Raw genomic sequence first — 72,089 nt, 5'->3', positions numbered from 1 at the left:
TGCAAGAGAAATTAGTGTTTCAACATAGATATGAATCCGTTTAGCCGGACATAGTCACGGCTAGGGAGAGAGACTAAAAATACTTAAAAGAAGAATAAATATGTACCTTGTAGGCCGAGAAGCAAGGCCCTGAAGATGAACTTCAAAACTTTTATTAATACTTGAACTCGATTTACAAACTAAGCTATGAACTAAGTGTTTACAAGGGGGTTGGTTGAGAGAGAGAGAGAGGAGAGAGAAAGTAGAGAGAGGGGGGTTCCGGCCTTCTTCTTCTTCAAATGAAGAAGCATTCTTAAATAACAAAAAAAAAAGAATCTTGAATAGTAAAATGGGTCCCACATCTGGGTCCCTACACAGTGTTTTTACTGTAGATAAACAGTGTTTCTACTGTTGATGAACAGTGTATCTACTGTTTAAGTGGGTCCTGGCGGCTGATAAGCTGTCAAGTCTTCTTTTTGTCCATATTTTGCATCTGTTGGAGGAATTCTTCCACCTTGTCAATTTCTCTGTCAGATAATATCATTTCTGGCTGTATAGGTTGAGTATCTTCTACGAGGTCATCACCACTCGTCTCACTTCTCATTGAAGTGTCTGATTTTTCACACTGATCTAGTGATTGGAGCAGATTTCTTTTCAACCCTTCTAAGTATTGATTTATCAAATCCATTTTATCTCCATCTTGGATTGATATTCTCCGAGCAATATGTTTAACAGTGCTTTCTTCTACTATCCTTTTTTGAGGGGCTGTCACATATAAATGAATTTGTGTTTTTATAGAATCTAATAATTCTTGGCCGTATAACGTCTTTGTTTTGGGATCAGTTTTCATCAATTTGTCCCAAAAATTGTTGTAGAATACCCTATATAAACAAGGGATTTGTTCTTCCGTATAACCCATTTCCGGGGTCCATTTATGGATCCAGGGGATAGAAAATTCAATAAAGAAGTAAATCTGATCAATTTTTTCTAAATAGCAGATATGATCTGCGTGATATAAATTTGTTAAGAACGGAGAGGCTTTTGTCCATTCTTTGTATAATTTCAGGAATGGTTCAGGCAAAATTTTGGTAGTAGGACCATGGTATGACCACCAGTTTAAAAACCAGTTAGGGATAGGTCCTGTAAATACCTTAGCGCATACCTTGATAAACCAAGTATGCTTATGTCTTTCATTGTTATAATAAAGCACTCTATCAAATGCTTGAATATAATCCCAATAAGTGAAATTCATTGGTGATTTATTAAGGCTTATCTGCCTTTCTTTCATTGTGGAAATACCCCATTCTTCAACAGATATAATCTGTTTGATAATGACTTTTGAAAAGTTATAAACATTTTCATTTGTGTTATAACCTGAAAAGTGCTGGAATTCTGCACTACCTGTACTGATCAGGATAGTTTCATAATAGGTACGGGTTTTATATGATTCACCCGGATAGTATAATCCATTAATCAGATATCTCTGAAATATTTTCCACGGTTCTTCTTTTCTCTGAATCTCAGAGTTTTCAAGGAGAAATATCATTTCTCTTTTTGGTAACTTTTCATATGACTTGATATCATCATTGTCTTCTTCCTTAGCAATTGAAGCAAAAGTATCACTTTGCTTTTTAGATGCTAAATAAGCCTGCAGATGTCCGTATAACGGACTGTCTTCTGGAATATCTTCCAGATGTATAGAATGTCCTGAGGATTCTCCTGTATGCGGTACCTTTGAGTTTATCAAACTCTTTTTTCCTCTTTGTATTACTGGAGCGGTTGATGAGGATCCGTATGACGATCCCTGAGAATAAGTTCTACTAGGGGAAGATCTTCCCCTACCTCTGCCCCGGGTGACCCATGAAGGGTCCATTCTGCGGAAATTACAAATCATTATTAAAAAGTGATTGCAAATCATTATTAATTAAAAAGGATAACATAATTCTAGTGCTGATATCATCTTGACCGAAGGGACGCACATTTTCAATTAACTGAAGAATATCAATAACTTCTTGAAAATTAGAGTGTTCTTCATCCCTTGTTTGAATAATGTCAGCCATAATAATATCAAGTATAACTTCTTGTAAGTCTCTATTTAATTTAATCACTTTAAGAATAGTGATTAGTACCTTATCATCCAAAAACATGGTATAATAATTCATAATCTATTCTAAATATTCCCGGGATAGAAAATCCGGAAGGGAATTATCAATTCCTTTTTTGTATTGTATTTCAAAATCGAAAGGTGCTAGCTGAGCCTGCCATCTAGCAAATATTAATTTTGAAGCATCGTGCTTAAAATCTTTGTCAAACATGTATTTAACCGATTGAGCATCAGTTTTTATCAAAAACTTTTGGTTGTATAAGTCGTCTTGAAATTTTAATACACACTTAACAATAGTTAACATTTCATGCGCCACAGTAGCGTATTTCTTTTGAGCTTCGGTCCATTTACCAGAGTGAAATCTTATTAAGTATTCACTCTTATTATTGGGATTTACTTGTTTCAAAATCCCTCCATATCCAACATTAGACGCATCTGTCTCGATAATCTTTTGCCAAGTAGGATTGGCAAGGGTTAAACAAGGTAAAGATTTAACACGCCCCTTAATACTTTTGACTAACTCAGTATGTTGGTTAGTCCAAGGGTGTTTATGATCTTTCTTTAGCCGATCGTATAGAGGGGCTAGATCACGTGACAAACTTTTATAAAAAGGGGAAATATAATTTAAGCTTCCCAAAAATCTTTGTAATTGAGTCCTGTCAGTGATAACATCAGGAAATTTTGAGGCAAAATCAATAGATCTTTGTATTGGGGTAATTTTTCCCTGGCAAATATTATGACCTAGAAAACGAACACTTGTTTGGAATAGACTCATCTTGGGCTTAGAGATTACTAAACCGTTTTGTATAACAATTTTCTTGAAAATATCAAGATGCTTAATATGCATCTCCAGAGTTTTAGAAAATACCAATATGTCGTCAATATAAACGATGATAAAATCCAAATATGAGTTAAAAATATCATTCATAATTTTTTGAAATTCAGAAGGGGCATTTTTCAAACCAAATGGCATAACATTCCATTCATATTGCCCAAATGGAACATTAAAAGCAGTCCTATAAGTATGCTCTTTAAATATTTGAATTTGCCAATAACCAGATTTTAAATCAAATTTTGAAAATATATTGGCGTCATATAATCTGGATAGCAAGTCCCTTTTGTTAGGGATAGGATACCTAATCCATTTCAAATGTTTATTTAATGGTTTATAATTTATGACTAAGCGGGGAATACCTCGTTCCTTTTCTGCCGCATTATTAACATAAAAGGCAGAACATGACCAAGGAGATTTTGAGGGTTTTATCAAACCCTTTTGTAACAAACTATCAATCTCGTTTTTGCAGAATTCAACTAGCTCAGCATTCATCTGGCAAGGTCGAGATTTAGTAGGAATATCATCCTCAGAGAAGGTTTCTTCATATGGAAGAGTTACAATATGCCTTTTCCTGTTCCAAAAGGCACTAGGGTGATCGGCGCAAACATCAACGGCCATTTTTTCAGCAATTAATCTAATCTTCTGCTGAACTTTTGCAGATTGTATAGTATCAAATATATTCATACTAAGAATTTCTAATTGTAGTGAATCAACATGCCTTTGTTTCATATTAATCAAGGCATTAATATCTCTAGTTACGGGATCTGTAACAAAGGAATAGCTTATCTTTTTATCTTGATAAGTAGCAGAAAAACCATGTTTATCTATATTATTAAACGGATAAATAGCATTAATAAAAGGTGTTCCAAGTATGATTGGAGGGTATAACTGGTTTTTTACCAAAAAGAAGAAATGTGGAATACAGACTTTATTCTGGCAAATATGAGTATTAGGCAATTTGTACTCTATATCTAAAGCATGACCAGAAGCGGATTTCACCAAATGAGTAGTCTTTTGAAAATATCTAGTAGGAATCAATCCTTCCTGAATGCAGCTTACATCTGCACCACTATCAATCATAGCTATATCAGTTATAGAAAAATTATTATCAATTAAAATAGTACATTTAATATACCATTTGTGTGCAGTAACAATTTGCATCATTCCTAAAAATAAATCAGATTTTTCATCAGAAATTTCTTTTCCTTTATCATTAGAAAAATCAGAAAATCCTTTAGTCGAAGATTCAGGTAGAGAATTATTTTTCTCAATTTGAGTAATCCGGTGATCGCAAATCATTTGATTTTGCTTAAGAGACTTAATATCTCTTTTCAAATTTTCGATTTCTTCTTTTAAATCATCAAAAGAAGTATCTCGACTTGGAGTACTGGACTTTTGAAGTCTTCTATTTATCTCAGATAAAGAATATGGTGCAAAGTGTTCAAATTCGTTTTTGTATTTTTCAACAGTTTTTGAACTACTAGAACTTGAACTTGCAGCTAAAGTAATAATTTTTTCACGAAGTTTTTCATCAGTAACTTCTTTTAAAAGTTCTATTACATTGTCAGATGTAATAGTTTTTATATTAAGATCATCAAATTGTGATTTCAATTTATAAAATTCGTCACTATCACAAGCACAAATATCACCTTTGCAAGCAGTGCAAGCAGTATCAACATTTTTATTATTATCAGAAAAATCAATTAACTCAACTTCAGCTTCAGATTCAGTCTCTGAGTAATAGTCAGATTCTGATCCCGAAGTGTATAACAAGCCATAAACCTTATCGTGTAACTCATCATCGAGTTCTAAGGTTTTTAGCTTTTGAAGCTTGCAGTTTGGAGAAATATGACCAAACTTTCCACACTTATAACACTTAATATCAGCGAGATCACGTTTGGATCTATTCTTCGCAAATCGAGTAGATTTCCTGTTCGCTTTTCTAGTATCACGTTCTTCCTTAGGCCTATATCTAGACCTCTTTTTCTTATACGGGCTATCCGAGTTAGGGTACCTATGATATTTGGTTTTCTTCTTCCTATTTTGAGTGGAAGTTCCGGGTAAACCAAACTGGGTACAAAAGTCACCTACTTGGGACCTTTCTTTAAGCTTATCTATCTTAAGCTGTCTAGAAAGTCTTAGCTCATTACATAATTTAAGACCTTCTTCTGTACAAACACCTATAAGCTTACCATAGGTATAATTATTATACAGAATCTCTCCGCAACTACCCTTTAACACATTCCTTACTCTTTCAGCAAATAAGGAAGGGAGGCCGTCTATAAACTTGGCTTTCCAGTGCTCATATCTATTCTCGGGTAGTTCCATAACTCTACTCATAAAAGTATCTTTATACCATCTAAACTCACTAAGGGTCTTACATCTAAGTCCATTAAGTAAAGTTCGGACGGTCTGATGGTTTGAGGTAAATCTACCGTTGAAATGCTCTAAAATTGTAAGGATAAGAGTATAGACTGCATCCTCTCTGCCCACTACTAGAGTCATACCTATGTTATCAACACCTTCGTCGGTTGCCGTAGCATTTATAACGAACGCCTTTTCCTCTACAGATAAATGATTATCCCACCAGCCACGAAGTTGGCCAGTAAAACCTGCAATAATCATTTTGCAAATAGTTCTATCTGTATTTTTAACACTTTTACAGATAGTCGAATACATGAGCATTCTGTGTACGAGAATGGTTAATTGTCTATCAGTTAGACCATCAAGATTCCATTCATAAATTTCGGAACCGTTATAAGACGTATTAGTCTGATTCCAATCTCGTTCCTCAATCAACACATCTTGAGGAGTAGGACGAGGATAATAATAGGTCTGCATTCTCGGTTTATCAGCATACCTATGATTTTGTTTAACAATCCCTTTGAGTTTATTAAACTCTGACCAAGTCTCAGTTTTATAATCAGAAACGGTCTCCATTTTATCAGCAAAATTTTTTGATAAATCAATAGGTCTAATATTTAAACCAGAAAGCTTTTTATCTAAAAGCTGAGCTAAGTCATCAAGAGATTTAAATTTAAAATCCTGAATCTCAGGAGGTCTTTGAATATGGGTAAGAATGTTTTGATCAGCTGTTTTACTTCCTGAAGTGGAGGCAATATCAGTTGGTCCTTTCTTAGTACCCATTTTTTTTATCAAAATAGTCAAATCATCAAGTTTTTTATCAAGAGAACCAATATGTTCTCCTAAAATTTTAACATATAAACCCAAATAATTGTTTTGAGAAATCAATTTATTAATTTCTGCAATACTAATAGCTGCCACATTATCATCAATAAATTTTTGAAAGGCAGTGAAAGTAATACCAGTATTATTAGGTAAAATAAAGGGAGCCTGAGGCGGATAAATTGCTTTAGTAATATTACCACTCCCGTCTTTATAAGATCTTTCTAATACCTTTATATAAAGAGGTAAATAAGTTGTTATAAACCAAGGAACAAAATACATAATTTGATTATGTAAGGCACAAGTTTCATAAAATTCTTGAGATATATTACTCAAATCCTCTTTACTATAAGTATCAAAAAACCATGTTTTAAACTGGTTCCATTTTTCACTAAAAAATTCTTTTTGAATATAAATACGGGCCCGAGAACCTGGGCTAAAATCAATTTGGTGTGGAATCATTAAATATTATTGGGGTCGAAATCCATCTCAGATAGAGAAGGAATATCCTTATCTGAAATATTGTCATTATCTTGAACAATATTTGTTTGAGGGTTAATCTTAACCCTTTCAACCCTCTTATCTTTGGAATCAGGCTTATCGCTAGCAATAGTATGTAAAGAAGCCGCACGATTGCGAGCTGGACCGTAAACTGGTTCAACAGGGGAAATATGTTGCATAGCAGGTAGAAGTCTGTGATTAGAAAAGGAATGTCTATTATAAATGGCAGACTTATCATCAAATTGAATACAAATCCTACCATCCGGATTTTGAGTGACATGCGAAAATTCCGTATTTGACAAGTCGTTAGTAATCTGACTTGGGGATATAACAGAATTTAAAGTCCATGTAGTTGGAAAATTAATTTCCTCCCATCTGATAGGTCTCCTAGTGGTGACCTTGGACTTTGCAAAATTGGTTTCGACCAATATGGTCTGATCCGAAGTATCGTATAACTTACATTTCGGATTTAAAGTAGATAATAATTTGAAATAAATCCTATAGGACAGACATATAAGTTCAGAACCAGGCGCATAATTATAACCATGCGTTTTCACATTTAAAGTTAAAGCATCAAGAATATTAACATCAGAAAGAGATAGTTGCAAATTGGGTTGAGTATTAAAATATACTGGACCATAGGCCACTGTAGATTCTATCGAACCCATTAGAGACTGTCTGAAATTCAGATTTCTAGCATCTCTAAGAGCTGCTAAGAAGGTCTCTGGTAACCCTTTAAGGGTTAAAGGTTTAAAAGCAATTTGAACCATACCAATATGCACATAATGGTAATGATGTTTATATAAATCAATATCATGCTTGTTTAACAAACGAATAGTCTGTTCAGATGAATTTAATGCTAAAGACTGTTCAGTCGTTTTTATCAATTGTTTAGAAGAAAGTTTATCAAACCAACCATAATCATAAATGGTTTTTATAGAAACTTTAGGAATTGTCCATTTATTTAACAAATCAAGGTTTTGAGGTATATCTACCTCTTCAAGTCTAGTACTTTTAGTACTTGTTTCTCCCAGATCCATTCCAAAAGCTTCATATCTATGTTGAATCTTTCATATCTTTTACACAATAACCATGAAAATTCCTAGGCTCTGATACCATTTTACACCAGGATCTAGGTAGGCGGGCGGTAGTCTTCCGTATTTGACAAGTCGTTAGTAATCTGACTTCAGAGCCTAGGAATTTTCATGGTTATTGTGTAAAAGATATGAAAGATTCAACATAGATATGAAGCTTTTGGAATGGATCTGGGAGAAACAAGTACTAAAAGTACTAGACTTGAAGAGGTAGATATACCTCAAAACCTTGATTTGTTAAATAAATGGACAATTCCTAAAGTTTCTATAAAAACCATTTATGATTATGGTTGGTTTGATAAACTTTCTTCTAAACAATTGATAAAAACGACTGAACAGTCTTTAGCATTAAATTCATCTGAACAGACTATTCGTTTGTTAAACAAGCATGATATTGATTTATATAAACATCATTACCATTATGTGCATATTGGTATGGTTCAAATTGCTTTTAAACCTTTAACCCTTAAAGGGTTACCAGAGACCTTCTTAGCAGCTCTTAGAGATGCTAGAAATCTGAATTTCAGACAGTCTCTAATGGGTTCGATAGAATCTACAGTGGCCTATGGTCCAGTATATTTTAATACTCAACCCAATTTGCAACTATCTCTTTCTGATGTTAATATTCTTGATGCTTTAACTTTAAATGTGAAAACGCATGGTTATAATTATGCGCCTGGTTCTGAACTTATATGTCTGTCCTATAGGATTTATTTCAAATTATTATCTACTTTAAATCCGAAATGTAAGTTATACGATACTTCGGATCAGACCATATTGGTCGAAACCAATTTTGCAAAGTCCAAGGTCACCACTAGGAGACCTATCAGATGGGAGGAAATTAATTTTCCAACTACATGGACTTTAAATTCTGTTATATCCCCAAGTCAGATTACTAACGACTTGTCAAATACGGAATTTTCGCATGTCACTCAAAATCCGGATGGTAGGATTTGTATTCAATTTGATGATAAGTCTGCCATTTATAATAGACATTCCTTTTCTAATCACAGACTTCTACCTGCTATGCAACATATTTCCCCTGTTGAACCAGTTTACGGTCCAGCTCGCAATCGTGCGGCTTCTTTACATACTATTGCTAGCGATAAGCCTGATTCCAAAGATAAGAGGGTTGAAAGGGTTAAGATTAACCCTCAAACAAATATTGTTCAAGATAATGACAATATTTCAGATAAGGATATTCCTTCTCTATCTGAGATGGATTTCGACCCCAATAATATTTAATGATTCCACACCAAATTGATTTTAGCCCAGGTTCTCGGGCCCGTATTTATATTCAAAAAGAATTTTTTAGTGAAAAATGGAACCAGTTTAAAACATGGTTTTTTGATACTTATAGTAAAGAGGATTTGAGTAATATATCTCAAGAATTTTATGAAACTTGTGCCTTACATAATCAAATTATGTATTTTGTTCCTTGGTTTATAACAACTTATTTACCTCTTTATATAAAGGTATTAGAAAGATCTTATAAAGACGGGAGTGGTAATATTACTAAAGCAATTTATCCGCCTCAGGCTCCCTTTATTTTACCTAATAATACTGGTATTACTTTCACTGCCTTTCAAAAATTTATTGATGATAATGTGGCAGCTATTAGTATTGCAGAAATTAATAAATTGATTTCTCAAAACAATTATTTGGGTTTATATGTTAAAATTTTAGGAGAACATATTGGTTCTCTTGATAAAAAACTTGATGATTTGACTATTTTGATAAAAAAAATGGGTACTAAGAAAGGACCAACTGATATTGCCTCCACTTCAGGAAGTAAAACAGCTGATCAAAACATTCTTACCCATATTCAAAGACCTCCTGAGATTCAGGATTTTAAATTTAAATCTCTTGATGACTTAGCTCAGCTTTTAGATAAAAAGCTTTCTGGTTTAAATATTAGACCTATTGATTTATCAAAAAATTTTGCTGATAAAATGGAGACCGTTTCTGATTATAAAACTGAGACTTGGTCAGAGTTTAATAAACTCAAAGGGATTGTTAAACAAAATCATAGGTATGCTGATAAACCGAGAATGCAGACCTATTATTATCCTCGTCCTACTCCTCAAGATGTGTTGATTGAGGAACGAGATTGGAATCAGACTAATACGTCTTATAACGGTTCCGAAATTTATGAATGGAATCTTGATGGTCTAACTGATAGACAATTAACCATTCTCGTACACAGAATGCTCATGTATTCGACTATCTGTAAAAGTGTTAAAAATACAGATAGAACTATTTGCAAAATGATTATTGCAGGTTTTACTGGCCAACTTCGTGGCTGGTGGGATAATCATTTATCTGTAGAGGAAAAGGCGTTCGTTATAAATGCTACGGCAACCGACGAAGGTGTTGATAACATAGGTATGGCTCTAGTAGTGGGCAGAGAGGATGCAGTCTATACTCTTATCCTTACAATTTTAGAGCATTTCAACGGTAGATTTACCTCAAACCATCAGACCGTCCGAACTTTACTTAATGGACTTAGATGTAAGACCCTTAGTGAGTTTAGATGGTATAAAGATACTTTTATGAGTAGAGTTATGGAACTACCCGAGAATAGATATGAGCACTGGAAAGCCAAGTTTATAGACGGCCTCCCTTCCTTATTTGCTGAAAGAGTAAGGAATGTGTTAAAGGGTAGTTGCGGAGAGATTCTGTATAATAATTATACCTATGGTAAGCTTATAGGTGTTTGTACAGAAGAAGGTCTTAAATTATGTAATGAGCTAAGACTTTCTAGACAGCTTAAGATAGATAAGCTTAAAGAAAGGTCCCAAGTAGGTGACTTTTGTACCCAGTTTGGTTTACCCGGAACTTCCACTCAAAATAGGAAGAAGAAAACCAAATATCATAGGTACCCTAACTCGGATAGCCCGTATAAGAAAAAGAGGTCTAGATATAGGCCTAAGGAAGAACGTGATACTAGAAAAGCGAACAGGAAATCTACTCGATTTGCGAAGAATAGATCCAAACGTGATCTCGCTGATATTAAGTGTTATAAGTGTGGAAAGTTTGGTCATATTTCTCCAAACTGCAAGCTTCAAAAGCTAAAAACCTTAGAACTCGATGATGAGTTACACGATAAGGTTTATGGCTTGTTATACACTTCGGGATCAGAATCTGACTATTACTCAGAGACTGAATCTGAAGCTGAAGTTGAGTTAATTGATTTTTCTGATAATAATAAAAATGTTGATACTGCTTGCACTGCTTGCAAAGGTGATATTTGTGCTTGTGATAGTGACGAATTTTATAAATTGAAATCACAATTTGATGATCTTAATATAAAAACTATTACATCTGACAATGTAATAGAACTTTTAAAAGAAGTTACTGATGAAAAACTTCGTGAAAAAATTATTACTTTAGCTGCAAGTTCAAGTTCTAGTAGTTCAAAAACTGTTGAAAAATACAAAAACGAATTTGAACACTTTGCACCATATTCTTTATCTGAGATAAATAGAAGACTTCAAAAGTCCAGTACTCCAAGTCGAGATACTTCTTTTGATGATTTAAAAGAAGAAATCGAAAATTTGAAAAGAGATATTAAGTCTCTTAAGCAAAATCAAATGATTTGCGATCACCGGATTACTCAAATTGAGAAAAATAATTCTCTACCTGAATCTTCGACTAAAGGATTTTCTGATTTTTCTAATGATAAAGGAAAAGAAATTTCTGATGAAAAATCTGATTTATTTTTAGGAATGATGCAAATTGTTACTGCACACAAATGGTATATTAAATGTACTATTTTAATTGATAATAATTTTTCTATAACTGATATAGCTATGATTGATAGTGGTGCAGATGTAAGCTGCATTCAGGAAGGATTGATTCCTACTAGATATTTTCAAAAGACTACTCATTTGGTGAAATCCGCTTCTGGTCATGCTTTAGATATAGAGTACAAATTGCCTAATACTCATATTTGCCAGAATAAAGTCTGTATTCCACATTTCTTCTTTTTGGTAAAAAACCAGTTATACCCTCCAATCATACTTGGAACACCTTTTATTAATGCTATTTATCCGTTTAATAATATAGATAAACATGGTTTTTCTGCTACTTATCAAGATAAAAAGATAAGCTATTCCTTTGTTACAGATCCCGTAACTAGAGATATTAATGCCTTGATTAATATGAAACAAAGGCATGTTGATTCACTACAATTAGAAATTCTTAGTATGAATATATTTGATACTATACAATCTGCAAAAGTTCAGCAGAAGATTAGATTAATTGCTGAAAAAATGGCCGTTGATGTTTGCGCCGATCACCCTAGTGCCTTTTGGAACAGGAAAAGGCATATTGTAACTCTTCCATACGAAGAAACCTTCTCTGAGGATGATATTCCTACTAAATCTCGACCTTGCCAGATGAATGCTGAGCTAGTTGAATTCTGCAAAAACGAGATTGATAGTTTGTTACAAAAGGGTTTGATAAAACCCTCAAAATCTCCTTGGTCATGTTCTGCCTTTTATGTTAATAATGCGGCAGAAAAGGAACGAGGTATTCCCCGCTTAGTCATAAATTATAAACCATTAAATAAACATTTGAAATGGATTAGGTATCCTATCCCTAACAAAAGGGACTTGCTATCCAGATTATATGACGCCAATATATTTTCAAAATTTGATTTAAAATCTGGTTATTGGCAAATTCAAATATTTAAAGAGCATACTTATAGGACTGCTTTTAATGTTCCATTTGGGCAATATGAATGGAATGTTATGCCATTTGGTTTGAAAAATGCCCCTTCTGAATTTCAAAAAATTATGAATGATATTTTTAACTCATATTTGGATTTTATCATCGTTTATATTGACGACATATTGGTATTTTCTAAAACTCTGGAGATGCATATTAAGCATCTTGATATTTTCAAGAAAATTGTTATACAAAACGGTTTAGTAATCTCTAAGCCCAAGATGAGTCTATTCCAAACAAGTGTTCGTTTTCTAGGTCATAATATTTGCCAGGGAAAAATTACCCCAATACAAAGATCTATTGATTTTGCCTCAAAATTTCCTGATGTTATCACTGACAGGACTCAATTACAAAGATTTTTGGGAAGCTTAAATTATATTTCCCCTTTTTATAAAAGTTTGTCACGTGATCTAGCCCCTCTATACGATCGGCTAAAGAAAGATCATAAACACCCTTGGACTAACCAACATACTGAGTTAGTCAAAAGTATTAAGGGGCGTGTTAAATCTTTACCTTGTTTAACCCTTGCCAATCCTACTTGGCAAAAGATTATCGAGACAGATGCGTCTAATGTTGGATATGGAGGGATTTTGAAACAAGTAAATCCCAATAATAAGAGTGAATACTTAATAAGATTTCACTCGGGTAAATGGACCGAAGCTCAAAAGAAATACGCTACTGTGGCGCATGAAATGTTAACTATTGTTAAGTGTGTATTAAAATTTCAAGACGACTTATACAACCAAAAGTTTTTGATAAAAACTGATGCTCAATCGGTTAAATACATGTTTGACAAAGATTTTAAGCACGATGCTTCAAAATTAATATTTGCTAGATGGCAGGCTCAGCTAGCACCTTTCGATTTTGAAATACAATACAAAAAAGGAATTGATAATTCCCTTCCGGATTTTCTATCCCGGGAATATTTAGAATAGATTATGAATTATTATACCATGTTTTTGGATGATAAGGTACTAATCACTATTCTTAAAGTGATTAAATTAAATAGAGACTTACAAGAAGTTATACTTGATATTATTATGGCTGACATTATTCAAACAAGGGATGAAGAACACTCTAATTTTCAAGAAGTTATTGATATTCTTCAGTTAATTGAAAATGTGCGTCCCTTCGGTCAAGATGATATCAGCACTAGAATTATGTTATCCTTTTTAATTAATAATGATTTGCAATCACTTTTTAATAATGATTTGTAATTTCCGCAGAATGGACCCTTCATGGGTCACCCGGGGCAGAGGTAGGGGAAGATCTTCCCCTAGTAGAACTTATTCTCAGGGATCGTCATACGGATCCTCATCAACCGCTCCAGTAATACAAAGAGGAAAAAAGAGTTTGATAAACTCAAAGGTACCGCATACAGGAGAATCCTCAGGACATTCTATACATCTGGAAGATATTCCAGAAGACAGTCCGTTATACGGACATCTGCAGGCTTATTTAGCATCTAAAAAGCAAAGTGATACTTTTGCTTCAATTGCTAAGGAAGAAGACAATGATGATATCAAGTCATATGAAAAGTTACCAAAAAGAGAAATGATATTTCTCCTTGAAAACTCTGAGATTCAGAGAAAAGAAGAACCGTGGAAAATATTTCAGAGATATCTGATTAATGGATTATACTATCCGGGTGAATCATATAAAACCCGTACCTATTATGAAACTATCCTGATCAGTACAGGTAGTGCAGAATTCCAGCACTTTTCAGGTTATAACACAAATGAAAATGTTTATAACTTTTCAAAAGTCATTATCAAACAGATTATATCTGTTGAAGAATGGGGTATTTCCACAATGAAAGAAAGGCAGATAAGCCTTAATAAATCACCAATGAATTTCACTTATTGGGATTATATTCAAGCATTTGATAGAGTGCTTTATTATAACAATGAAAGACATAAGCATACTTGGTTTATCAAGGTATGCGCTAAGGTATTTACAGGACCTATCCCTAACTGGTTTTTAAACTGGTGGTCATACCATGGTCCTACTACCAAAATTTTGCCTGAACCATTCCTGAAATTATACAAAGAATGGACAAAAGCCTCTCCGTTCTTAACAAATTTATATCACGCAGATCATATCTGCTATTTAGAAAAAATTGATCAGATTTACTTCTTTATTGAATTTTCTATCCCCTGGATCCATAAATGGACCCCGGAAATGGGTTATACGGAAGAACAAATCCCTTGTTTATATAGGGTATTCTACAACAATTTTTGGGACAAATTGATGAAAACTGATCCCAAAACAAAGACGTTATACGGCCAAGAATTATTAGATTCTATAAAAACACAAATTCATTTATATGTGACAGCCCCTCAAAAAAGGATAGTAGAAGAAAGCACTGTTAAACATATTGCTCGGAGAATATCAATCCAAGATGGAGATAAAATGGATTTGATAAATCAATACTTAGAAGGGTTGAAAAGAAATCTGCTCCAATCACTAGATCAGTGTGAAAAATCAGACACTTCAATGAGAAGTGAGACGAGTGGTGATGACCTCGTAGAAGATACTCAACCTATACAGCCAGAAATGATATTATCTGACAGAGAAATTGACAAGGTGGAAGAATTCCTCCAACAGATGCAAAATATGGACAAAAAGAAGACTTGACAGCTTATCAGCCGCCAGGACCCACTTAAACAGTAGATACACTGTTCATCAACAGTAGAAACACTGTTTATCTACAGTAAAAACACTGTGTAGGGACCCAGATGTGGGACCCATTTTACTATTCAAGATTCTTTTTTTTTTGTTATTTAAGAATGCTTCTTCATTTGAAGAAGAAGAAGGCTGGAACCCCCTCTCTCTCTACTTTCTCTCTCCTCTCTCTCTCTCAACCAACCCCCTTTGTAAACACTTAGTTCATAGCTTAGTTTGTAAATCGAGTTCAAGAATTAATAAAGTTTTGAAGTTCATCTTCAGGGCCTTGCTTCTCGGCCTACAAGGTACATATTTATTCTTCTTTTAAGTATTTTTAGTCTCTCTCCCTAGCCGTGACTATGTCCGGCTAAACGGATTCATATCTATGTTGAAACACTAATTTCTCTTGCATATTAACCATGAAGAATCCAGACTCTTTCAAAATATAAAGAAATTTTAATATAGTTTCTTGATTTGGTTCCAAGATGGTGGTACAGTCGGTTCTGGAACTATATTAAAATTTCTTTATATTTTGAAAGAGTCTGGATTCTTCATGGTTAATATGCAAGAGAAATTAGTGTTTCAACATAGATATGAATCCGTTTAGCCGGACATAGTCACGGCTAGGGAGAGAGACTAAAAATACTTAAAAGAAGAATAAATATGTACCTTGTAGGCCGAGAAGCAAGGCCCTGAAGATGAACTTCAAAACTTTTATTAATACTTGAACTCGATTTACAAACTAAGCTATGAACTAAGTGTTTACAAGGGGGTTGGTTGAGAGAGAGAGAGAGGAGAGAGAAAGTAGAGAGAGGGGGGTTCCGGCCTTCTTCTTCTTCAAATGAAGAAGCATTCTTAAATAACAAAAAAAAGAATCTTGAATAGTAAAATGGGTCCCACATCTGGGTCCCTACACAGTGTTTTTACTGTAGATAAACAGTGTTTCTACTGTTGATGAACAGTGTATCTACTGTTTAAGTGGGTCCTGGCGGCTGATAAGCTGTCAAGTCTTCTTTTTGTCCATATTTTGCATCTGTTGGAGGAATTCTTCCACCTTGTCAATTTCTCTGTCAGATAATATCATTTCTGGCTGTATAGGTTGAGTATCTTCTACGAGGTCATCACCACTCGTCTCACTTCTCATTGAAGTGTCTGATTTTTCACACTGATCTAGTGATTGGAGCAGATTTCTTTTCAACCCTTCTAAGTATTGATTTATCAAATCCATTTTATCTCCATCTTGGATTGATATTCTCCGAGCAATATGTTTAACAGTGCTTTCTTCTACTATCCTTTTTTGAGGGGCTGTCACATATAAATGAATTTGTGTTTTTATAGAATCTAATAATTCTTGGCCGTATAACGTCTTTGTTTTGGGATCAGTTTTCATCAATTTGTCCCAAAAATTGTTGTAGAATACCCTATATAAACAAGGGATTTGTTCTTCCGTATAACCCATTTCCGGGGTCCATTTATGGATCCAGGGGATAGAAAATTCAATAAAGAAGTAAATCTGATCAATTTTTTCTAAATAGCAGATATGATCTGCGTGATATAAATTTGTTAAGAACGGAGAGGCTTTTGTCCATTCTTTGTATAATTTCAGGAATGGTTCAGGCAAAATTTTGGTAGTAGGACCATGGTATGACCACCAGTTTAAAAACCAGTTAGGGATAGGTCCTGTAAATACCTTAGCGCATACCTTGATAAACCAAGTATGCTTATGTCTTTCATTGTTATAATAAAGCACTCTATCAAATGCTTGAATATAATCCCAATAAGTGAAATTCATTGGTGATTTATTAAGGCTTATCTGCCTTTCTTTCATTGTGGAAATACCCCATTCTTCAACAGATATAATCTGTTTGATAATGACTTTTGAAAAGTTATAAACATTTTCATTTGTGTTATAACCTGAAAAGTGCTGGAATTCTGCACTACCTGTACTGATCAGGATAGTTTCATAATAGGTACGGGTTTTATATGATTCACCCGGATAGTATAATCCATTAATCAGATATCTCTGAAATATTTTCCACGGTTCTTCTTTTCTCTGAATCTCAGAGTTTTCAAGGAGAAATATCATTTCTCTTTTTGGTAACTTTTCATATGACTTGATATCATCATTGTCTTCTTCCTTAGCAATTGAAGCAAAAGTATCACTTTGCTTTTTAGATGCTAAATAAGCCTGCAGATGTCCGTATAACGGACTGTCTTCTGGAATATCTTCCAGATGTATAGAATGTCCTGAGGATTCTCCTGTATGCGGTACCTTTGAGTTTATCAAACTCTTTTTTCCTCTTTGTATTACTGGAGCGGTTGATGAGGATCCGTATGACGATCCCTGAGAATAAGTTCTACTAGGGGAAGATCTTCCCCTACCTCTGCCCCGGGTGACCCATGAAGGGTCCATTCTGCGGAAATTACAAATCATTATTAAAAAGTGATTGCAAATCATTATTAATTAAAAAGGATAACATAATTCTAGTGCTGATATCATCTTGACCGAAGGGACGCACATTTTCAATTAACTGAAGAATATCAATAACTTCTTGAAAATTAGAGTGTTCTTCATCCCTTGTTTGAATAATGTCAGCCATAATAATATCAAGTATAACTTCTTGTAAGTCTCTATTTAATTTAATCACTTTAAGAATAGTGATTAGTACCTTATCATCCAAAAACATGGTATAATAATTCATAATCTATTCTAAATATTCCCGGGATAGAAAATCCGGAAGGGAATTATCAATTCCTTTTTTGTATTGTATTTCAAAATCGAAAGGTGCTAGCTGAGCCTGCCATCTAGCAAATATTAATTTTGAAGCATCGTGCTTAAAATCTTTGTCAAACATGTATTTAACCGATTGAGCATCAGTTTTTATCAAAAACTTTTGGTTGTATAAGTCGTCTTGAAATTTTAATACACACTTAACAATAGTTAACATTTCATGCGCCACAGTAGCGTATTTCTTTTGAGCTTCGGTCCATTTACCAGAGTGAAATCTTATTAAGTATTCACTCTTATTATTGGGATTTACTTGTTTCAAAATCCCTCCATATCCAACATTAGACGCATCTGTCTCGATAATCTTTTGCCAAGTAGGATTGGCAAGGGTTAAACAAGGTAAAGATTTAACACGCCCCTTAATACTTTTGACTAACTCAGTATGTTGGTTAGTCCAAGGGTGTTTATGATCTTTCTTTAGCCGATCGTATAGAGGGGCTAGATCACGTGACAAACTTTTATAAAAAGGGGAAATATAATTTAAGCTTCCCAAAAATCTTTGTAATTGAGTCCTGTCAGTGATAACATCAGGAAATTTTGAGGCAAAATCAATAGATCTTTGTATTGGGGTAATTTTTCCCTGGCAAATATTATGACCTAGAAAACGAACACTTGTTTGGAATAGACTCATCTTGGGCTTAGAGATTACTAAACCGTTTTGTATAACAATTTTCTTGAAAATATCAAGATGCTTAATATGCATCTCCAGAGTTTTAGAAAATACCAATATGTCGTCAATATAAACGATGATAAAATCCAAATATGAGTTAAAAATATCATTCATAATTTTTTGAAATTCAGAAGGGGCATTTTTCAAACCAAATGGCATAACATTCCATTCATATTGCCCAAATGGAACATTAAAAGCAGTCCTATAAGTATGCTCTTTAAATATTTGAATTTGCCAATAACCAGATTTTAAATCAAATTTTGAAAATATATTGGCGTCATATAATCTGGATAGCAAGTCCCTTTTGTTAGGGATAGGATACCTAATCCATTTCAAATGTTTATTTAATGGTTTATAATTTATGACTAAGCGGGGAATACCTCGTTCCTTTTCTGCCGCATTATTAACATAAAAGGCAGAACATGACCAAGGAGATTTTGAGGGTTTTATCAAACCCTTTTGTAACAAACTATCAATCTCGTTTTTGCAGAATTCAACTAGCTCAGCATTCATCTGGCAAGGTCGAGATTTAGTAGGAATATCATCCTCAGAGAAGGTTTCTTCGTATGGAAGAGTTACAATATGCCTTTTCCTGTTCCAAAAGGCACTAGGGTGATCGGCGCAAACATCAACGGCCATTTTTTCAGCAATTAATCTAATCTTCTGCTGAACTTTTGCAGATTGTATAGTATCAAATATATTCATACTAAGAATTTCTAATTGTAGTGAATCAACATGCCTTTGTTTCATATTAATCAAGGCATTAATATCTCTAGTTACGGGATCTGTAACAAAGGAATAGCTTATCTTTTTATCTTGATAAGTAGCAGAAAAACCATGTTTATCTATATTATTAAACGGATAAATAGCATTAATAAAAGGTGTTCCAAGTATGATTGGAGGGTATAACTGGTTTTTTACCAAAAAGAAGAAATGTGGAATACAGACTTTATTCTGGCAAATATGAGTATTAGGCAATTTGTATTCTATATCTAAAGCATGACCAGAAGCGGATTTCACCAAATGAGTAGTCTTTTGAAAATATCTAGTAGGAATCAATCCTTCCTGAATGCAGCTTACATCTGCACCACTATCAATCATAGCTATATCAGTTATAGAAAAATTATTATCAATTAAAATAGTACATTTAATATACCATTTGTGTGCAGTAACAATTTGCATCATTCCTAAAAATAAATCAGATTTTTCATCAGAAATTTCTTTTCCTTTATCATTAGAAAAATCAGAAAATCCTTTAGTCGAAGATTCAGGTAGAGAATTATTTTTCTCAATTTGAGTAATCCGGTGATCGCAAATCATTTGATTTTGCTTAAGAGACTTAATATCTCTTTTCAAATTTTCGATTTCTTCTTTTAAATCATCAAAAGAAGTATCTCGACTTGGAGTACTGGACTTTTGAAGTCTTCTATTTATCTCAGATAAAGAATATGGTGCAAAGTGTTCAAATTCGTTTTTGTATTTTTCAACAGTTTTTGAACTACTAGAACTTGAACTTGCAGCTAAAGTAATAATTTTTTCACGAAGTTTTTCATCAGTAACTTCTTTTAAAAGTTCTATTACATTGTCAGATGTAATAGTTTTTATATTAAGATCATCAAATTGTGATTTCAATTTATAAAATTCGTCACTATCACAAGCACAAATATCACCTTTGCAAGCAGTGCAAGCAGTATCAACATTTTTATTATTATCAGAAAAATCAATTAACTCAACTTCAGCTTCAGATTCAGTCTCTGAGTAATAGTCAGATTCTGATCCCGAAGTGTATAACAAGCCATAAACCTTATCGTGTAACTCATCATCGAGTTCTAAGGTTTTTAGCTTTTGAAGCTTGCAGTTTGGAGAAATATGACCAAACTTTCCACACTTATAACACTTAATATCAGCGAGATCACGTTTGGATCTATTCTTCGCAAATCGAGTAGATTTCCTGTTCGCTTTTCTAGTATCACGTTCTTCCTTAGGCCTATATCTAGACCTCTTTTTCTTATACGGGCTATCCGAGTTAGGGTACCTATGATATTTGGTTTTCTTCTTCCTATTTTGAGTGGAAGTTCCGGGTAAACCAAACTGGGTACAAAAGTCACCTACTTGGGACCTTTCTTTAAGCTTATCTATCTTAAGCTGTCTAGAAAGTCTTAGCTCATTACATAATTTAAGACCTTCTTCTGTACAAACACCTATAAGCTTACCATAGGTATAATTATTATACAGAATCTCTCCGCAACTACCCTTTAACACATTCCTTACTCTTTCAGCAAATAAGGAAGGGAGGCCGTCTATAAACTTGGCTTTCCAGTGCTCATATCTATTCTCGGGTAGTTCCATAACTCTACTCATAAAAGTATCTTTATACCATCTAAACTCACTAAGGGTCTTACATCTAAGTCCATTAAGTAAAGTTCGGACGGTCTGATGGTTTGAGGTAAATCTACCGTTGAAATGCTCTAAAATTGTAAGGATAAGAGTATAGACTGCATCCTCTCTGCCCACTACTAGAGCCATACCTATGTTATCAACACCTTCGTCGGTTGCCGTAGCATTTATAACGAACGCCTTTTCCTCTACAGATAAATGATTATCCCACCAGCCACGAAGTTGGCCAGTAAAACCTGCAATAATCATTTTGCAAATAGTTCTATCTGTATTTTTAACACTTTTACAGATAGTCGAATACATGAGCATTCTGTGTACGAGAATGGTTAATTGTCTATCAGTTAGACCATCAAGATTCCATTCATAAATTTCGGAACCGTTATAAGACGTATTAGTCTGATTCCAATCTCGTTCCTCAATCAACACATCTTGAGGAGTAGGACGAGGATAATAATAGGTCTGCATTCTCGGTTTATCAGCATACCTATGATTTTGTTTAACAATCCCTTTGAGTTTATTAAACTCTGACCAAGTCTCAGTTTTATAATCAGAAACGGTCTCCATTTTATCAGCAAAATTTTTTGATAAATCAATAGGTCTAATATTTAAACCAGAAAGCTTTTTATCTAAAAGCTGAGCTAAGTCATCAAGAGATTTAAATTTAAAATCCTGAATCTCAGGAGGTCTTTGAATATGGGTAAGAATGTTTTGATCAGCTGTTTTACTTCCTGAAGTGGAGGCAATATCAGTTGGTCCTTTCTTAGTACCCATTTTTTTTATCAAAATAGTCAAATCATCAAGTTTTTTATCAAGAGAACCAATATGTTCTCCTAAAATTTTAACATATAAACCCAAATAATTGTTTTGAGAAATCAATTTATTAATTTCTGCAATACTAATAGCTGCCACATTATCATCAATAAATTTTTGAAAGGCAGTGAAAGTAATACCAGTATTATTAGGTAAAATAAAGGGAGCCTGAGGCGGATAAATTGCTTTAGTAATATTACCACTCCCGTCTTTATAAGATCTTTCTAATACCTTTATATAAAGAGGTAAATAAGTTGTTATAAACCAAGGAACAAAATACATAATTTGATTATGTAAGGCACAAGTTTCATAAAATTCTTGAGATATATTACTCAAATCCTCTTTACTATAAGTATCAAAAAACCATGTTTTAAACTGGTTCCATTTTTCACTAAAAAATTCTTTTTGAATATAAATACGGGCCCGAGAACCTGGGCTAAAATCAATTTGGTGTGGAATCATTAAATATTATTGGGGTCGAAATCCATCTCAGATAGAGAAGGAATATCCTTATCTGAAATATTGTCATTATCTTGAACAATATTTGTTTGAGGGTTAATCTTAACCCTTTCAACCCTCTTATCTTTGGAATCAGGCTTATCGCTAGCAATAGTATGTAAAGAAGCCGCACGATTGCGAGCTGGACCGTAAACTGGTTCAACAGGGGAAATATGTTGCATAGCAGGTAGAAGTCTGTGATTAGAAAAGGAATGTCTATTATAAATGGCAGACTTATCATCAAATTGAATACAAATCCTACCATCCGGATTTTGAGTGACATGCGAAAATTCCGTATTTGACAAGTCGTTAGTAATCTGACTTGGGGATATAACAGAATTTAAAGTCCATGTAGTTGGAAAATTAATTTCCTCCCATCTGATAGGTCTCCTAGTGGTGACCTTGGACTTTGCAAAATTGGTTTCGACCAATATGGTCTGATCCGAAGTATCGTATAACTTACATTTCGGATTTAAAGTAGATAATAATTTGAAATAAATCCTATAGGACAGACATATAAGTTCAGAACCAGGCGCATAATTATAACCATGCGTTTTCACATTTAAAGTTAAAGCATCAAGAATATTAACATCAGAAAGAGATAGTTGCAAATTGGGTTGAGTATTAAAATATACTGGACCATAGGCCACTGTAGATTCTATCGAACCCATTAGAGACTGTCTGAAATTCAGATTTCTAGCATCTCTAAGAGCTGCTAAGAAGGTCTCTGGTAACCCTTTAAGGGTTAAAGGTTTAAAAGCAATTTGAACCATACCAATATGCACATAATGGTAATGATGTTTATATAAATCAATATCATGCTTGTTTAACAAACGAATAGTCTGTTCAGATGAATTTAATGCTAAAGACTGTTCAGTCGTTTTTATCAATTGTTTAGAAGAAAGTTTATCAAACCAACCATAATCATAAATGGTTTTTATAGAAACTTTAGGAATTGTCCATTTATTTAACAAATCAAGGTTTTGAGGTATATCTACCTCTTCAAGTCTAGTACTTTTAGTACTTGTTTCTCCCAGATCCATTCCAAAAGCTTCATATCTATGTTGAATCTTTCATATCTTTTACACAATAACCATGAAAATTCCTAGGCTCTGATACCATTTTATGTATATATTGTATGTTATGTATATATATTATAGCTTATAAATAATTGCAAGTTAAAGACAAAAAAATATTGCAAAAAGATATACAAGGGCATGTCTTATAATTTTTATTACCAAAAATGGCATATCTTTCTTAGTCTTCCTCCCCCCAATGGAATGAGCACAACAAGGTACTAATACCACCATTAAAAGGGAAAAAAACTAAAAGAAGATATGCCAAAGTACAAGTTACACCATAATCTACATTGTATCTCTAACAAATTTCATAAATCCTTCAAGGTTCGGAGGAGGTTGCGTTGGTGGTGGTGGAAAAGAAGCTTGTTCATCACCACTTCCGGGCGAAGCAGCATCCTCTGCAAGTTCCTCCATCATTTTTTCATAAGCTTCATCTATCGCCGGTTGTGATTCCGCAATTCCAAAGTTTCTTCTTTCCGAGCGGATCCAATCTCTGAACAGTACAGATTTTTCCAAGCTCTCCCTCATTGACGCTCTATGATCACCTATTTGAAGTCTTGCTTGACTGAAAGCGCTCTCTGATGCAACAGTTGAAGCTTGAATAGATAAAAATATCCCGAGTCATCCTTGTAAGAACCGGAAAATATTTTTCCCTTGCCTTCCACCATTCCAAAAGATCAAAAGTGTCGTCTGGATTCTCCTTTTCAAGTCCCTGCGACAAATAAACTTGAAGCTCATTTAGATGTGAAGTTTCATCATAATTATCACCTTGAGAACCCCTGAACTCCGTCCAAGATTTAAGTGTTTTTAAGCCCGCAGCTCTTTTAGACGATTGTGAACTAGACGAAGTAGGGGTTGGAACATTTGGCCTAACATGCTCTAAGGCAAGTTGATAATCATTATAAATTGTTTGAGCATTAATTTTAATTGACGCTTTTGCATCTGCAAGTGTAGCAAATTCCTCATCTGAAAGATCTAAAACCTTGTAAATATTTGAGTACCAAAAATGAGGACCTCCTAATTTCATTGTAGGATTTAACATTGCAGCAACACCATAAATAGGAGGGATAGGGAAAAAATATTATTTAAACTTTTCTTTCATTTCATTTATAGCAAGTTGATAAATTTCCCCACCCTCCGAAAATTCAACAAACAAATCACATAGTTTTGCAATATAAACTAAACAGTTTGAAATAGTAGGATAATATTGCCCAGAAAATGCATTTGTAGCAATTTGAAAATGTTCTAAAAAATCTATAAGAATTTTAATATTCATCCAATCTTGAGTAGTAAGCATTTCATCATCATCCTCACCACCTACCCGAGCATTAAACATTGCATTAATTGGGTTTCTATATTCATATGCAACTACTAAACTTTCGTACATACAATTCCATCTAGTCGGGCAAGCTTTAGGAACCTTTCTTTCTCTAAGGCCATATTCATCACATTTTTTAAAATATTCTCTAAGTCTACTTCTACGGTTTGAATAAAAAAGCCAATTAAGAGTCATTCTAACCTTTTCAATTTCTAAATTTAAAATTTGCATACCGTCATCGACAATTAAATGATAAATATGACAAATACATCTAACATGGAATATATTCCTAAATGCAGGATTTAGTGTTGTTGTAAGTATGCCTATAGCACTAGTGTTACTAGCAGCATATCCATAGAAATTGCCATTATTTTATCTCTAAAGCAAAAATATCTACAAATATTTGCAACAATGTTAGCTATAAACTTACCTGTGTGACATGAATTAATTATTCTATACGCAATAATGAGTTTTTGCATTGTCCACTCCTCATCTATCCAATGACTTGTAACAGTTAGATAATCACAATCATTACCACTTCTACCAATATCAGTAGTAATAGAAATCCGATTAGTTATATGAGTAAATAAATATCGCAAATATTGTTCATATTCATGTTTATATTTATAAATATCGCTCTTAACTGTTGCGCGAGGCCAACCTTTATAAGTAGGATTAAAAACTCTTCTAATATAATGCACCCAATTAGGATTAGAAGGAAAAGAATATGGTAAGCACATAACGGTAACCATCTTTGCTAATTCTTCACGATCTCTATTTGGATCGTAATATAAAATACCTCCGGTCACAGTATTAATTCCTGGTTGAACTAGATTTGAACCTGTACTAGGGTTAACATCAGAATCTACATGTGTTCCCTCTAGCTGCGCTTTCATTTGTAAATATCTAACTTTATCTCTAGGGTGTGTTTTTATGTGCCTAGTCAAACTACCCGTGCCGCTACGGTCTCTAGTATATTTATGCGCCAGTAATTTCCCACATGTTTTACACTTAGCCTTATTTTGTTCTCTTACTTGAGTAAAAAAATTCCAAACTAATGATGTTTCTAGGCGTTTAGGAGGTTGTCTATTAAAACTAGGGGTTTCTACAGGTGGGCCGGGTGGTACATCAGTTGGGTTATTAACAGGACTAGTAGGTGTATCATCTAAATCCGGTTGGGTTTCATCTTCATCCTCATTTTCAAAGATAGTTTCATTAGGATAAAGAGCATTCATAATTTCATCATCTAAATTTTCACCTGGTGCAACATTATGGCAAAATTGACTATCGGAAAATTGAAAACAGGGGTTATCACTATCAAGAATAATAGGAGCAACAGGACGTCTATCAGTTCTGGGTCGGGGAGCCGGGGGAAGGGTAGTAGGTTGACCACTACTTTCACCAGTTTTAGTTTTACCCTTACCACCAAAAATATTTTTCAAAGAAAATGCCATATTAATTATAATTATACTAAATAAAATTAACAAAACTATAATAGTAAAACTTAAGAGTTGGAACGCGTTTACCGAATTGCCGAACAACTTCTTGAAAATTGAAAATCGTTGAAGACTTGAATACTTCAATTCACCAACTTCACAATTTTTCACGAAATTTCAACAATAAAATAAGCAATTATAGTAGAGAGATTGAGAGAGATTGATGAATTGGTGAGTAAAAATGAAAGAATGAGGGGGTATTTATAGTTGAGAATTGGGAAAAGTGTAATTATATAAAGTTTGGGGTTAAAATAAAGTTTGAGGGCCAAATGACTATTTTTGAAAGTTCCAAACGGTCAAAATTGCAGCCCAACGGCTACTTTTTAAATTTTTGACCGTTGCTATTTTTTTTTAAAAAAAAATTTAAAAAAACCGTTATGCCCGGTAAGACCGGCTCAGGCCCGCCAGCCGGTCCCGGGCTTAGCGGTTCCGGGCTCCTGGGCTATTTTATCATACCCGGCCCGCCCCGGACTTTTTGCACCATTAAGGACCGGCCCGCCAGGCCCGTTTAGCCCGTTAGGACCGCGTTCCCAATCCGATCCCGGTCCCAGCCCGGCCCACCATACAGCACTAGTATTATATTCCCAAGACTTAGCTGCCGATTGCACACAAAGGACATATTCCTAGCAATTATGAAATGATTCCATAATCAAATATTTGTCTCTTAATGATACGCAACGTGGAAATGTTCTTCTTTTGCCTTTTCACGACGATGCCCGTCAACGCAAAGGCATATTCTTTTTAGATCCCTAATTTTTTATTGAAACCCTAGTTGAAAATAAAATGTGAAATTTAAAATTTAAAAAAAAAAGTAATTTTGAAGTTAAGTTGAATATTTGAAAATTAAAATTGTATTTAGACATCTTTTCACTTGATATAATTAATATTGCTATTCTTGAGAGAATATCGTTTACTTGAAAAAAAGAGGTGTAAACTAGTTTTTCAACTTTGAAACGCATCTGTAAAATTCGATTAAATATATAACCAAACACTGATTTAAAAATATTTTTTGAAAAAAAAAAAGTTATGTCCAAACGGATCCTAATTATTTGCCAAGTCAACTAAAAGAACTATTAATGCCGGCAAAAGAAAATATTCGTAGGAGTTGGTACTATGATACGATTTTCTTATATCCTTTTTTATATCGGCTAATAAAAAGTCATGGGAGCCTAATTTATCGTCGTTTATTTCAATGAAAGTTGGTTGTCTGATTCAAATATGAGATAGTTAAATTGGCAATAGAATTTTATGTTTTTTGTTGCCAAGTTACTAACCTATTTGGTCATTTTTAACTCGTGTTTAAGATTCTATCACACCTACTAGAACAATATAATTTACTAACACTAAATATGAGGAATACTCTACTAAATTATTTGTTAGTATTTTAGCATTTTAATATTAACTCTGTAGAAAATGGTCATAACTTCCATAACTTTTACTATTTCATGATGTAGAAAATGGCAATAACTTTTTTGTAATTCTTTTCCCATGTTCTACCACTAATTACGCAATAGTTATCACATGTTCTCCATGATTTCATAACTTATTACCTCACTTTCTTCCAATTTAAATTAAGAAAGAACCTACACCTATAAATAAGAGTATTTCTTCCATAATGTCGTGTGAGAAAAATAATTGTGGAGTGTTTCAATAAAGTGAGATTAAAGTTGTGAAAAAAGAAGAAGAGAGTTTTTACTTTTGTTGAAGGAAGGTGTTCATCTTGGTGGAGCTTTGGACTCAACAACTTGTTTAGAGTTTGTTCGAGTCATACGACGTGATCGAGCTATTGTATCCTGAGGGAGACAAGCCAAGAGGATTACTGTTGGACCAGTGAAGACTTTGTTGCAGTGAGCTTAAATCTCCTTAAAGAGAGCGAGATATCCGCGCCTCAGCCTGAAGATATTTTATTTTCTTCATTTTAGTTTTCAACTATAATTGTATTTTCACCAACATTATTTTTATTTCTTCTGTTATATAAGTTTTTTTTGATAAACTGGACATTTATTTACTAATACGATATGCAAGGGATTACAAAAGACATGATCCCGGGGATCTCTACTAGTGGTTAGTAATCCATGCATGACATGCTGATTACCAAATTTTGCTAGATGACTGCAAGTCAAACGAATTATTTTTTAACATAAACATTTCATCCCTTGTCCACCAGCGTCCTGGCCAAGACATAGGGAGGAGGAAAATACAAAAGCCCTAGTTTATTGAAAACAGTAAGGGCATTTGCATGTTTTGCCAAGATATGAGCTACTTCATTGCCTTGTCTGAAATTATGCTGGATCGCCGCTCTGTCCATTGCGGATAGAAGCAACCTGCATGATTTAATAATAGAGTCGTAAGTTAAACATCCCTCATTGATATAATTAATTACCTGAGTGGCATCCGTTTCAATCTCCAAGGGATATAATTTTCTTTCCTTTGCAATTTGGAGCCCTTGGTAGAGGGCCTGAAGTTCAGGGTGGATTGGAGCCCTTGAAGTTAGTTTTCATTGTAAATCCTAAAATCCATTCTCCATTTGGATTTCTAAAAACGCCTCCTAGACCAGTAAAAATTGTACGGGGTGCCCTATTTGGTTGCCCCCATTTAACCTATACCTATTTCTTTTAAAACTTTTAACTTGTACTCACTTTTTAAATAACTTCAGCCCTCTTTCTCCTCCTCCTTCACCTCCTTCGTTTTCTTCTTTCTTCTTCTACAACGATGACTTCAACATTGCTCTCTTTGATTAAGGAAGCTAAAGCAAATATACCGAGGACTTCCATTTGGATTATTATAACATTAAAAATCCCAAATCAAGAGACAATAAAAGTTATTTTATAATAATAACTGGCGTCTCTCGCTATATCGTTTGAACAATGAATCAAACTTTCCCTTTCTTTCTTTAATTATCAATAGTCTAGAACCAATTGGTTCTCGACTATGGAGATTTATATTTCAATTTGGTAAAGTTAGACACCCACACTATCAAGTGATGTAGTCTCTAAATCTCAAGTTTCAGTATAAATTCACAGCAGAGTCATGCTAGTAATTCCATGCCCTTGATCAACTAACTAGCATAAACTATAGAGATTAAAATTATCCAAAATATACGAAATTCACTGAATGGCTTCAAAAAGAATTGAGATCGGCTTGATTCTAGCCCTGGTGCTCATGCTTGTGCAATGGAACGGAGTTAGAGCACAATCAGGCTGCACAACTGCACTAGTGAGCTTGTCGCCGTGTCTAAATTATGTTACTGGAAACACAACAGCGCCATCGTCATCTTGTTGCTCACAGCTATCAAGGGTCGTGGCATCACAGCCACGGTGCCTTTATAACATTTTGAAGTTAATCAAATATAGAACAAAAACTTCTCAGTTACAAAAACAAAAACTTCAACTCTAGAGCTGAAGTTCCCAGTTACAAAACAAAAACTTCAGCTCTAGCCAGTTATAAAACAAAAACTTCAGCTATAGAACTGAATTTCAGGTCCGGCTACTAGAATGTTGTAGTTTTGCGTGATTGCTTTTGTTACTTCAGCCCCGTATGCTGAAGTTATGCGAAAAAGCGGGTACGCTTGCAATTTTTTTGCAAAGAGGACACAAATTAAAACGTAACACAAAAAACGGGTATAGATGCAAATGCCCCTAGACCACCACTTGTATCACTCATTTTAAAAACCCCATCAATATTTAATTTGTACCAACCTGGACACGGAGGAGCCCGTGGAATTTTATTTCAATTTTTCTCTTCTGTTATACAAGTAATAAGTACTCCTTAATAAATATATGCCTTCTTAGAATAAATAAATAGTTACGTAATACCTTTTGGTTTTCTCAAATGAAAAACGTTTTGCACCATTTGTTTTTTCGTGTTAAAGTGATAGAGAAAAAGGATGGGATGGTAGCTATATTTAGTAGGCCTTTGGACATAAAATTGTAATTTTTGAAAAAAATAGATTTGGAATTTAGTTGAAAATGATATTTGGAATTTGATGTTGTGTTTGGACATGCATTTCACTTAACAAGATATTGCAATTTTGTGAGTGAGGAATTTTTTTTTTTGAAAAACTCATTTTTAATTATTTTTTCATAAACTTGCAATATTTCATGGATAAACACATTTAAAAAAAAAATCTTTTTTTACGAAGAAACGGGTCCTTAAGTAGCCTCACAACTTTGCTTAGCAATTGAGCCTCTGGAGGGTAGCTACAAATTTATATCATCAGTATGGTACAATGGGACACAAAATCCAATGTCTTACCTCTATAAAGGCGTGTTAGGCCATAATAAATTGGGATCTAAACTCAACTATTATTATTATGGAGCATCAGGACTTGATCCCGATGTCTTACTCTCAATCAATGGTATAATAGGCTAAACAATATTGAGATTCACTCTCAAGCCTTAATTTTAATAACATGCCAAGAAAGTTGTACACAACTAATTTGCAACTTAGCAAATCAAATTTGCTTTCTTAGATAAGTGTACAAATCTCAAATCAGCGTAAAGCTTTATTAATTATTTGTAGCATCTGTATGAAATACAATTGTTTGTAGTCAGAACATTTCTTCTAAATTCTATTAGAGTTTAAATGGATCATAAAATCATTGTCATAATATGCCAAAGTGCAGTATGACTCACCCTTGAGCCTTTATGAAAAATATCAATTATCAATCTTGTGGTCATCAGTAGAAGCGGGATTAGTTATAAGTATATAATCACTTCTACAAGTCATGTATATCATGAAACTTTGCTATAATTCAATTGTTATTTACTAATGCAAGATTTTTAATTTTAAATAACTATTATATAATAAATTTTAGGTAGTGATAAAACATTAGCAAAGTAGTAACAACCATATAGAAATCGATTAAGAAATTATTATGATCCATTGACAATTAAATCTCATAATTAAGCATTGACATCTGTCAGTTACCACTTTCCAAATAAAATGAATCTTAAAATCCTCTTTTCTAAAAGAGAGAGAGAGACATTTTCAAAATTATCAATATATTTATAGGCTGCAAATTTACGTCCAATAACTTGTAATAAATCATGATAGTATTTGATAAATATTATAGAACACATAAAAAAAATCACTAAGTGTTTATATGATATATTAGTAGCCAAATTAAAAATGTATGCATGTTCAGTATTTATTGAATAAGTCAACGCACTTGATCAAGCTATTTCAATTACACAAAGACTAAAATAGTTTAAAGTGATTAGAGAGGTTCAAAAGAAATCCAAATTGATGAAAAATTCAAATAAAAATTAAAGTACTTAAAAAAAACTGAATATTCAAACCATCGTAAGCAAGTTCTATTTTGAAAGCTTACATATGAAAAGCTTAGCTATTATGAAAAATCAATGTAACTAAGAATATTATTAATAAATGATGATACAAGAGTTCCAAAGCGGACCGCATATACTTGTTAGGCTAAGAAGATTAAGTGAAGGAAACATATCTCACGTATTTTACAGAGAAGAATCACATCCTTGAAAGCTTTGGAAAGTTTTCAAGTTCAATAAATGAAAATTAGTAAACTGTAAACTTACATATGTTTCTTCTTGATTCAACCCGCTTATTTTCTGATTTTAGGTATTCAATATTTTGTAGTTCAACGATGAACTTGGTTATCTTCGTACTTTAAGATGATGGCTGAAATAAAAATTAGAGCTTCGTGCTGATAACGTGTTATGAAATAAAAGCATTAACAAGAAATATAGATAAAGAGAAGGAGGAGATTTTCTTCTTCAATTGTGTGTATCTTTCCATTGCAATTACATAGTCTTTTATAGGCATAAAGAGAAAAGATGATGGACATAAAGTAAGAGATTTAATATTTAAGTTATTCACAACATGAATATCCAATGTAGCATCCAATTACAAACTATTCATAGCATTTGAGCCTAATTTTTTTAGTCTATTAAATAAAGTCTACGTCCCATCCAACCCAACGGCTTCATAAAATAAGAGAAGTAAAGGAAAAACAATAAAGAGGTCATTTTCATTTAGAAACAGACTAGTATTTAAAGAGGCCAGAGTGCAAAAAGAGAAAACAAAGCATAGTTTGTCAACAATCAGCCTATTGAATTGAATTCATGGACTGGAATTGGGACTATGTCTTTTGGTCTATTACTAGTATCTTGATATTATTACTCCTACACTTCCACCGGCGAAGATCAAACAAAAATGGCCGGCTGCTGCCACCCGGGTCACGAGGGTGGCCCGTGTTTGGCAACATGTTCGAACTTGGGAACGAGCCACACAAGACACTAATGGGTCTGAAACAAAAATACGGTCCAGTGGTTTGGTTAAAGCTCGGTTCTATTAACACTATGGTGATTCTCTCCGCGGATGCCGCGACAGAGTTTTTCAAGAACCACGACGTGGCTTTCGCGGAGAGGTCAGTAACCGAAGTGATGAAATCACACGGATATCATAAAGGGTCTCTAGCTTTAGCTCCTTATGGTACTTACTGGCGGATCATGAAACGAATCATGACCGTTCAAATGTTAATCAACAAACGGATCAATCAAACAGTTGACATTCGACGAAAATGTATCGATGATTTAATCGAATGGATAAATAATGAAGGTAGAGTTAACTCCTCTGGTGGAATTCATGTAGCTAAATTTATATTTCTTGCTTCGTTTAATATGCTGGGAAAGCTGTTATTATCTCGCGAATTAGTGGATCCGAAATCTGAAAACGGGTCTGAATTTTTTACTGCTATGGTTGAGTTCATGGAATGTTCTGGACATCAGAATATTGTGGATGTATTTCCATGGCTGAGATGGATAGATCCTCAAGGTTTGAGGAAGAAGATGGATCGTGGACTTGGGAAAACAATTGAAATTGTTTCGGGTTTTTTAAACGAACGGTTTGAAGAATCAGAAAGAACGGGAGAGAAGAAGAAGGATTTTTTGGAAGTTTTGCTGGAATATGAAGGCAAAGGCAAGGATGAACAAGAAAAGCTATCAGATCATGAACTCATCTTGATTATTCTGGTAATTTGCATACTTGTTGTTATATACGCTTTTGGGTAAAGGATTTTTACATTAGTAGTACATTTAGGTGTCTTTGGGAAACAACTTATCTCGAAATTGTTATCCCACTCTTTGGTAGAAATAAAAATAACAGTACAATCCCGAAATTAGTTATACCACAATTCTATAATTCTATCTAATGTTAGATTAAAAAAAATGGGGGGAGCCCGGTACACTAAGCTACCGCCAAGGTTTTGTTGTGCGCAGCCTTACCCTGCATTTCTGCAAGAGGTTATTTACACAACTCGAATCTGTGACCTCCTCGTCAAATGACAACAACTTTACTGGTTACGCCAAGGTCCCCTTCCAAAACGTGATAAACTCATCGTAAATTTGATCCGGGATTAATTATAGAGTCCAAACAGTTTTTTAAACGGAACAAGTTACATTTGCAAATTATGAAATAGGTTCTTTAGTCATTACTGACACTAATAATTTTAATTGTATTAATTGGTTAAATGCAGGAAATATTTTTAGCTGGTTCAGAGACAACAAGCAGCAGTATAGAATGGGCAATGACAGAGTTGTTAAGCAATCCAGAAGCAATGAACAAGGTCAAAGCCGAGCTCGCTGAGGTTCTTGGAAATAACAAGAAATTGGAAGAAGTTGACATCGATAATCTCAAGTATTTACAAGTTGTTGTTAAAGAAACGTTAAGATTGCACCCTCCAATCCCATTTTTAGTTCCTAGAAAGGCAATTCAAGAAACTGAATTTATGGGGTATACTATCCCTAAAGATACACAAGTTTTCGTGAATGTTTGGGCAATTGGAAGAGATCCCGAATGTTGGGAAGACCCTTTTGATTTTAAGCCAGAGAGGTTCTTGGATTCGAAAATCGAATACAGGGGTCAGAATTTTGAGTTTATTCCGTTTGGTGCAGGAAGACGGATTTGTGCTGGAATTCCACTTGCTCATCGTATGTTGCATTTGCTATTGGGATCATTGTTACATGAATTTGATTGGGAGATTGATAATTCTGTTCTTGATGAGGTTTTGGATTCACAGGACAGAATGGGTGTGACTGTTAGAAAATTAAAACCATTGAAAGCAATTCCAAAGAGAAAAAATAGAACTCTATGATTTTAGATTTTAGTCTTTCTCCCTATGTTGGAAGTGTTCATTTAATTTCCTTTTCTTTTTGTATCTAAAGTTTTTCAATCTATGTTCTACGAAACAATATGGATGACATACTTAAATGAAATGACATGAAGAATAGTAACAATTCGTATGAGTGACCTTAACTTATTTGGAATTGGAATTAAAACATATTAATTTTTATTGTTTGTTATTGTTCAGAAAAATGATAGTATATAGTCGCTCTTAAAATATAGCCGCAAAATATATATTTTTTGTATATATATACATTATATGTTATATACACAATTATACAAATTTTGATATATTTTTTCGGCTATCGAATATAAATAGTTTCTGGCACGGGCTAAAAGTGATAATATGGTTATATGTCATCTCATCCTCCGTCCCCAAAATGTTATATTAGTTGTTTCTTGAGGTGATTGGTTATATAGTCACTCAATTTTAGATAATTAGTCATTAAAGTCATATATTTTTATTTATTTGTCTTCCAAAAGTCAGTTTACTTTACCTAATTAGCTTCAATGGTAACGATGAGATTCACTAACATGGCAAATTTAATTTTAAAAAAAAATTGTTAAAATATTAATTAAGAACCTGGATCAATTTAGAACTCAACCCAACCTAAACCGACCCAATCCCTTTTTTTGTTCTAAAAAAATGCCAAAGCAATCATATTTTCGTTTATCGTTTGCGGGCTAATGCTCGATCATCTACTCAAGCAACTTTAGGCATCTATTTGGCTATTATTCGTTTAAGGTTGTTTTATATGGCGTTAACCCAAAAGAAATTTAAATGTCTACACTAACAATTTCGAAAGAAGTTACTACTTAATAATTAAAAGAGAGAAAAACTAATTAAAGAATATTCAGGAAAAGAAAAATTAAGAGATCCATCAAAACCAATCCAACACCTCGAACGCGTATCAACTATCAAGTTTCTGATTTCAGACAGGTGTAGTATACTAGTTGTAAAATTGGTGATAGTTTATTTACTACTCGTTGATTTGTACATTGTGTAGGTTGATGTACATTTGTCAAATGGTGTCTGGGCTAGAGCTGCAGTTCCTAGTGGCGCATCCACTGGTGAAAATTCTATTTCTGTTCGTTGTATTATTTTGAATTTCTCCATTTTAACAGCATGGATGGGTCTGGAGTATTTACGCAGACGTGCAAGCCATTGATTATATCATAAGTATTTTGCCCCGAGGGCTTTCGTCTGGTAGTAAGTGCACGTCGCAATTTTGAACCATGTCACAGACGAAAACTTGGTATTTAAATGGAGAAGGACACATGGGCGAGCTCATTATCCACCAAGTTTGAAACTGCGGCGCACTGGGGCTTTCTCTAAATTATATAAGATGACGATTACTTTTAAGTTTTTAGCAAAAATTTTCCAAGTATGGTTTTGTTGATTTAACCCTTTCTTGTTATGAATTTCTGTTTGCCTGTTTAGATAAGAAAAGTGACCAACCATTGGTCAGTTTTTTAGGCAAATGTGTTTAGTATTGGTGTTTTCCTAGAATTTTCTTGAATTTTAAACCAGTTGTATCTATAAGTATATTGCATTACAACGTACTTTTAATTCGGATGGAAATGTGAAGTGTGTGGTTTAGTTCTTGACATTGTAGCTTCCTCTGTTCCTAATACCTTCTATTGAACTCCGTCGAATTCAATTTCGTCGTTCATTTAACAGGAATATATGAAGCCCTTGAATTGAGGGATGGAGGGTCCGACTACCTTGGTAAGGGCGTTTCAAAGGTTGGTATTGCATCTCAGAACACGTAATTTGTTGATTATACTGTTCACTGCTGACTGCTGGTTTGCACCCTTGTTCAACTCAATTAGGCTGTAAACAATGTCAACTCAATTATTGGACCAGCTCTTGTTGGCAAGGTATATTTCCTCCAGTAATTTCTTTTACCTTTGAAGAGGATATTTCTTGGATTTGATGCTTATTTGCTTGGTGTGAAAGAGCACAATGCTTCTTATTATTGTGTTGAGTAGCGATATGCCTGATACGCGAGGTTCCCGCTTTGCAGGACCCAACTGATCAGACTGGTCTTGAGAACTATATGGTTCATCAGCTAGATGGAACGCAGAATGAGTGGGGTTGGTGCAAGCAAAAGGTATCCAAGAATAAGCTTCAACATTAAGTTCAGTTAAGTTGTAATTATCAGAAGTGCACAAATGTATTTCTTGTATTTCTCTTTTTCATTTTTGGTGTAAAGAACAGTTGATAGGTGATGTAGAATCACTACTAGACCTTTTTGATTCTCTTAAGATTTTCAGGGATGTACTTGTAAATATTAGATACCAGCCCCGTTTTTTGGGTGCTGAAGAATATAATTGTTACCTTTTTTTATAAAAAAAAAAAAAAAAAAAAGTGCACAAATTACCAATTTATGTGTTGGCTTTTTTGACAGCTTGGTGCAAATGCCATCCCTGCTGTGTATAAGGTATATTACACAATTGTTTCTTATAGAGTCCATTGCTCCCTCTGCCAGTAATCAACTCTTTAAATCTTCTGTTGCCAAATAAGCTGAGTCCAAATGGAAAGATATTGACCCCAAACCTCCATCCATTTCTTCTTCAATGTGGGAACATCTTTGTATTTTGAATCTATTGTTCTACGTATGGAGGTAACAATCTACTGTTTAAAGTTTTCTCTAATTGGTACTATTTCTCTTACTATATTAGTTCTTCCCATCATAAGGTAATAGAATCGTGGACACTTGTTTGCCCAAAAGAGAAAACAAAACATCCAAGCTTCCATTCTCTTCTTGAAAAAATATATGATTACGAGTTACAGTTTGAGCTGCCTTCTCTTTGCAGCATATTGCCGATCTGGCAGGTAACAAGAAGCTGGTTTTGCCAGTTCCTGCTTTCAATGTCATCAATGGTGGGTCCCATGCTGGAATGCAGGTATGTATTTTCTCCCGTTAAAAGATTTAGTTAAATGATGTTTAGACAAAATATGCTCATTAGATGTTATTTGCAGGAATTTATGATTCTTCCGGTTGGAGCTTCTAGTTTTAAGGAGGCCATGAAGATGGGTTGTGAAGTGTATCACCATTTGAAGGTTTCACACAGTTGTTCTATCTTCTATTCCCTTAATATTTATTTGTTTCAAAAGTCAAGCATAGTGGATATGTTTGACAATGTTTGCATTAGAGAAATAGTTTTTTTCTTTTTCTTTTTACCCTTTTGAGCTCCATCAGGCTAGAAAATATAGTACTCCCTATGTCTTATTTTATGTGACGCTTGTCCCAAAAAGACTATTACCTTTCTATAGTTAAAAACTATTTAATCGTATCCATCTTCATTGTACCCTTAGGGACATAACTTTTTTGGAATCCACTTCATATAAAAGTTCAGCTTTTTCTCAGGAAAGAGAAATTAGTAAAAGATATGTGGAACTCTCACGACTTCTCATTTAATTGTTGGTACTAACAACAATTTTGGTATTCTGCATATTTTTATCTTGTATCAAAGGTCCTTATTTCTTGAACCTCCGGGCACATTCAAACACCATTTCATAAAATGGGACCGAGGGAGCAGTAAATTTGTTCATGCGCAATCCTTTTTATCTTACTTATTTCGTATGCTGATGACAGTTTACTCTAACTCTAGGCTGTGATTAAGAAGAAATATGGCCAGGATGCAACAAATGTTGGTGATGAGGGTGGTTTTGCTCCTAATATCCAGGTGAAGTATAAATTATGCAGGTGTATGGCATGCTGTTGAATATTTACCCTTATACATCACATGATTATGGTTTTGAAAAGTCAGGAGAATAAGGAGGGCCTTGAATTGCTAAAGACAGCCATAGATAAAGCAGGTTATACTGGAAAAGTAAGCTCTCAACTGTGTTTAAATCAGACCTTTTCTTTTTAACTGCTTTTAGACAATATGGAAGCTAAGATTATCTTTCATTTAGGTTGTTATTGTTGAAGTTTGGCAAAATGCCAAAGTCCCACATTGGTTGGGAGTTAAGTTTGGGGGGGGATTTTTCCCCTATAAAAGAAGGCCTAATGTTTAGGATTGAAACACACCTCTCATTTGCCTTCTCATCTGTTTAAGGCATTTGTATCTTCTCTCTTTAGTATTATTTCACTTGTATTTTTGGAGTGAAATAAAATATTGGTTGTGTCCGAGGAGTAGGCAAAATTAGCCGAACCTCGTAAATTCTGGTGTTCCCTTTATTATTGTTTTATTGTCTTATTTATTATTTGGTAGCTGTCATAATTTTTGGTATAGTAGTTGTGACTTATTCACACTATATACATTTGGCTTCCGCAACAATTGGTATCAGAGCCAAGGTACTGTCTAAGTATGCTCTGTGGTTGCAGCATAGTCTGATCTTCCACATCAGAAAAGATTTATCTTGGTAACTGAGTCAAGGTTCTGTCTGAGTATGCTCTGTAGTTGCAGCTTAGTCTGATCTTCTACATCAGAAAGGAAATAATCTTGATTTGTGTCGTCAGCTATTAAATAATATTTGTGTCAAATATGGGGGACAATAAACAAGAAAAATCTACATCAAGTGTCAACAATACGTCATCATTGGCATCTTCGCTTATGACAAGAATTGTGTCAAATGCGAAATTTGCGGTAGAAATTTTTGACGGGTCCGGACATTTTGGGATGTGGCAAGGCGAGGTTCTAGATGTCCTTTTTCAACAAGGGCTAGATCTGGCCATTGAAGAAAAGAAACCAGATGTTATTGGAGAAGAAGATTGGAGAATTATCAACCGTGTTGCTTGCGGTACCATTCGATCCTACCTTGCTAGAGAGCAGAAATATCCATACACAAAGGAAACTTCTGCAAGTAAATTATGGAAAGCACTGGAGGATAAATTTTTGAAGAAAAACAGTCAAAATAAATTGTACATGAAGAAGAGACTGTTTCACTTCACCTATGTTCCTGGTACCACGATGAATGAACATATCACCAGTTTCAATAAGTTGGTCACAGATTTGCAAAATATGGATACAACTTATGATGATGGTGACTTGGCCTTAATGTTGTTGGCGTCACTTCCTGATGAGTACGAGCACCTTGAAACTACTCTACTCCATGGAAATGACGAAATTTCTCTCAGAGAAGTTTGTTCAGCTTTGTACAGCTATGAACAAAGAAAGCGAGAAAAACAGAAGGGCGGAGAAGGAGAAGCACTGTTTGTGAGGGGTCGTCCTCAAAATCAAACGAGGACAAAGAAGGGAAGATCCAAGTCAAGATCCAGACCCAGTAAAGATGAATGTGCCTTTTGTCGAGAAAAAGGGCACTGGAAGAAAGACTGTCCGAAGTTGAAGAATAAGGCCAAACATAACAATGGAAAGGCTATTATGGATTCAAATGTAGCTGATTGTGATGATTCAGACTTCTCATTAGTTACAACAGAGTCATCAACATCATCAGACATATGGTTGATGGACTCGGCTTGTAGCTATCATATGTGTCCCAACAGGGACTGGTTCATAGAATTTCAAGAAGGAGAATATGGAGTCATCCACACAGCGGATAACAGCCCTCTTACCTCATATGGCATTGGTTCAATACGATTAAGGAACCATGATGGAATGATCAGAACATTGATAGATGTTCGATATGTACCGGATTTGAAGAAGAATCTCATCTCTGTGGGAGCCCTAGAATCAAAAGGGTTCAAAATCATTGCAGAAAATGGAGTGATGAGAGTATGCTCCGGTGCACTAGTGGTAATGAAGGCTAATCGGAAGAATAATAATATGTACCGCTATCGTGGCAGTACAGTTATTGGGACAGCGACAGTAACATCCAGTGACGACAAAGAGGCAGAAGCAACCAAGCTATGGCACATGCGCTTGGGACATGCTGGAGGAAAATCCTTGAAAACTCTATCAGATCAAGGATTGTTAAAAGGAGTAAATGCTTGCAACTTGGAGTTTTGTGAGCATTGTGTTAAAGGGAAACAGACAAGGGTTAAATTTGGTACAGCGATCCATAATACTAAAGGCATTTTGGATTATGTACACTCTGATGTTTGGGGTCCTTCCAAAACACCTTCATTGGGTGGGAAGCACTATTTTGTAACCTTTGTTGATGATTTTTCCCGAAGAGTATGGGTGTATACAATGAAGAGCAAAGATGAAGTGTTGGGAATTTTTCTCAAATGGAAGACGATGGTGGAAAATCAGACAGGCAGGAGAATCAAGTGTATTCGCACAGACAATGGAGGTGAATACAAAAATGATCATTTCAATAAGGTCTGTGAAAATGATGGCATCATCCGACACTTCACTGTTAGACATACACCACAACAGAATGGAGTGGCAGAACGTATGAACCGGACCTTGCTGGAGAAGGTACGGTGTATGTTGTCCAATGCTGGCTTGAGCAAAGAATTTTGGGCTGAGGCAATTACATATGCATGCCACCTCATTAATCGTCTACCATCTGCTGCTATTGATGGCAAAACACCATTTGAAAAATGGTATGGAAAACCTGCTGTAGATTATAACTCTTTGCACGTGTTTGGCTCAACTGCATATTATCATGTGACGGAGTCAAAATTGGATCCAAGGGCAAAGAAGGCTATTTTTATGGGAATTACTTCTGGAGTCAAAGGATATCGCTTATGGTGTCCTATGACAAAGAAAGTAATATTCAGCAGAGATGTTACCTTTGATGAATTTGCTATGGTAAATAAGGTAACAGAAGATACCAAACAAAATGAAGGTGCTTCTAAGCAGGTGGAGTTTGAGGGAAAATTTATTTTTCCTACACAAGAAGCAGAGGAGGAAACAAATGAAGATTACCCTCTGGAAGGAGAGCCAGTAGAGGAGATTCCAACTCAGGAATCTCAACAACAACTTGAATCAATAGCAACCAGCAGGCCAAAAAGAACAATAACGAAACCTGTTCGTCTCATAGAGACGGTTGCTTGTGCAACCTCAATTGTAGCTGATGATGTTCCTACTACTTATAAAGACGCTGTCCAAAGTTCAGAAGAAGATAAGTGGAGGATTTCCATGAATGATGAAATACAGTCCCTTCATCAGAATCATACATGGAGATTGGCCAATCTCCTGAAGGGAAAGAAAGCAATTGGGTGCAAATGGGTATTTGCAAAGAAAGAAGGATTTCCTAACCAATTAGATGTTCGCTACAAAGCAAGATTGGTGGCCAAAGGATATGCTCAAAAGGAGGGAATTGATTACAATGAAGTGTTTTCTCCAGTTGTAAAACATTCCTCCATTAGAATTATGTTGGCTTTGGTAGCACAATTGGATTTGGAACTAGTTCAGATCGTTTTTACATGGAAACTTGGAGGAGGAAATCTACATGACTCAGCCAGAAGGATTCAAAGTTGCTGGAAAAGAAAATATGGTGTGCAAACTTGAAAAATCGTTGTACAGATTGAAATAATCTTCTAGACAATGGTACAAGCGATTTGACGAGTTTATGTTGCGGCAAGGGTACAGGAGAAGCAAATACGATCATTGTGTGTATTTGCACAAGCTTAAAGATGGTTCCTTTGTATATCTTCTCCTATATGTTGATGATATGTTGATAGCTTCCAAGAATTTGGAAGAAATTGATAAGTTGAAGATTCAACTGAAGAAGGAGTTCGAGATGAAGGATTTGGGTGAGGCAAAGAAAATTCTTGGCATGGAGATAATTAGAGATAGACGTTCAAAGAAACTTTGTTTATCTCAAAAGGAATATTTGAAGAGAGTACTTCAACGTTTTGGCATAGATGACAAGACTAAGCCAGTTAGTACTCCACTTGCTTCCCATTTTAAGCTAAGTACTACTATGTCGCCAATGGATGAAGCTGAACGAGAGTATATGTCAAAGGTACCATACGCAAATGTTGTTGGTAACTTGATGTATGCAATGGTTTGCACAAGGCCTGACATTTCACAAGCTGTTGGAGTTATTAGCAGATATATGCACAATCCAGGGAAGGAGCATTGGCAAGTTGTGAAGTGGATTCTACGGTATATTCATAATACTGTAGATGTCGGGTTAGTTTTTGAGCAGGAAGACAATCAGTCTGTAGTTGGATATTGTGACTCAGATTTTGCGGGTGATATGGACAAACGAAGATCAACTACTGGTTATGTGTTTACTTTTGCAAAGGCACCAGTTAGTTGGAAGTCTACTTTGCAGTCAACAGTTGCTTTGTCTACAACAAAGGCAGAGTACATGGCTATTACAGATGCTGTGAAAAAGGCAATTTGGCTTCAAGGATTGCTAAAGGAGCTTGGTGTTGAACAAAAAGGTATCACAATTTTTTGTGATAGTCAAAGTGCTATTCAATTAGCGAAGAACCAAGTTTATCATGCAAGGACGAAGCACATTGATGTTCGGTATCATTTCGTACGAGAAATCATAGAAGAAGGTGGAGTCACGGTGAAGAAAATTCATACTACAGAGAATCCTGCTGATATGCTGACAAAGGTGGTGACTGCGGTCAAGTTTCAACATTGTTTGGATTTGATCAACATTGTTGAACACTGAAGGTTGAAGATGAAGACACAACCAAAATTTGTTATTGAGAGAGAATTGAAAATGTGGAATTTTGCCAAGGTGGAGATTTGTTGAAGTTTGGCAAAATGCCAAAGTCCCACATTGGTTGGGAGTTAAGTTTGGGGGGATTTTTCCCCTATAAAAGAAGGCCTAATGTTTAGGATTGAAACACACCTCTCATTTGCCTTCTCATCTGTTTAAGGCATTTGTATCTTCTCTCTTTAGTATTATTTCACTTGTATTTTTGGAGTGAAATAAAATATTGGTTGTGTCCGAGGAGTAGGCAAAATTAGCCGAACCTCGTAAATTCTGGTGTTCCCTTTATTATTGTTTTATTGTCTTATTTATTATTTGGTAGCTGTCATAATTTTTGGTATAGTAGTTGTGACTTATTCACACTATATACATTTGGCTTCCGCAACAGTTATTGGAATGGACGTTGCAGCATCTGAATTCTATGGAAAGGACAAAATGTATGATCTGAACTTCAAAGAAGAGGTACATCCTTGCTGACTAGGCCCTACTAGTGAATTCAGACAGTAATTTCGGTGTTGCTTTCTTTCACTATTAGTTGATACTCAAGAGGTTTTTATCTGTACAAAGAACATTGAACTGGATTTTCTGCATTGAGATGACTCTGTAATCTTGATGGTTCTGAAGCCACATCATTTATAAGATTATGCATACTTGGACAACTGATAAATTAGATTTTGACCTTTCCCTTTGGTGAAAAGCTTTCTTACAAACCTTTCTTGGAACTGAACAATAGAGATTAAGCAGTAATAAGTAATAACCACTAACTGGGGATGATTACCTACTTGGGAAACGGATATACAACTGAGCTGGAAAGTATGCGACTCTTTATTGATGTAGTTTCATGTTTGATTTATTGTCAGATCCGATTTGCTTCAATCGCTTTATCTTTGCAGAATAACAATGGCTCCCAAAAGATCTCAGGTGACCAGCTCAAAGATTTGTACAAGTCATTTGTGTCTGAGTACCCTATTGTTTCAATTGAAGATCCATTTGACCAAGATGACTGGGAAACCTATGCTAAGCTCACTGCTGAGATTGGTGAGAAAGTACAAATTGTGGGAGATGACCTTCTTGTCACCAATCCTAAGGTAAAATTGAGGCTGCTTACAACTAGTTGTCCTTCCTTGCTTAGAGCTGCATGCTAAGGTGTTCTATCATTAAAGATAACGTGTAGAATACCTGGTTCTTGTGTGCTCGAGCTACTTTCTGTTTTGTTATTTATGACACTTGTTAACGGTCTTTGGGTTATTTGGTGCAGTGGAGAGACAGAGAATACCTTCATTGCTGATCTTGCTGTGGGTTTGTCAACGGTAATTTTGTTATAAAGGCATTTTTAGCTAATCTAATATATAGAGTTAACTCAGAATAGTCCTTGGTATCAATCTTGTATTTTCCTGGACTCTTCTAGGGACAAATCAAGACTGGAGCTCCATGCAGATCGGAACGTCTTGCAAAGTACAACCAGGTAGTTATCCCAATAGTACAGTTCACTTTGATGGTATTACATGCTCTGGCGTTTCTCTCTGTAGTCTCTACACAAGTTCTGATTTCTCGTTCATTCCAACAGCTCTGAGAATTGAAGAGGAACTTGGGTCAGATGCTGTATATGCTGGAGCAAGCTTCCGAACCCCTGTTGAGCCCTACTAAACATGAACTGTTGCTCTGGAATGTGGAGGGGAGTCTCTTAGGCTGACCAAATCCCCAATAAAGAAATGGTCATTCTAGGATAGTATAAGACTGATTTTTTTGCAACTTTAACAATTTTTATTCTGATATTTGAGGCTTGACAATTCTGAACTGAGAAAAGGTTCTTGTAGGCAGGGCATATCTTATTCTGACTGCTGGTTTTGTAGCCGGATGTGCAGTTTGTAGTACTTCTTCAAGATTTTGATGTTCCAGTTTTGCATAAATCAAAGATTTTGCCTTGCTATATAACGCTTTGTGGATAATAACCCTTCAACACAAAATTACTCTCATAAATTCAACACAAAATAATTTCTTTCAGTGTTTGCAATTTTGTGGATTTTTGTGGCATTTTATGTTAAATGTTTGCATTTGTCTGTGCATATTTATTTTATTTAATTAACGAAAAATACAAAAATATGTTGCATTTGCATTTAGGATTTAATTCTATATTTTAGTATCAATTGACAAATTAGTTTGTTTTATAAAAATGGGAAAAATTACAAAAAATATAGTTTATTTTGCACTTTTAATTTTAATTTCGAATTTTGGTAGCTTTTCTTTGAATTTGGTTGTTAATTATTTGTGGTAAATATTATTTAGAGTTAATTAATGTAATAAGGATAATTTGATTAGTGATTAATTTAGGATTATTTTTAATTTTGATTTTAAAGAAACCAAAAAGAAAATTGAAATAGGAAATGAAAAGAAAAGGAAATAAAAAGGTTTTGAATCAGATTTTTTGGGCCTTACTTTATTCCCAATCTCCAAGCCCAGACCAAACACCCCTGAACCCGCCCCAGTCCAAGCCAGCCTGACCAAACGACGTAGTATGGGGGTGGGGCTGTGTCGTTTTGAGTTTCATAGGTTTTGATTAGATCCTGGCCGTTCATTTTGTTCCATCTAACGGCCCAGAATATTTCTCCAATATTGTTTAAAATTGTCCGAATACCTCAGAGACCAATTTAGTTCACCTGTTTCATCTCCTCCATCTCAGAACCCTAGAAACGCCGCCAGTATTCCCCACCTCGAGCCCGGCGGCGCCGCTACCAAACGACCCCAAATCGATACACCAGAACCCCCTGATTTCTGTAGTTTGTTAAGCGCGGCTTAATTTCTGGTTGTTATTCTGTTCAATCACCTAATTTAATTAAATTAGGCCCATAACCTGGTTATTTTCCTTTCATGTAGCTAGGGTTAGTTCATTCACGTTTGTCTTGGTTTGGGCTGCATTTTTCGGGTTTCTTTCTTTTGGGAAGACTGGGTCAGTTTCTTTAAATGTTGAATCTGTGGTTAACCTAAATTGGGCTATGAAAGAATCAAAAGCCTAAGAGGGGAATTAATGGGAATCTACAGACCTATGGGGCTTGGAACTGGGTAAATTTGACCCATGTATTGGTCTCGTTTTTTTAGAAGTAAATAACAGAATTTTTTAAAGGGTAATGTAGGAAAATTGGTATAGGGAATCTCATTGTAACAGAACAGGAAGCTTTTAGGAAGCTGGGGAAGGAGCTGTTTTGAAACTCTGATATTTGAACTGAGGGTAGTTAAGCAAAAACAGAAACTGGCTAGGGATCTCTAAGCTAAAAGCAAATTTGAAAAAGGGTTAAAGGGTAAAAACTAAAATCTGAAAGATTGCCCTATTGGCTTGCCCATAAAGGCACCTTTTCTTGCATTGAAAGACAGACCCAAGAGACCTAGGAGAAAATATCCAGAAAATTAAAACACAACTAAGAATTTTAGAAAAATTACTGTTCTATTGAACTCCTTCTCTGATTTTTTTTTTAGTTTTTAATTTGCTGAAGCCATTGTTGATTCATCTGGTGTTGAGATGGATTGAATTTAGTTGTTTTAAGTTTGGACTGAAACCAGCTGAGTTACTACTCGATTGAGACTGTTTTGTAGACTGGATGAGCATCATTTTGGCTTAAAACTGGTTCACTGGTTGCTTCCTGCTGTTGATCTTTGTTATTGCTGCTAATCCTTAATCCCTGTTTCCTTCCATCTCCAGGTACATATCCCTAATTTAAGCATGTAAAGAATAGCTCATGAAGTATTTGTTGAAGAGAGATGAAGATTATGTTTTCCTTTTATCAGATGTTCTTCCTCTTTAGTTTCTTTCTCAGCTTGTAGTGTCAATTTCTTATCTCAACATGCTTAACGTGAAATTATGCTTAAGAACTTTGAGTCTTATGTTGGAATTGTAATGGGGCTACTGTTAGAGTTACTGATTTCCATTTGTTCAATTCTCTAGGTTTTGTTATTGATAGAAGTGTCAATTGATTTTAGATCCATGATGTGTTTGTGAGTTCAAATTACAAGAGTATGTTGTTAATTGCAAAGTTGCTATAGTTAAAATTGAGCATGCATGTGAAGTGGGATTGGGGAGATTTATCATGTTAAAGTGCAGCAGGTTTGCTGCTGGTATGGACTCGAACTCGAGTCTGATTCCCTGATTTTGCCTGGGCAGTATCTGGGCTCTTAAGTCTGGATTGGGCCTGGCTTTTATACATCACATATTCAAATTCATTTATGCACAAACCTAGGACTTGGTTTACTTATTTCAGGGGCACATTAGCTTAGTGTTGTCCATATTCACACATAAGTTCTCAAATGTTTAAAGGGTTGTAAGCAGAACTTGAGTTTAAAATCAGATTTGAAAACTTGTGAGTTTGGTTTTAATACTTGCACTCGTTTTTTTCTCAGAAAGCTTAAGGTCGTGTAGTCTTATTAAATGGTGGGCAACTTGTACACATATTTTAGTAACATAATCGAAATTTTTAAAGCATGTCTTGACCTTTGAATGTAATTCTCATATGTGCCATGAGTTTTAATATTTGTTTCAAAGTTAGAAGTTGTATGAATGAATTACTGTTGCATCAATCTGGCACCAATGTGGTTCTCCCCAGGACTGCATATTCCTAGCTTTCCGTTGGGTGTTGAATTTCTTTGCAATTGGGCATTGGGCCTCAAGCCAGGCCCAAGCTTTGAGAAAAATGAGGACGGATTAAGTTTCGCCTAATGCTGGCATTGTGACTAATAATCTGAATTTGAGCATCAATTTAGGAATAGTTATAATTTCTTTAAGCCTTATTTCATTATTTTAGTTACTGGAGGTGAGCCAATATTAGATAACGAAAATAGCTTATGGCCCTCAAACATCTAGTTTGAATATCTTTTAAATTGGGGTTGAGGTGCGCCGTGCCAAATAAAATTTTAAATGCATGGTCCTCATTTAATTAATGTCTTTGCTCTTTAGAAATTGAGATGTGTCATTTAGTGAATTTTCCATGGCACTCGCAAAGTTAAAAATGCGTAGTTGCTTTAGGCGCGTTATTTTAATAATATTACTTTCCTAAACTCAGGTGTGCATTTCATGTGACCCAAATCCAAATCTCAACAACGTTAAATAAAATGTGTCTCGGATTGCGGGTGCATTTCATGTGGCGTGGTCCAAAGACGTGTTTCAGATGACGTTGAAATCTTCCTTAAAATAATTAAAAGCGGTTTTAAAATTAAAATGCACATAGGTTTAAAAGTGTATTAGAATAAGATAATTAAGCCAATTATAACAGTTGAGCGACCATGCTAGAACCATGGAACTCGAGAATGTCTAACACCTTCTCCCGGGTTAACAGAATTCCTTACTCGGGTTTCTGATTCGCGGACTGTTAAACAGAGTCAAGCTTTTCCTCGATTCGAGATTCAACCGGTGACTTGGGACACCATAAATCTCCCAAGTGGCGACTCTGAATCTTTTAACAATAAATCTCATTTCGTTTGTCACTTTAATTGGAAAAACTCCCTTATATACTCCCTTCTGGGGGTGAGAAAAAGGAGGTGTGACAGCTCTGACGACTTTGCTGGGAATTGTGAGCACGTGATTTTTACTTCACAACAATTACTCCAAAAGAAATAACAAAAAAAGTAAAAGAATTTTCCTTTACATGCAATTTTTGAGAATGTTGTGGTATTTTATTAATTATTTGCATTTTTGTGCGTGCATGTTTATTTTTTCTTAATTAATGAAAAATACAAAAAAATAATATATGTGCATGTGCATTTAGTAATTAATTTTGCATTTTTAGAATTAATTAGTCATATAAAAGGAAAATACAAAAAAATACCCTTAGGATTTAATTTTATAATTTGTGGGTTAAAACTTAAATCATAATTTATTTGGCAATAATCGAAAAATCATAAAAAATAGGCATTTTTGTATTTTTTGTGTTTAACTGTGATTTTTGTACTTAACCTAATATTATTTAAGTTAATTTGGCTTTTTATAAGTTAGAATAGGATTTTAGGTTTTTAAATTTCGAAAATTAGTTTGAAAAAGAAAAAAAAAGAAACAAATTAAAAGAAGAGAAGGAAATCGGACCAGGCCCAATAATCATCAGCCCAATTTAAACATCCCTTTACCCGGTCCAATTGGCCCAACCCTCACAGACGTCCCAAACGACGTTCCGTCATGCCCCATCCTAACCGTTGATCTCACTTGATCAACGGTCCAGATCGTCCAACCCTCACCCACATCCATTATCCGGCCCTGACCCGTTACTAAACCGGACTGCCCCATCATTTCTTTTAAATCAGAGCCGTTGGATCCCATCACCCAACGGCCCAGATTAAGAGATCAATTTTTAATATGTCAAAGACCCCCCAAACCCCTTTACCCGTCTCATTTCCAAACACCACCCCCCCTTCGTCTCTTTCAGAGACGAACCAAACGACCTATGAACCCTAAGCGCCGCCCATCCATCCCCTCACCGTAAACCCGACGGCAACCACTCCGAATCCGACCAAAATAACACACCTAAACCACCAAAGCACCCTCTTTCCAAAACCCTGAACCTTATTCTTCGAATCCTCGTAGAACCCTTCGAATATTGGATCGAAGATGAACCCTAAAATCCCAAAAATGGGCGAGTGGGGGTTATTGTGAATGGATTAGGTCCGTTTGGACTTTATTCTTGTGTTTTGCTAAAACAAAACACACGAATAATGTCCGAGTGGACCAAAATTGGAGAGATGTGGAAAATTCAAGTTTGTTCTTGCTTAGATCGATTTCAGGTATTTCTGTTTCCATTTTTCTTGTTTATTTTTAGTCGTTTGATGTCTTCTTGTTCTCCTACTACCATTTCTTTCGATTTCTTTTTTCTTCACGGTTTCTCCGGTCCAGCCTGTATAATTAGGTCGATTGTTTGGTTGTTCGTATACGGTTATCGACTATGAATCAATCGTATGTTAGTTAATCCATTATGAATTGGATACGAATGTTAATCTATAGTTAAAACTTTACTGATTCTGATTTTTAGGTTGTGTTGGAATTTCTGTTTGCATTTTTTTTTGTTTAAGAATTCGATTCGCTTTGCTGATGCTCGACTCATTAGTTAAGCTCACTGTTAATTGATTTTGTTTGGGCTTGTTTAATCCTAATGTGCTTACTGCTGAGTTTTAATGGATAATTGGATAGTTTTAAGTCAAGATCACATTGTGGTTGAAGTTCAGTCCAAAATTTAGGAAGTTGAATTGGTTATAGCTGCAGTTTTAATGTAGATTTCAGAGTTTAATTTGGGATTTGAAAACCTAAAAAGGGTTTAGATTAAGTGGACTGCCAGTTAAGTATGTAGTGAACCATTAAATTAATGAATAATTTAATCAAAAGAGGGAATCTATAGTGCAAATACATCCTGGCTGACATCTTTAAAGGTGGGAAGTCAGATGTAGGATGAGTTTTAATAATAAAAGCTGAGAATGCACATGGAATAGGTAGTGAAACCTGTTGTACAGTAGGATATGCATTACTTTTTGAACTTCAGGAGATGTTAAATAAGAAAACCCATGCCTAGACAACAAAAGGTGGAAAGGACAGATTAGGAACTATACTTTAAGTCTGGGCAGCCTGTTTATTTTGAAGGAGGAGGGCTCCTCTTTTCTAAAGGCCTATAAAATCAAACGAGAGGATACCCCTGGGATCCCAAAACTTCAGCCATAAAAAGATTCCCATTGAAAAGTCTCTCTGACTTTTCTCAAAATTTGAAATCTGCATTTGACATTCAAATATACAAAAAATACAAAAAAAAAACACTAGAAAACATTTTTCACTGCTTCATTGCTCATTCTAATCATTTTTTCAAATTCCTTTTTTTTGGATTGCTTCATTCCTTTTCTAAGCTCTAATTCTAAAGATATTTAGAGGTGTTTAATGGTTTGTTAGAGTGAATTTGAGTCTACTTAGCTTGAATTTGGTTGAGTTTTGTTCCAGTGAAGTCCTGAGGCATCTAAGTTCAATTCCGAGGGCTTTGAGTGCATTTTGAATGTGTGTTGGATTGATCTGTGAGAATCTGCTTGAATAGTAAATATTTTTGGGTTTTAAAATCACTTCCTGGATTGCTCTTTGATTTTGTACTGCTGGATTTTGGTTGTTGTTGGCTGCTCATCTTACTGCATCTGCTGACCTCTTCTCCTTCCCTTTGTTTCAATTCCAGGTACTTGGCTCAACTGTGACTGATGTTTGTGATATCAAGCTTGATATAGCCAATTGAAAAAGAAATTGAAGTGCCAGTTGTTTGCCTGCTTTAGCTTGCATACAGTTTTTATTTATGTTCATGTGAAATTTTAAAATGTGTATATCGACTGGACTGTCTAAATTCGTGAACTGTTGAATTCTCTTTTGTGAGTTGGTAACGTTGATTTGATTGAGTTGTATCACTGGTGTAGTATAGTGCAATATAGGATAAATGAATTTGCTTATCAGTAATTACCAAAAAATAGGTTAAACAGTTTGGTGTTTTAATAGACCATTTTCAGTAATCCAATTTTGAAGTCATGAACCACTTGAGCACCAATTCAGTAACACTAGTTCAAACTTTTCTAAAACATGAAACCTGCATTTTATGATCGATGTTGTTAAGTTCACACTCCAGTTTGTTTTTCATTTTAGTGACGTCCAAATAACTCATCAGAAGCCACCATGTAAGTAGGGAATTGGAATTCAAATGATTAGTATTTTATTAATTGGAATGAGTTGAACATTGTTTACTCTATTTCAAAAACCAGTAGATATAATTGGAATGCTTTGGAACAAGTTTGGGCATTAGTTAACTTTAAATTCTATTTGGTGCAAGCCTGTAGAAATTTTCAGGCTATACAACCTTGTCTTTGTTGGTTTTGGGCTTTAGTAACATAATGAGTGGCTCGGGCTCTAATTTGATTTCAACATCCATTTGGGCCTAGGCCTGATCCCATAACTACCCAGTCACTTTCATGAAATATAAATTTGGGCTGGTTAGAACGAATTGCTAAAAATATTTTATTTGTTACTTATTATGTTGTTAGAATTAACTGAACTGAAATTGAATCATGAAAATTGGGTCTTTTCAAATACATTAATTAATTAGAACTTGTTCGTTACTATTAAAGACAAATAATTAGAAAAAATCATTGTCACTTCAGGATTGGTCTTTAAATAAAAATGATGAGACGAGCCTCGCCAAATAAAAATGCAAATTGCGGGGCCCTCAATAATTGGTCATAATAAAATACTTAGAATTCAGAATGGCCTTTTTGCGAATTTCACGGCCTTCCCCAAAAATAATAATACGCTAGTCTCTTTAGGCGCGTTCTTAATAATATTACCTCCCTAAACTCGGGTGCACATTTATGTGACCCAAATCCAAATCTCAACGGAGTCAAAATGTGTCAACAACCACGGGTGCATTGATTGGGACATGGTTCGAGACGCGTTTTCACGACGTTGCAATTCTATTAAAAATAATAATAAAAGCGGTTTAACGTTAATAAAAGCACATAAGTTATAACATGTATTAAAATCAGATATTTAGCCATTACAACAATTTAAGCGACCGTGCTAGAACCACGGGATCCGGGGGTGCCTAACACCTTCCCTCGGGTCAATAGAATTCCTTACTTAGAATTTCTGGTTCGCAGATTTCATTTGGAAAGTCGAATATTTTCCTCGAATTGGGATTCAAGATAAACTGGTGACTTGGGACACCAAAAGCCAAATCTATATCAAGTGGCGACTCTGAAATAAATAAATAATCTCATTTCGAATAATGTCACTTAAATTGGAAAAACTCCCTTGTGCATTATCCTTCAAGGTAGGTGCGCAAAAAGGAGGTGTGACAGCTCTGGCGACTCCGCTGGGGATCCAAACCCAGAACTTCGGTTCAGGGTTCAAGAATTCGAGCTTAGAATAACTGTTATAGTTGACTTATTTTATCTGATTTTTACATGTTGAGCATAATGTGCTACATGCCGCTTTTACCGCTTTGATATTGTTTGGATTGTATATAAATTGCTATGAAACCCTCCTCTCTCTAAGTCTTCTAAATCATCTGGGAAGTGTGCACTTCGTGTGACTTCTTTTCTGTTAGATGCTTATCCCAATTTTAGAACGAGGTTCGGACAAGTTGCAAAGCCGGTGAAGCTTCTGTATTCCCGGTACCCTGCCCCCCCTCGGCTCGAGCTGTCCGCTTGGGTAAGCCAGGTCTAGAACAATAAACCCAGATTTTTAAACCTAGTATAACAAGCCTCCTGCTGGATCCCTAGTAGGAACGTTTGTTTGCATCATGTGCATTTGACCTTGGAGACTCAACACAGGGGTTGGGTCTGTCTAGGACAGGTGTACCCAAATGAAAAAGACCATCCTGATGCATCTTACGTGCTACTTGCGCATCTGTTTGTTTCGGCTTGCATGTTGACCGGCTTCTAGAACAGAGGAAGAAAATCAAATGTTGACCGACTTCTAGAACAGAGGAAGAAAATAAAAATAAAAATCAAAAAATCAAAAAAAAAATAATAATAATATAGGAGTGAGAGGTAGGTATTTAGAAAATTCTGAAACTCTGCCGAAATTCCGGAAAAAAAAAAGAAGTCATCTCCAAATGAGCCAAAGTTTTCAACTGCCATGTTCTGTCAAAACTGGCGAACTACGCGGGTCTGATTCTCACCGGATGTGAGATACGTAGGCAAATCTCTCTAGAAATATTTTCCTTTACTTCCTCTCTAGAAAAGTCTTTTTTCTAAACCCCAATTTTCAAAAAATCCAAAAACAAAATATTTTCCATTACTTTCTTCTTTAGAAACTAATTGTTTTTAAAAAAATATATATATATATACAAAAATATTTTCTTTTACTGCTTCTTTAGACCCTAATTGTTTTTAAAAAATATATATATATATATACAAAAATATTTTCTTTTAATTTCTTCCAAATATCCAAAAATATTTTCATTCTTCTTTCAAAATTCAAAAATATTTCATTTTTTTAGAAGCATTTCTTCCATAAATTCAAAATAAAATTCCAAAAATATTTTTCTTTCTTCTTTAGAAGTTTTTTTTCTATCGAAATTCCAAAAAAAAAAAAACAGTAAAAGTCTAAATTAAAAAAAAATCTTTTTTCTTTCTTCTTTATAAGTTTTTCTTGCGGAAATTAAAATATTCCAAAAAAAAGAGAGTTAGTTTATTTACTTTATTTTTGGTCTTCCCGAACTACGCTAGTTTGATTCTCACCGGATGTGGGATACGTAGGCAACCTCCATCGGGTCCAACTTTATTTTTGTAAAAATAGCCCAAAAAGAACAAAAAAATTTGTTTTGATTGTAAATAAGAAGGTGATGTCATTCTTGTCTAAAATAGTTGAATGTCCCCAAAAGGGCGCCGGAAAGCCGTTTTTGCAAGAACAGCCACCTTTGGTAGTTTTTTTAAGGTTTTGGCCGTTTAGCAAATACAGCCTTAAAATCTTCTTCCCCGAAGTGCTGAAAGGTCGTATTTTCAAAGTCGGATTTTTTATGAAAATTAAAAAAAAATAGTGATAAACTTTTCTTGAGTCAAAATGAGTCATAACCTTTTAAATTAAATCACCCTAATAAATGTGCAGGATGAGCACAGATGAAAACGAACCCTTCGCAGCTCTTGAAGAGATCCCCTTACAGCTCCACATGTGGTGGAATGACCTCGGAAAAGGTAGCCGAGGAACTGTGATAAAAGTTTTGGGTGGTCTTGTCGGACTTTTTAACATCAAGCCAAGATTGGACGTGATTGAAGCCTTGATACCTTTTTGGGATCTGACTCGCAATGTGTTTCGCTTTTCTGATTTTGAGCTCACACCCACGCTAGAGGAAATTGCGAGTTACACCGACCTTAGCGAAAACCTTAGAAGTCAGTACCCGGTGTCACCGAGACCAGTATCTCCTCACAAGTTTCTGGATATGTTGAGTATTAGCCAGGATATTCAGGATGGGAATTTATCTGGAGGGTTTTGCACTTTCCAGTTCCTGTACCAACGCTATGGCAATCCCCAAGGTTTCGAAGCACCGAATACTGGTCTGACCCATGCCGGAAATAAAGATAAATGGGAGGTAAGGCGGGGTTTGGTTTTTATAGTAGCATTCTTGGGTGTTATAATATGTCCGCGAAAAGACGACAACATAGAATTGGGCCTCATGGGAATGGTTGATGTCGCAATCAAGAAAGCTAATGGCACATTAGTTCCCCTGATCTTATATGAGATTTACCGAGCTTTGAACATATGTCGAGAAGGGGGAAATTCTTCCAAGGCTGCAACTTACTACTACAATTGTGGATACTGGAACATCTCTGCCACCGTGTCGGGTATATGAACTACGACATGACCGGTTTGGATTGCATCGAAGAATTTGAAAGCCGAGTGGCGGGGGTTGAATTTCCAGAGGGTACCGAAGCTTGGTTTTCCACTTGAGTTCTTTAACTTCGGATAAAATTGAGTGGACGTTCGGATGGCTCCCTGCCACCGAAGTCATATACATGTCAGCTAAAGTGTGCTACTTTCTCCTAATGGGCATCCGGAGCATCCAGTCATATACTCCTCACAGGGTTTTGCGCCAACTAGGAAGATTTCAAACCGTCCCCCATGACGAAGATTTGAGTGTACATGTCGTCGAATTGGGCCCAAAGGCTGTATTTCCAGAAGGAAGAGTTCGCCAAGTTTGGAATGAGTGCAGATTTCTCGAACCCAAGACTATGGTGCGGGATCTAGCTAGAGGTGAGGTGGACCCCAATTATATGGTTTGGTTTGGCAAAAGATTTCAAATTCCTCGAGAGCCCGAGAGACCTGCTAAGAGACCTCATGTCCAACAATTCACTAACGACTCGCAGGAGCAGTGGGGCTGGTTGGCAAAAGAAGAAAGTTATAGGGCTAAGATAAGTAAATTAGAGGGACAAATCAGGGACCTCAAATTTGGCCACAGTATCCAAGCTGCCGCAGATGAAGGGGAAAAGAAAAATCTAACTCAGGAAAACGAAGCTCTCAAAGCTCAAATCCATAAAATGAGAATAGCTTCTAGAAACCCGGAAAGAAACCGGGCAGATGAAAGGCTTATAAGCAGTCTGAGAAAGAAAGTACTTGAGTGTCAAGATGACCTTGAAAAATCTGAGGCTAGTCTAGCAAAAGTCCTAGCACAATTGGCAGAGAATGCAGAAGGGCGGGCAGAGTTTGTGCGACAAATGAAAAGAAAATATTAGGGGACAATCGCCAATTTAAAGAGAAAGCTAATCACCCTTGAAAATGAGGCGGACAAACAGGCCAGGAATTTTAAAGCCGATAGGGAACATTGTTATGCTTTGATGGCCTAAATAGACGAAGATATGCAACAATTGCGGAATCAAAATCATCATGACACTCAAGTGTTGGAAGCCCGGAATCAGCAAATCGGGCGTTTACTTCAGGAAAAGGGTATTGTTCGAGAGAGGGTTAGAGCTATTGCCGACTACATCGTCATGAAATGCCACGCATGTGAGGATATGACTCAGACCACTTTCTTCGCTGCTGTAATGACATTTGTCCTCCAGATAATGAGTGATTTGGAGCGGCTTCAAGGGGATCTCGCACGTAGGCCCGTGAGACCGAATGATGTCCCACGGGCCCCAGGAGTTGAAGCATTGATGTATTCATGATTTTTCACTTATTGAGTCTGTATTTTGGAAATTATTTTTTAGTCTGTTGGTAGTTTTAAAATTCCAAGAAAATGAGTAGTTTGAAGTCTTTTGTAATAGAAAGTTTAGGAGTTTTATTAATGAAAATTTGAAAATTCCCAAAAAATTGTTTCTTTATTTTTCGCACTTGTTTTTCTTGAACTACGTAATGATCTGATTCACGCGGCATCGTGATACGTAGGCAATCCTCATCGGATCCGGTCACGATTTTTATAAATAACTCAAATAAGAGAGGGATGTGAAAAAGAGAGCCAAAGAAAAACCAAAAGAAAAACGATAAAAAGGGCAAGGAAAGAGAGGAAAGAAAAGAGTGGAAAATGGGAATAAGAGGAGAAGTACAAAAGCCAAAAGTGGAAAGAAATAGAAAATTGGGAAAATAAGCAGAGCCGGGATGAAACATGCAGCCGTTGCGAAATATGTAGAAACACATTTAACTGTATAGGTGCATCACACCCCTGTAGACACCTGATTTTTGACCCTCCCCGAGAATTTTCATATTTTTAGCGTGAATATGTGAAATCGGGTCTAATATAGTTATTTTAACTATTTTTACTTTATTTTCATCGCAAAAGAAAATTACAAAAATATATATATAAATTTTAGTTTATGTATTTCTCATAAACTTGAAAAAATACAAAAAATAGTACCTTATTTTGTACTTTACATAATTTCGAAAATTACCAAAAAATATAGTTCTAATAATGTTTTGTAGTCATTTTAATTTTGAAAAAAATACAAAAATATTACTTTATATTTTATCTTTATATAAAAACGAAAATTACAAAAAAAATAGTTTTATTAATATTTGGTAGCTATTTTAATCTTGAAAAAATATTAAAAAAGATATAGTTTTGTTTTAAATATTAATCTTATTTTTGGTAGTTATTTTGCTTACATAGGATTAGTTGAGCAATGTCGTGTTCTTATTCTCGGGTCCGGGAAAAAGAATAATATTCGGGTTCAAACTACCCATTTTTAGGCCTAATTTTCGGGCCTAGCCCATAATAATCCGAGTCCACCACACATGGGGGACACGCGTGGGGAACACGGACGGGACACCATACACGGGGAACCCCACCACGCGTGGGGGACATAAGTCTTGAACCCCACCACGCATGGGGTCCATTTTTCTTGGCAAAAGGCTAATACACGGACAAGCTATAAGGACCAAGAACAGATTTTGAAAAGGGGAACTTTTTTTGAACAGATTTTTGGTTGGACAGATTTGGAAATAGAGAAGCACCGTTTATCTTCTTCCTCCAAAATAAGAAGAACGAACAAACCCTACTCCAAAAAACTAAAACCAGTCGCACCCCCCCCCCCCGTCGTAACCAAAACCAGTCGCACCACCCTATCCCCCCGGCCAGCGAGCTCTTGCTCGTCATCACTGTCTAAATCAACGCCGGAAACCATCACCACTCCTCCTCCTCCTAGCTCCATCAAACCATTTTCCGGCGATCCTCCATTAAATCCGTCGAGCAGCAGATGTTGCTGCTGCGTCGTCGCTGCCCCTCAACCCTACTGTCCAAACCCTCGTCGGGACCCCAACCCCCACTCCCCGCGTTGTCACTGCACAAACGACCCTCCATTGCTGCTGCGTCGTCACTGCACAAACGACCCTCCATTGTTGCTGCGTCGTCACTGCCCAAACGACCCTCCACAGCTGCTCCTTCCTCAAGCCAAACGACCACCGGAGCCCCCGTCGAGCAGCAGCTGTTGCTGCTGCGTCGTCACTGTCCCTCGAACCCTTCTGCTTCATCTTTTCGCATCGATCGGCTGCGTCGAGAAAAGCCAGTAGCAGCGAACACCTCGGGTCGTTAGCACTTTTGGGCCGAGCTTTCAGTTTCCTTTGAGGTCGTTTTTGTTCGTCGAGGTCCGGTACGTCGAGGTTGTTCGTTGAGGTCGATGTTGAGGGTTAGTCCATGGCTCTATCCGTTTCTGTTTGTTCAGGTTAGTAAACCTCAAGTATTAGATAAGGAAATGTTACGTTAAATGTTCGAAGATGCAATATAGAAATTGGTATGATAATTTTCTGCTTATGTTTTCATCGTATGCATTTTTGCTCATTTTGCGTTATGTGATTCTTGTTTATTCGATGTAATTTAATTAAGTTGGACTAGTTGTTCTATGACACAAGTTTGACATTAATCTGTTCGTCATTTCCTTTGCTTAGGTCATTCGGACAAAATTAGTATTAGTACATGCTGTTACTACTCCCGAAACACTCATTCGCTAAACTCCTTTAATTAAACTTCGAACAAGTTATGGGATTTTAGTTGTAAAGAGGCTGTAAGGTTTAGTATTGTTAAAGGCATAAAAATGGCATCCTTTAAAATAAAAATAAAAAAAGCGAGACAAGCTTAGCCAAAATAAAAAATGTACAGATTGCGGAGCCCTCACAAAAATATATGTATTAAATACTTAGATTCCGGGACGGGCCATTTAGCAAATTTCACGGCCCTACCCAAAATAACAATACGCTAGTTGCTTTAGGCGCGCCTTTAATAATATTATCTCCTTAAACTCGGGTGCACATTTATGTGACCCAAATCCAAGTCTCAACGAAATCGAAATGTGTCTCTAATCACGGGTACATTGATTGTGACGTGGTCTGAGATGCATTTCCATGACGTTGCAAATTCGACGACAACGACAACGACCCAGTATAATCCCACAAGTGGGGTCTGGGGAGGGTAATATGTACGCAGACCTTACCCCTACCCCGAAGGGTAGAGAGGCTGTTTCCAGGAGACCCTCGGCTCAGAATGACGTTGCAAATTCTTTTAAAAATAATGAATGAGACGAGCCTCGACAAACAAAAATGCACAAGCTACGGGGCCCTCTAAATGTATATATATTAAAATATTTAGAATTCGGGACATGCCGTTTAGCGAATTCCACGGCCCTTCCCAAAATAACAATACGTTAGTTGCTTCAGGCGCGCCTTTAACAATTTATTTTCCTTAACTTGGGTGTGCATTTCATGCGACCCAAATCCAAATCCCAAAACGTCAAATAAAATGTGTTCCGGATTGTGAGTGCATTTCATGAGACACAGTCCAAAGACGTGTTTTAAGCGATGTTCACATTCCTTTTAAAAAAAAAAATAATAAAGTGGTAAAAGTTAAAATTGGCACAACGGTTCATAATTGTATTAAAATCAGATAAATAAGCCGAATATGACAGTTGAGCGACCGTGCTAGAACCACGGAACTCGGGAATGCCTAACACCTTCTCCCGGGTTAACAGAATTCCTTATCCGGATTTCTGGTACGCAGACTGTAATATGGAGTCATTCTTTTCCTCGATTCGGGATTAAAATTGGTGACTTGGGACACCCTAAATCTCCCAAGTGGCAACTCTGAAATAAACAAACAAATCCCGTTTTGATTGTCCTTTAATTGGAAAAAACTCCTGTACCCTCGCGGGGGCGAAAAAAGGAGGTGTGACAGCTCTGGCGACTCTGCTGGGGAATTAACCCAGAACCACTGGTTCAGGGTTAGAAATTCGAGCTTAGATAAATTGTTATATTTGGTTTTATCTGATTTTGTTACATGTTTGGGCTCAATGTGCTAAATGATGTTTTTACCGCTTTGATATTATTTGAACTGTATATAAACTGTGTCAAATCCCAATTTAGAACGAGGTTCGGACAAGTTTCTAAGCCGGTGAAGCTTCTGTATTCTCGGTACGCTAACCCCCCCTCGGCTCGAGCTGTCCGCTCGGGTAAGCCAGGTCTAGAACAAACACCCAGGTTCTGAACCTAGTATAACAAAGCCACATGCCGTATCCCTAGTAGGAACGTTTATTTGCATCATGTGCATTTGACTTAGGGGACTCAACACAGGGGTTGGGTCCGTCTAGGACAAGCAACCTGAAAATAATAGACCATCTTTTGGCATCCTATGTGCTACATGTTGTATTTATTCAAGGGTGAATGGATCATTTGGCCCACACGTTTTTTCAGCATGGTGTTATTTTAATCAAAAGCATGGGGAACAATTGCGGAGTCCAAGAAGTCTTGGAATTCCCTATGCCCCCCATGCTTCATTTTTGGGAAAAACACACGGGGAACATTTGTGGAATCCAAGAAGTCTTGGAATTCCCTATGTCCCCCATGCTTCATATTTTGGGAAAAGCGCATAGGGAACATTTGCGGAATCCAAGATGTCTTGGAAATCCTTATGTCTCTCATGCCACATTTTTTAAAATAATAATAAATATAAAATATATATATATATATATATATATATATATATATATATATATATATAAAGATTTTGTATGTTGTCATCGTTTTCCACAAATTAGAAAATCGTGAAAAAGAGGAGAAAATAACAGTGTAGAGATATAACTATTTATTTTGAAAAAAAAACAATGTCCAAGTAGTGTAGAAACTCTACCAAACTTTTGAAAAAAAAAAGGAAAAAAAGAAGGAATGTTTTATGTTTTACGTTAGTTTGTTTGTTTATTATGAATGAAAAATAATAGTTTGTTTGTTTGTTGTGAAAAAAAAAATAGAAAATGGAAAAGGGTCTTCTCAAAAATAGCTTATGGCTCGAACTACGCGGGTTTGATTCTCACCGGATGTGAGATACGTAGGCAACCCTCATCGGGTGCAACCCCACCTTTTGCTAAAATAGCCAAAAACAAATTAAAAAAAAAACAAAACATGTCAAAATTTCAATTCTGTCATAAAGAGTTCGGGTGATGCTGTTTTGTCATAAATAGTCGAATGTTCCCGAAAGGGACGCCGGAAGGCTGACTTTGCATAAACAGCCACCTTTGGGTCATTTTTTAAGATTTGGTCCAGTTGACCCACACAGCCTTAAAAATATTCGTCCCCGAGACGTTGAAAGGCCGTGCTTGCAATATTGAGTTTTCTAATTTGAAAATCGATAAAAAGAGTCATAAATAAGTCAGGTGAATACCGTTTGAATTTTTGTCATAATAAGCCGAGCCAGCTTCGGCCGCGTCTTAAAACTGTTCTTGCCGAAATAGCCTTACAGTATCTTTCAGTTGTCGAAAGGTTATTTTCGTAAAATAACGGACAAGTTTGTAAAGTGTCATAAAATAATCCTCCTCGGCCTCAAAATTCATGTGAAAGTTGGAAGGGGCCACGTTTGCAAAAACAACCATTTGGTTAAAATTAGCAAATGGAGAAAGGAAGTTGGCCATTTCTTTTTGAAGTTTGCAAATCTTTTGATTAGAATACGTGGGTCGTTTGATTTTCGAGTTTGTAGGTCATCTTCAAACCTTTGAAACTCAGTTTGTTTTAATATGAAAATTGAAAAAATGTTTATTATTGTTTATCTTTTATTGGTCCGAACTACGCAAGGTCTGATTCATGCGGGGTCATGATACGTAGGCAATCTCCATAAGATTCGACCATAACAAAAAAAAAAAGAATAAATAAGAAAAAAAAAAGAAAAAAAAAGATGTTGTTAATAATGAGGACCGACTGAGTCCATTCTAACCTGTTTGTTTCGCAAATAAAGTTAAGGTGGTTGGTTTGTGGTAAGCCGGACAATGACACTCATAATCCTTTACTGGCATCTCATGATACACACTCTGTGGGGATCAGGCCTGATAACAGAAGCACTCAAATCCTATTTGGGAACTTGTTGACGGAGGTTGATGATATTGAAGCTGGAAATGGTCTTGACAATACTGATGCAAAGCTCAGTGGCTAAGATGCCAATTTTGATAAAGTGGGAGGACGCTCCGTTCCTTGGTTAGCAAGAAAGAGGCATTTGGTGGCTTATTTTGTTGTCATTTCTGTTGTTCGGATTATTAGGATTGTAATTCGGATTTTGTCTTGTGTCAAACCTTCTTATCTTTCCATTTTTCATCATAGCGGTTTGTTCAAGTTTTGTCCAGGTTGTTTAGGATTTTATTCCGGTTTGTTTTGTTTTTTTTCAAACCATTTCACCGGTAATCTAATACAAAAGCCGGTCTTTTATTATTTCCAGTCATCTTTTTGTTTAGTCCTTCTATCATTTTTGTTCAGCGCCGATTCTAGTGACATGACATGCGCACACAGTTTGGGCCTATTCTTAAAAGTTAATCATAAAACCTCGGAAAGGCGATCAAAGCATTTAAAGGAAATAAGTACGGTTTGAGATTATTCGGAGCTCGAGTCATGTGGAACTAGGTCAAGTTAAACACAAAGAAAACCGTTAAAAGCAAAGATTCGCCAAATTAGCATGAGGGTCGTTCATAATAATGAGAATGAGAGTGTCGCCCAACGGTGCTTTAGAAGTGACAAATGAACAAACAGATGTTGAATATAATTGTTAAGTCCAGCACCATCAGAAGAGGCTACGAATTTAAATTGTGTTGTTTGCACTTGACATGTTTGAAAACTGGAATGACGAAGGCATTTTATTCTGCTACCTAAACACTTTATCATTCGTTACCCCTTTTGAGCTTTGTTTACTTTTCTTTCATACCCCTCGTTCGGAATCAGTAGCAACGACTAGAAGATACGAACATGGAAGATAAAGAAAAAAAAAGAATAGCAAAACGACAAAAGAAAAATGAAAAAGAAAAAGAGAAAAGAAAAGAAATGATAAAAAAAACACAAAAAAACAAAAAAAACAAAAGAAAGTCAGAATGAAAAAGAGGAATTGGGAACTACGTTTGACCTGATTCCTCAAAGAGGATACGTAGGCGTTTCACGGCTCGGTCATAGTTTTGAAAAAATGAAAAAAAAAATCAATTAAGATATCCCCAAGCAAGAAACTGGGGCAAAGGTTGCGTTTGTTGTAAATAAATCTAATTCCGAAGGTTGTAACTAATAACCCAAAATTAATGCATTTTTTTAGCCTTTAATACCCTTTTTTCTAGCCCTATCCAAAACACACATTACGGTCCAAAGAAAGACCTTCTGATCAGTCTTCAAAAGATGCCAAGTCAGATAAATAAAGAGTCTTACCGGCGAACCTAACATTCTGTTCCACAGCAGAAAGGACTCTAATCTCCAACCGAAAGAGTCATATCGGTGAAATGAGAGAGTCTTATCGGTGAAAACCTTCACAGGCACCATAAGGCGATGAAAGCTGAGAGACAAACCAAAATGAGAGAGACTTGATAGTGAAAACCCTTTGGGCACTACAAGTCGAATAAGATTGAGAATCAGATGGGGAATCGCCAATTGAAGACCTTGAAAGATGATTGACGGTAGAGGATAGGCCGCATGTGCATGTCATGACCGTTAGAGTCGGTATCTGCATTTGATAGGTTTTATTTATAGTTTCTTTTGTTAAAGAGTCATTTTTTTTCTTTGTCTTTTATTCGATTCCCCTTTTGTTTATCTTTCTCCTTTCATAGAAACATTCCCTAGTGGAGTCTGTTTGGTCAGAACCAGTGGGAAATGACTTCAAAATAGGCCATCAGCTTTCCAATTATGCAAGACGGGATCTGACTAGTGCACCCAAGTGGTATAGGTCAGGAAGGAACATGCGCAAGACCCGTGTCAAGAAGGGTATTCCCATCAAGATGAGATTGATAATAGGGATGGGCCAGCATCAGCAATTAATATCATCCCCAGCAAGTTTTGATAGCATAATGGAACACAAAGCTGGGAAAGGAGAAAGAGGAAACCATCCCCAACAAGAGTGGCATGACCGCTTACCATGTTTTTAAACTAACAAATTTTTCTTTGATTTAGAAACAGGGAAAATGAACGTTATTGATGGCGGGAAGACAGGCCATAAATAAAATCATCAAACCGGGGCAGAAAATTTTCTCATTGTGAAAATTTTCTTGAAGGCATGTACCCATTTGGGGAAGAAGAAAGATAACACCAGTCTCAAGGGAGCTGATCTTTGAACCAGCGTTATCCCCAAGTTTTAATAAAGGAAGCTGAATCCCCAGTGGACCGAACAAAAAAGACTGAAACTTGTGTGTGGAAAGGAAAAAGGGCCAGTGTCGCTCCCAGCAGGCTTCAGAAGAGTGGAGCACCAATTTGGAAGGAATAGGATATGTCGGGTTCATCCGCCCTCGAATAGGATATGTCGGGTTCATCCGCCCTCGAATAGGATATGTCGGGTTCATCCGCCCTCGAATAGGATATGTCGGGTTCATCCGCCCTCGAATAGGATATGTCGGGTTCATCCGCCCTCGAATAGGATATGTCGGGTTCATCCGCCCTCGAATAGGATATGTCGGGTTCATCCGCCCTCGAATAGGATATGTCGGGTTCATCCGCCCTCGAATAGGATATGTCGGGTTCATCCGCCCTCGAATAGGATATGTCGGGTTCATCCGCCCTCGAATAGGATATGTCGGGTTCATCCGCCCTCAAATAGGATATGTCGGGTTCATCCGCCCTCAAACAGGATATGTCGGGTTCATCCGCCCTCAAATAGGATATGTCGGGTTCATCCGCCCTCAAATAGGATATGTCGGGTTCATCCGCCCTCAAATAGGATATGTCGGGTTCATCCGCCCTCAAATAGGATATGTTCGGGTTCATCCGCCCTCAAATAGGATACGTCGGGTTCATCCGCCCTCAAATAGGATATGTCGGGTTCATCCGCCCTCAAATAGGATAGTTCGGGTTCATCCACTCTCGAATAGGATATGTCGGGTTCATCCGCCCTCAAATAGGATATGTTGGGTTCATCCGCCTCAAATAGGATCTTATTTTCAAAGTTATTGTTGAAGACAGGCGCCCACCTGAATAACGAGAGGAATACTTTTTTGTCTGTTCATTTCATAACCAGGCGCCCACCTGTATAAAATAGGATGTTATTTTCAAAGTTATTGATGAAGACAGGCGCCCACCTGAATAACGAGAGGAATACATTTCTGTCTTTTCATTTCTGTTCTAGGTCACCCACCAGTATAATGCGGGCATATCATTTTTCATGTCTTTACTATTAGGCGCCCACCTGCATAACAAGGGAATACATTTCATGTCTTTACCAACAGGCGCCCACCTGAATAACGAGAGGAATACTTTTATGTCTTAGTTTAGACAGGCGCCCACCTGAATAACGAGAGGAATACTTTTTGTCTGTGCATTTCATATTTTAGGCGCCCACCTGTATAACAAGGGAATACATTTTGTGTCTTTACCATTAGGCGTCCACCTGTATAACAAGGGAATACATTCCACGTCTTTACCCATAGGAGATGCATTTCCTCCTAAGTTTGTTTTAGTTTCACCCATAGGAGATGCATTTCCTCCTAAGTTTGTTTTAGTTTCACCCATAGGAGATGCATTTCCTCCTAAGTTTGTTTTAGTTTCACCCATAGGAGAAGCATTTCCTCCTAAGTTTGTTTTTTACCCATATGAGATGTATTTCCTCCTAAGTTATTTTTACCCATAGGAGAGGCATTTCCTCCTAAGTTTAGTTTTACCCATAGGAGATGCATTTCCTCCTAAGTTTGCTTTTTACCCATAGGAGATGTATTTCCTCCTAAAGTTTATTTTTACCTATAGGAGATGCATTTCCTCCTAAGTTAGTTTCACCCATAGGAGAGGCATTTCCTCCTAAGTTAGTTTCACCCATAGGAGACGCACTTCCTAAGTAAGTTTCACCAAGAGGAGACGCACTTCCTAAGAATAATTTCACCAATAGGAGACGCACTTCCTAAGTAAGTTTCACCAAGAGGAGACGCACTTCCTAAGAATAGTTTCACCAATAGGAGACGCACTTCCTAAGTAAGTTTCATCGAGAGGAGACGCACTTCCTAAGAATAATTTCACCAATAGGAGACGCACTTCCTAAGTAAGTTTCACCAAGAGGAGACGCACATCCTAAGTTAGTTTCACCAACAGGAGACGCACATCCTAAGTTAGTTTCACCAACAGGAGACGCACATCCTAAGTAAGTTTCACCAACAGGAGACGCACATCCTAAGAATAGTTTTACCAATAGGAGACGCACTTCCTAAATTAAGTTTCACCGAGAGGAGACGCACTTCCTAAGAATAGTTTCACCAGAGGAGACGCACTTCCTAAGAATAGTTTTACCAATAGGAGACGCACATCCTAAGTTAAGTTTCACCAAGAGGAGACACACATCCTAAGTTAAGTTTCACCAGTAGGAGACGCACTTCCTAAGTTAGTTTCACCAACAGGAGACGCACATCCTAAATTAAGTTTCACCGAGAGGAGACGCACTTCCTAAGAATAGTTTCACCAGAGGAGACGCACTTCCTAAGAATAGTTTTACCAATAGGAGACGCACATCCTAAGTTAAGTTTCACCAAGAGGAGACGCACATCCTAAGTTAAGTTTCACCAGTAGGAGACGCACTTCCTAACTTAGTTTCACCAACAGGAGACGCACATCCTAAGTAAGTTTCACCAAGAGGAGACGCACATCCTAAGTTAGTTTCACCAACAGGAGACGCACATCCTAAGTTAGTTTCACCAACAGGAGACGCACATCCTAAGTAAGTTTCACCAACAGGAGACGCACATCCTAAGAATAGTTTTACCAATAGGAGACGCACTTCCTAAATTAAGTTTCACCGAGAGGAGACGCACTACCTAAGAATAGTTTCACCAGAGGAGACGCACTTCCTAAGAATAGTTTTACCAATAGGAGACGCACTTCCTAAATTAAGTTTCATCGAGAGGAGACGCACTTCCTAAGAATAGTTTCACCAGGTGGAGACGCACTTCCTAAGTAAGTTTCACCAAGAGGAGACACACTTCCTAAGTAAGTTTCACCAAGAGGAGACGCACTTCCTAAGTTAAGTTTCACCAAGAGGAGACACACTTCCTAAGTAAGTTTCACCAACAGGAGACGCACTTCCTAAGATTATTTCACCAACAAGAGACGCACTTCCTAAGTATAGTTGTACCCATAGGAGACGCACTTCCTAAGTAAGTTTTAGCAATAGGAGACGCACTTCCTAAGTTTATTGTACCCACAGGAGACGCATTTCCTAAGTTTATTGTACCCACAGGAGACGCACTTCCTAAGTTTATTTTACCAATAGGAGACACACTTCCTTAAGTTTAGTTTTACCCCATAGGAGACGCACTTCCTAAGTTTACTTTTACCCCATAGGAGACGCACTTCCTAAATTAAGATTTCACGCATAGGAGACGCACTTCCTAAATTATTTTTACTCATAGGAGACGCACTTCCTAGATTCAAAATCATTAAGGTTTCACCCATAGGAGACGCACTTCCTAAGATTATTTTACCCCTAGGAGACGCACTTCCTAAGTTTAATTTCATACATAGGAAACGCACTTCCTGAATTAAGTTTTCATTATTAGGAGATGCATTTCCTAGTCTGGTTCGCTTAGGTTATATTTTTGCTTTAGGAGACGCACTTCCTAGTCTGGTTCATTTAAGATTTCATTCGTAGGAGACACATTTCCTGGTTTGAGTCATTGAGATTTTACCCATAAGAGGCACACTTCCTAATATTGATAGTTCATTTATAGGAGACGCACTTCCTAGTTTGGCTTTTTCAGGTTATATTTTATTTCAGGAGACGCACTTCCGGAATTGAGATTTCACCCTTAGGAGATGCACTTCCTAGTTTGATTAATTTTAAGTTCGACCATAGGAGACACAATTCCTAGTCCAGTTTTTGATGTTTACCCGTAGGAGACGCACTTCCTAATCAAGGTCTTTCAAGTTTTTTAGGAGACGCACTTCCTAAATCGAGATTTTATTCATAGGAGACGCACTTCCTAGTTCTAGTCACTGAAGTTTTCACCCTTAGGAGACGCATTTCCTAGTTTAGTTCATTCTGATTCAACCATAGGAGACGCACCTCCTAGTTTGAGTCATTAAGGTTTTAGTTTAGCAGACACATTTGCTAGCAAGAGTTTTTGGTTTTACTTGTAGGAGATGCACATCCTAGTCTAGTCTTTAGTTTACTCTCATCATTGCATCAATAGTATAAGTGGGTTACAGTTTTGCTAACGACTCACAAATCTTCCCAGTGCAAACTGGGTTAGGAAATTTTCGTTTGTTTTGTTTGTTTTGGTTGTCAGGAGCCTGCCTGTAGAGCGGAGGTTGTTGTATGTCGAAGATTGAAGAAGTCAGGAGTCCGCCTGTAGAACAGAGGATAAAGCAGTAACCCACTGGAAGGCAGAAGGCTACAACAGAAATCTTCAGCATTCAATCCAAGTTGTAAACGGCAGAAGCTCGCCTCAAGAATGCGAGTCAACAATCTGAGATGATCAACAGAAGCTAGTCACAAAAAAAAGAAAAAAAAAAGAAAAAGGAATCCAAAGTATGGGAGTGGAGAACATATGTGGTCTGCTCAAGAACTAGCGCCTACAACTATCAAGTATCAAGGTTCAAATCCAAAGTCTGTATGAAGCACCATTCAAGACTCAAGATCAAGTTTCAGAAGACTTATAGATAGGAATCCTTGTAACTAGTGGCTGATATGCTTAGTTAGTCTTTTCAGTTTTCATTTTTGATGTAATGACAGGACCGCGGACCGGAACCTCGACGACTTGGCACCTCGATCGGCTCTTCACCTCGGTACACTCTACCACCTCTCTCATTCCCGAACTACACGTGGCCTGATTCCTATATAACCAAGGATATGTAGGCAGCTCAGATACCAGGGCTCGGTCACATCCCCTTCCTTTTCTTAGTGTAGTCCCTCCAAATAATGGTCAGGTCAAAAACATGTCTAGTCGTTCTTTGTCGGAAAACTCTTCGTGTTTCCAGTCAAAGAGGGGCAGCTGTAGACACCTGTGACCCTCCCCGAGAATTTTCACATTTTTAGCGTGAATATGTGAAATCGGGTCTAATATAGTTATTTTAACTATTTTTACTTTATTTTCATCGCAAAAGAAAATTACAAAAATATATATATAAATTTTAATTTATGTATCTCTCATAAACTTGAAAAAATACAAAAAATAGCACCTTATTTTGTACTTTACATAATTTCGAAAATTACCAAAAAATATAGTTCTAATAATGTTTTGTAGTCATTTTAATTTTGGAAAAAATACAAAAATATTACTTTATATTTTATCTTTATATAAAAACGAAAATTACAAAAAAAATAGTTTTATTAATATTTGGTAGCTATTTTAATCTTGAAAAAATATTAAAAAAGATATAGTTTTGTTTTAAATATTAGTCTTATTTTTGGTAGTTATTTTGCTTACATAGGATTAGTTGAGCAACGTCGTGTTCTTATTCTCGGGTCCGGGCAAAAGAATAATATTCGGGTTCAAACTACCCGTTTTTAGGCCTAATTTTCGGGCCTAGCCCATAATAATCCGAGTCCACCACACATGGGGGACACGTGTGGGGAACACGGACGGGACACCGTACACGGGGAACCCCACCACGCGTGGGGGACATAAGTCTTGAACCCCACCACGCATGGGATCCATTTTTCTTGGCAAAAGGCTAATACACGGACAAGCTATAAGGACCAAGAACAGATTTTGAAAAGGGGAACTTTTTTTTAACAGATTTTTGGTTGGATAGATTTGGAAATAGAGAAGCACCGTTTATCTTCTTCCTCCAAAAGAAGAAGAACGAACAAACCCTACTCCAAAAAACCAAAACCAATCGCACCCCCCCCCCCCCGTCGTAACCAAAAGCAGTTGCACCCCAGTCGTAACCAAAACCAGTCGCACCACCCTATCCCCCCGGCCAGCGAGCTCTTGCTCGTCGTCACTGTCCAAACCAACGCCGGAAACCATCACCACTCCTCCTCCTCCTAGCTCCATCAAACCATTTTCCGGCGATCCTCCATTAAATCCGTCGAGCAGCAGCAACTCGTCGTTGCCCCTCGACCCTACTGTCTAAACCCTCGTCGGGACCCCAACCCCGACTCCCCGCGTTGTCACTGCACAAACGACCCTCCATTGCTGCTGCGTCGTCACTGCACAAACGACCCTCCATTGTTGCTGCGTCGTCACTGCCCAAACGACCCTCCATAGCTGCTCCTTCCTCAAGCCAAACGACCACCGGAGCCCCCGTCGAGCAGCAGCTGTTGTTGCTGCATCGTCACTGTCCCTCGACCCCTTCTGCTTCATCTTTTCGCATCGATCGGCTGCGTCGAGAAAAGCCAGTAGCAGCGAACACCTCGGGTCGTTAGAACTTTTGGGACGAGCTTTCAGTTTCCTTTGAGGTCGTTTTTGTTCGTCGAGGTTGTTCGTTGAGGTCGACGTTGAGGGTTGGTCCATGGCTCTATCCGTTTCTGTTTGTTCAGGTTAGTAAACCTCAAGTATTAGATAAGGAAATGTTACGTTTAATGTTCGAAGATGCAATATAGAAATTGGTATGATAATTTTCTGCTTATGTTTTCATCGTATGCATTTTTGCTCATTTTGTGTTATGTGATTCTTGTTTATTCGATGTCATTTAATTAAGTTGGACTAGTTGTTCTATGACACAAGTTTGACGTTAATCTGTTCGTCCCTTCCTTTGCTTAGGTCATTCGGACAAAATTAGTATTAGTACATGCTGTTACTACTCCCGAAACACTCATTCGCTAAACTCCTTTAATTAAACTTCTAACAAGTTATGGGATTTTAGTTGTAAAGAGGCTGTAAGGTTTAGTATTGTTAAAGGCATAAAAATAGCATCCTTTAAAAATAAAAATAAAAAAAACGAGACAAGCTTAGCCAAAATAAAAAATGTACAGATTGCGGAGCTCTCACAAAAATATATGTATTAAATACTTAGATTCCGGGACGGGCCGTTTAGCAAATTTCACGGCCCTACCCAAAATAACAATACACTAGTTGCTTTAGGCGCGCCTTTAATAATATTATCTCCTTAAACTCGGGTGCACATTTATGTGACCCAAATCCAAGTCTCAACGAAATCGAAATGTGTCTCTAATCACGGGTACATTGATTGTGACGTGGTCTGAGATGCATTTCCATGACGTTGCAAATTCTTTTAAAAATAATGAATGAGACGAGCCTCGACAAACAAAAATGCACAAGCTGCGGGGCCCTCTAAATGTATATATATTAAAATATTTAGAATTCGGGACATGCCGTTTAGCGAATTCCACGGCCCTTCCCAAAATAACAATACGTTAGTTGCTTCAGGCGCGCCTTTAACAATTTATTTTCCTTAACTTGGGTGTGCATTTCATGCGACCCAAATCCAAATCCCAAAACGTCAAATAAAATGTGTTCCGGATTGTGGGTGCATTTCATGTGACACAGTCCAAAGACGTGTTTTAAGCGATGTTCACATTCCTTTTAAAAAAAATAATAATAAAGTGGTAAAAGTTAAAATTGGCACAACGGTTCATAATTGTATTAAAATCAGATAAATAAGCCGAATATGACAGTTGAGCGACCGTGCTAGAACCACGGAACTCGGGAATGCCTAACACCTTCTCCCGGGTTAACAGAATTCCTTATCCGGATTTCTGGTACGCAGACTGTAATATGGAGTCATTCTTTTCCTCGATTCAGGATTAAAATTGGTGACTTGGGACACCCTAAATCTCCCAAGTGGCGACTCTAAAATAAACAAACGAATCCCGTTTCGATTGTCCTTTAATTGGGAAAAACTCTCTTGTACCCTCTCGGGTGCGGAAAAAGGAGGTGTGACAACCCCAACGTGCGATTTC

The 72,089-nt window shown here is 36.2% G+C and overlaps 2 protein-coding genes and 1 pseudogene across 2 annotated transcripts; all 3 read left to right on the top strand.

Moving 5' to 3' along the window:
• The first annotated feature begins 32,197 nt into the window (after positions 1–32,197).
• On the top strand, positions 32,198–34,423 carry LOC107797960 (cytochrome P450 76A2-like). Its single transcript, XM_075252701.1, has 2 exons — positions 32,198–33,160; positions 33,664–34,423. The coding sequence occupies exons 1-2, from the start codon at positions 32,252–32,254 to the stop codon at positions 34,279–34,281; spliced, it is 1,527 nt and encodes a 508-aa protein (XP_075108802.1). The 5' UTR covers positions 32,198–32,251; the 3' UTR covers positions 34,282–34,423.
• A 406-nt stretch (positions 34,424–34,829) lies between these two features.
• On the top strand, positions 34,830–36,681 carry LOC142161710 (enolase-like). The gene is made up of 5 exons (XM_075253109.1): positions 34,830–34,847; positions 35,318–35,381; positions 35,992–36,056; positions 36,144–36,191; positions 36,338–36,681. The coding sequence occupies exons 1-5, from the start codon at positions 34,830–34,832 to the stop codon at positions 36,449–36,451; spliced, it is 309 nt and encodes a 102-aa protein (XP_075109210.1). The 3' UTR covers positions 36,452–36,681.
• Positions 36,682–36,796: 115 nt separating this feature from the next.
• On the top strand, positions 36,797–44,816 carry LOC107791997 (enolase-like; annotated as a pseudogene).
• The last annotated feature ends 27,273 nt before the right edge of the window (positions 44,817–72,089 follow it).

Source organism: Nicotiana tabacum, chromosome 5, assembly GCF_000715075.1.
Source record: "Nicotiana tabacum cultivar K326 chromosome 5, ASM71507v2, whole genome shotgun sequence".
Taxonomy (NCBI): Eukaryota; Viridiplantae; Streptophyta; class Magnoliopsida; order Solanales; family Solanaceae; genus Nicotiana; species Nicotiana tabacum.
Note: the sequence above shows the minus strand (reverse complement) of the source record. Positions and strands in the feature narration are given on the sequence as shown.

What these genes read in the sequence shown, in the direction of transcription:
- LOC107797960 (XM_075252701.1), top strand. Translation starts at nt 32,252, where the DNA reads ATGGACTGGAATTGGGACTATGTCTTTTGGTCTATTACTAGTATCTTG. An exon ending in AACTCATCTTGATTATTCTG is followed by an intron (nt 33,161 to 33,663) that starts GTAATTTGCATA and finishes GGTTAAATGCAG; the next exon opens with GAAATATTTTTAGCTGGTTC.
- LOC142161710 (XM_075253109.1), top strand. An exon ending in TCCTAGTGGCGCATCCACTG is followed by an intron (nt 35,382 to 35,991) that starts GTGAAAATTCTA and finishes TTCATTTAACAG; the next exon opens with GAATATATGAAGCCCTTGAA. An exon ending in GACCAGCTCTTGTTGGCAAG is followed by an intron (nt 36,192 to 36,337) that starts GTATATTTCCTC and finishes CCCGCTTTGCAG; the next exon opens with GACCCAACTGATCAGACTGG.